Source organism: Salvelinus fontinalis, chromosome 1 (genome assembly GCF_029448725.1).
Source record: "Salvelinus fontinalis isolate EN_2023a chromosome 1, ASM2944872v1, whole genome shotgun sequence".
NCBI lineage: Eukaryota > Metazoa > Chordata > Actinopteri > Salmoniformes > Salmonidae > Salvelinus > Salvelinus fontinalis.
Window position 1 is genome coordinate 53,867,149 of NC_074665.1, and position 60,948 is coordinate 53,928,096.

At 42.0% G+C, this 60,948-nt stretch overlaps 2 protein-coding genes across 4 annotated transcripts; one reads left to right on the top strand and one right to left on the bottom strand.

Annotated features, from left to right (window-relative positions):
• The first annotated feature begins 38,230 nt into the window (after positions 1-38,230).
• On the top strand, positions 38,231-51,871 carry LOC129857746 (zinc finger protein Pegasus-like). 3 transcript variants are annotated; one of them, XM_055926273.1, is made up of 4 exons: positions 38,231-38,648; positions 46,178-46,346; positions 49,366-49,539; positions 49,742-51,871. In XM_055926273.1, exons 2-4 carry the CDS (start codon positions 46,214-46,216, stop codon positions 50,710-50,712), a joined length of 1,278 nt encoding a protein of 425 aa, XP_055782248.1. In that variant the 5' UTR covers positions 38,231-38,648; positions 46,178-46,213; the 3' UTR covers positions 50,713-51,871. The 3 variants fall into 3 exon arrangements, with proteins under 3 accessions (XP_055782248.1, XP_055782267.1, XP_055782258.1); XM_055926292.1 differs by lacking the exon at positions 38,231-38,648 and adding an exon at positions 38,655-42,062; XM_055926283.1 differs by lacking the exon at positions 38,231-38,648 and having other exon boundaries at positions 42,069-46,346.
• Positions 51,872-52,002: 131 nt separating this feature from the next.
• LOC129857759 (deleted in malignant brain tumors 1 protein-like) lies at positions 52,003-60,619 on the bottom strand. Its single transcript, XM_055926305.1, has 18 exons — positions 60,525-60,619; positions 60,305-60,337; positions 59,607-59,763; positions 59,172-59,368; positions 57,230-57,328; positions 57,067-57,126; positions 56,405-56,503; positions 55,720-55,791; positions 55,394-55,492; positions 55,259-55,300; positions 54,994-55,089; positions 54,608-54,640; positions 54,219-54,375; positions 53,757-53,974; positions 53,466-53,641; positions 52,895-53,286; positions 52,486-52,730; positions 52,003-52,233 (listed from the first exon to the last, which is right to left on the bottom strand). Exons 1-18 carry the CDS (start codon positions 60,583-60,585, stop codon positions 52,169-52,171), a joined length of 2,301 nt encoding a protein of 766 aa, XP_055782280.1. The 5' UTR covers positions 60,586-60,619; the 3' UTR covers positions 52,003-52,168.
• Positions 60,620-60,948: the final 329 nt, after the last annotated feature.

Sequence of the window (60,948 nt, forward strand, 5' to 3'; positions counted from 1 at the left end):
GAGATCTGAACACTGTTTTCGAACTATCATTTGTTTTTGCTGATTTATTTAGAAATTGATTCTGAAATGGTCTCAGAAACAGTCAAGGTTAGCCAACTGTAAGCCTAAAATATGTAATGAATGAGCAATTCGAATCATATTTCTACTTTATGGATCTCTAAAATGTTTCTGTGTTGCATAGTCATTATTTTTTACCAAATCGATTTTGTTCATTCATTCTTTAGATTGCAGTCTTCGTAAATGTAGTATGTATGTTCACTCAATGATATGAATCTACTTGTCAGAGCATGCCCAATGATAAATGAATAATGAGAGGACAGCGTCCTCTGTGGGCAATAAAGGCTAAATGCAGGACCTTAATCACAGTTGGAGACGAATAAGCAACAAAAGACTTGTCAGCATGGCTACGCACTACTTCCCAAAACAACACAATCTCACATTCAATTTGTGCAAATATGTTTAAAAAAAATGTATTTCAGCAGATTTCGTGCGTTTTTGTTCTTTTTTGTGTGGCTTAATTCGTGTGAAAAGACACCAATTTTAGTGCAGCATCATTCATAGGAAAATACATTTTTGGCGGGGAAATTTCGGAACAATCTTTCGAAACTTATTAGAGGGCAACGGTGTTCTACACTGCCCTTTTTTGTGTACCACATTTATTTATATATATAAAAAACGTGTTAACCCAATATTGTTAATCAACCAGGTTTTCACCGAAATAATTATATATAATAGTAGCCTTACATTTTTTAATTTTTTTTTTAAATTATTGCCAATACTGTTTTCTATGCTTATTTCCACTTAATACTTTGGGACACTGGTGCGCACTTGCAGTCAGAAAGGCCCTTGTTTCGTGTAGGCAAAAGTAGGCCTACACGATTTTCCTCATAACGCATTTTATATTCCGTGGAGCCTACATCACACAATTTTCTTCATAATGCATTTAATACAAGGCTCCGCCTTTTCGTGTACATTACACATTATATTTCATAATGCATTTTATACAAGGCTGTCAAATTTGATGAGGGTTGCCAGATTTGAGAAAAAAAATACAGATTTTTGGTTTTGTGGTCTCGATGAAGAAATATGATTGGGGAATGTGGATACATTTTTATGATGGGAAATTATAATAAACCCCATAATACACACAAGCATACAAACACTTACACACATATACACACACTCACTTTGTTGGTACTCATGTTATAGCCAACTCTTGAGTTTTGTATGAAATTTTTGTATAAAATATTTGTATCTAGTTGTGATGTATTACCTATCTCAAACTAGTTAAATGTTTGTAGTTTGCATGTTTCAGTAATGATTAACATGGTTAAATAGTCGTAAATCTCTGCTTGATTTAGCTTTTGGTATATTTGGCATTTTTAGACATTATGTATTTCCAGTGAAGAAAGCAATAATTAATCAACACACTACTGTAAATAAATGGACACTACCTGTTATGAAACAGAAATTGCTCTCCGTAAAAACAGTGCATTCGGAAAGTATTCAGACCAATTCCCTTTTTCCACATTTTGTTATATTACAGCCTTGTTCTTAAATGGATTAAATAAAACATTTTCCTCATCAATCTACAATCCAATCTACAATCCATAATGACAAAGCATAAACAGGCTTTTAGAATATTTAGCAAATTTATTAAAAATAAAAAACAGATACCTTATTTACATAAGTATTAGGACACTTTGTACTCACTTCTGTCGTCATGAAGTTCTTTGAGAGGCTAGTTAAGGATCATATAATCTCTACCTTACCTGACACCCTAGACCTACTTCAATTTGCTTCCCGCCCCAATAGATCCACAGACAATGCAATCGGCATCACACTGCACACTGCCCTATCCCATCTGGACAAGAGGAACACCTATGTAAGAATGCTGTTCATTGACTATAGCTCAGCATTCAACACCATAGTATGCTCCAAGCTCATCATTAAGCTCGGGGCCCTGGGTCTGATCCCCACCCTGTGCAACTGGGTCCTGGACTTCCTGACGGGCCACCCCCAGGTGATGAAGGTAGGAAGCAAGCCCTTCACTGATCCTCAACACAGGGACCCCACAAGGGTGCGTGCTCAGCACCGTCCTGTACTCCCTGTTCACCCATGACTGTGTGGCCACGCACGCCTCCAACTCAATCATCAAGTTTGCAGATGACACAACAGTAGTAGGCCTGATTACCAACAATGATGAGACAGCCTACGGGGAGGAGGTGAGGGCCCTGGGAGAGTGGTGCCAGGAAAATAACCTCTCACTCAACGTCAACAAATCAAAAGAGCTGATCGCGGACTTCAGGAAACAGCAGAGGAAGTACGCCCCTTTCCACATAGACGGGACTGCAGTGGAGAAGGTGGAAAGCTTCAAGTTCCTCGGCATACACATCACAGACAATCTGAAATGGTCCACCCACACAGACAGTGAGGTGAAGAAGGTGCAACAGTGCCTCTTCAACCTCAGGAGGCTGAAGAAATTTGGCTTGGCCCCTAAAACCCTCACAAACTTTTACAGATGCACAGTTGAGAGCATCTTGTCGGGCTGTATCATTGCCTGGTATGACAACTGCACCGCCCGCAACCACAGGGCTCTCCAGAGGGTGATGTTGTCTGCCCAACGCATACCCGGGGGCAAACTACCTGCACCCCAGGACACCTACAGCGCCCGATGTCACAGGAAGGCCAAAAAGATCACCAAGGACATCAACCACTCGAGCCACGGCCTGTTCACCTCGCTATCATCCAGAAGGCGAGGTCAGTACAGGTGCATCAAAGCTGGGACAGAGAGACTGAAAACAGCTTCTATCTCAAGGCCATCAGACTGTTAAATAGCAATCACTAGCATCTTAGAGGCTGCTGCCCTATATACATAGGCTTGGAATCACTGGCAACTTTAATAATGTTTAAATAATGTTTACATACTGCTTTACTAATCTCATATCTATATACTATATTATTTTCTACTGTATTTTAGTCAATGCCACTCCGACATTGCTCAATCTAATATTTATATATTTCTTAATTCCATTACTTTAAGATTTTTGTGTATTGTTGTGAATCATTTTTAGATACTACTGCAGTGTTAGATACTACTACACTATTGGAGCTAGGAACACAAGCATTTCGCCACACCCGCAATAGCATCTGCTAAATATGTGTAAGTAACCAATAAAATATGATTTGATTTGAGACTCAAAATTAAGCTCAGGTAAATCCTGTTTCCATTGATCCTCCTTGAGATGTTTCTACAACTTGATTGGAGTCCAGCTGTGGTCAATTCAATTGATTGGACATGATTTGGAAAGGCACACACCTGTCTACTTAAGGTATTGCAGTTGACAGTGTTTGGGGTTTTAGGCTGGGTTTCTGTACAGCACTTCGAGATATTCGCTGATGTACGAAGGGCTATATAAAATAAACTTGATTTGATTTGAGTGCATGTCAGAGCAAAAACCAAGCCATGAGGTCGAAGGAATTGTCCGTAGAGCTCAGAGGCAGGATTGTGTCGAGGCACAGATCTGGAGAAAGGGTACCAAAAAATGTCTGCAGCATTGAAGGTCCCGAAGAACACAGAGGCCTCCATCATTCTTAAAAATAGCAGAAGTTTGGAACCACCAAGACTCTTCCTAGAGCTGGCCGCCCAGCTAAACTGAGCAATTTGGGGGGAGAATGTTTTTCGACAGGGAGGTGACCAAGAACCAGATGGTCACTCTGATAGAGCTCCAGAGTTCCTCTGTGGCGATGGGAGAACCTTCCAGAAGTAAAACCATCTCTGCAGCACTCCACCAAACAGGCCTTTTTGGTAGAGTGGGCAGATGGAAGCCACTCCTCAGTAAAAGGCACATGACAGACTGCTTGACGTTTTCCAAAAGGCACGTAAAGGACACTCAGACCATGAGAAACAAGATTCTGATGAAACCAAGATTTAACTCTTTGGCCTGAATGCTTAGTGTCTCGAGGAAACCTGGCACCATCCCTAAGGTGAAGCACGGTGGTGGCAGCATCATGCTGTGGGGATATTTTTCAGCGGCCTGGGAGACTAGTCAGGATCAAGGGAAAGATGAATGGAGCAAAGTATAGAGATATCCTTGATGAAAACCTGCTCCAGAGCACTCAGGACCTCAGACTGGGGTGAAGGTTCACCTTCCAGCAGGACAATGACCCTAAGCACACAGCCAAGACGACACGGGATTGGCTTCGGGACAAGTCTCTGAATGTCCTTGAGTGGCCCAGCCAGAGCCCGGACTTGAACCCGATCGAACATCTCTGGAGAGACCTGAAAATAGTTGTGCAGCAACGCTCCTTATCCAACCTGACAGAGCTTGAGAGGATCTACAGAGAATGGTCATACCCAAGACGACTCAACGCTGTATTCGCTGCCTAAGGTGCTCCAACAAAATACTGAGTAAAGGGTCTGAATACTTATGTTAATGTGATATTTCAGTTTTTGTTGTTGTTGAATAAATTAGCAAACGTTTCTACAACCCTGTTTTTGCTTTGTCTTTATGGCGTGCTGTGTGTAGATTGATGAGAAGGAAAGAAATTATTTCATACATTTTAGAATACGGCTGTAACGTAACAAAATGTGGAAAAAGTCAAGGGGTCTGAATACATTTCGAATGCACTGTAAATAATGAGAAATGCTCAGACTGAAGCCATTCGGCTATGGGTTTCACAGCCCTGTAATAATGATACAAGTTATATCACCTTAAAAAGGGTTTATTTAAAACCTATGGTGTATAAGGTGTTGGTAATAGTGGCATAGGAGAGTCTGAAATGAGCAGAGGCAGTTGGCCTACAATGCTGGCATATGCCTTGTTACAATAGGCTAAGTATATAAGATGATTGACACAACCATAATAATCATCATGAAATGGCCTTGGACGTGCCATATGTGTTAGCCAACATAATTCATTATTTTACATTACCTTTTTAACTGCATTGATATGGCTCAATTGATCATAGTCCAGACTCGTTATAGTTGCAAATACCATGCAGTTGCACCAGGGGAATTTAAACCAAACAGATTTCCCATCATGAAAATGTATCGCCATTCCCCAATCAAATAACTTAATTGATACCACAAAAAAAATGACAAATACAGCTTTGTACTGCAATCTGGCAACCCTCATAAAATCCGACATAGCACCAGTATCCCAAATTATTAAGCGTAAACAAATATTGAAAACAGCATTGGCATTAATAAAATATATATTTTTTAAACTATCATTATGTTATAAATATTTCGGTGACAACCTGGTTGATTAACAATATTGGATTGTTAACACGTTTTTTTCTATATATATAAATAAATGTGGGAGACAAAAAAATGGCAGTGTAGAACACCATTGCCCAGAATGCATTACTCCAATAACTGTCAAATGATTTTTCCGTTTTTTTCCCCCAAGAAATGTATTTTCCTATGAATGAAGTCGCACAAAAATGTGTGTCTTTTAACACGAATTAAGACACACAAAATGTGTGTATTTCACACTAATTAAGGCACACAAAACACAAAATCTGCTGAAATTATTTTTGTACATATTCGCATGAATTGAGTGTGAGATTGTGTTGCAACACAAAATGTAGCCTAAAGTATCATAGCCGATCTGTTAGTATTTTCATTTAGATTTGGCTATGTTATTTAATCATCATCGACATCATCATCATCATCATCGGCGAGTGGGCCCCAAGAGGAAGCTAATTAGGTCAAAAATTGAAGTGAATACACATTCATAGGCTTAATTATGATGGTAAGGAAGGTGAAGTCCTGTTGCCATTATTGGAGGAAGTACCCTGTGGTGTAGGCCAAAAAGGCTGCTGCTTGTGTGACCATGCCAACCAACCATAGTCATGACAGTATTTATAAATTACAGGATAAAGGCTGTATAACCTATTGAGTGGCATTGAGATTATTTTCCCCCATAAGCCTTTGGTGGTCTTAATTAACACCTGCTCATTTAAAGTGATTGAACATATTGTAGGAATTGGAATATGTAACATATCACAGGAATTTCATATGATATGAAAAAAATATATGACATAAAAAAAATAGCAAGAAGTAGCATATCATATGAAATGGATGACATACACAATTATGCACAATATTTGGGGACCATTTTGGCTCTTGAGCCCCACTTTCAACTACTGGCTGAAATTATACAAAACCTTACAACACATCTTTTAAGCTGGAATTGATAGTGGTGAAACTGACACATCTGTTTGGGATATTAAGACATTACTTCAAACAACAACGTTTGTTTTTTCCCTCGGACATCATTGCTATGCACTATAGAACAGCAGAGTATGTACTATGATTATTTTTTTTACCACAATGCTGGATGTTCATGTTTTCAAAACAAAAACAATGACAAATGTGCCCGGGGAGGTCAGTGGCGCTGTTTCGCCTATCACGGATCTCTTAAGTGTAGTTATCCTGCGTCTATATGAAGTAATTGCCATCTCCTGTCACCTGTTAATCATCACAGGTAGCCTATTTTGTAAGTTAGGCCTTTCATTTTCTATGCCCACCTATGAAACTGGTTGTGGGATACCCCAAAATGATCTGTGGATACCCAAAAAATGACTTGCGAAGATGTCATAGAAGAAGACATTACAACTCCATACGCAATAAATGCAAGTTCACATATTTTACTGTGACTAAAATATGTGGAACACAATGCCAAGAATGTTGTTGATAGGGCATACATAACCTCATGACCTTTGTTAAGGAAATCCAAAACCCAAGCGAAGCATAGGCCTATGTGTTAAGGAGGCGCAAAGCAAAATAAGGCAATTTCTTGGATGAGAAACAGGGCTGCCGAAATAGTAGACCAACCCTTTGGCCTTTCCGCTGTTGTTTCTCCATTGCTCTTTTCCCCTTTATCATGTAGACTTTTTAGCTACTTTGCAACTACTTAGCATGTTAGCTAACCCTTCACCTAACCCTAACCTTAACCCTTTAACCAAACTTCTAACCTTAACCCTAACCTTAACTCAAACCTTAACCCCTAGCCTAGTTAATGTTAGCAACCTAGTTAACTAAAGGTTAAATACAAATTTTACATTTAAAAAAATCATCAAAAGTGTTAATAAAATGGTTAAATATACTCATTATTGACTTCCATTTCAGGATTCAGTCGACATTGTCCTAAAATGGTAACAATAGCTAACAACAATACTGATGACCTAGCATATTTTGGTGAAGCCACCATCTTTAGGCCTATGTAGGCTACCTATTGTTTCTTGTTTTCCCCTTCTGTGCTTTCGCCATTAAATCTATGTATTTTATCATAATCTTCAGATTCTTGACCCAAAGAAAAGAATTCTCACAAGATATCAAAACAAAAATCTATATTTAATATAGGGGCAATTACTAAGTGAAGTTAGCTGCACAGGGTCGTTGTCACCAGACTCTGTGTTTTTCATCATATAGGTCATTAGACGATGATGGATGTAAACCTATAAAGTATCTAAACAGGACCTTTTAACAAACCATGAGCAATACTATCATTTCTCTAATAGAACCTGCTGACCGTGTCATTCCCTGATGCCATTTGTCATTTTTCTTGTGAAATAATCAATATCGAGGCGCTTGGAAATAAATAATATGAAAGTCATAGTAGCCTACCAGAGGAGCAACAAAATAGACTTATGGAACATTCTAAAGTTATTGCTTTACAGCTTATGCATACTGTACATATTTTTCTCAACATAATGTTCTAAACATAATCAACCTTTGATTGCATTGTACAAAGATGCGCCTTTTACGGCAATGATGAGGACAAAGCCTTAACTTCACTAGGCTAAATAGCCTACTCAATTCCCATTATCCTGATGATGAGCCTATACATATTTGACAAATTACTAGCCTGCAGAAATAACGGACTCTGAAATAAAGTTAGCTCTTTAAAACAATATGTGGCGCAATGTAAATCGGACGTAGGCCTAATGTCCATTATTGTTAGGCTATTGGTGTAATAACATCACATGTAGGTCCGGGCCTATTTTTGCTGCAACCTGGACTCAGGGGTAGACGTAACATTGTAAACGATAATCCAGGACTCTCAGATTACTTTGATATGTTACGTTTGGTAGGGTATGTATTAGTTTGTGGATTTTCATCACCCATTTTGTAAGATATGTTACAAATGACAATTTGTATGATATGTTACGCATAACAATAACAATTATGAATTGCAATCAATACAATATGTGATGAATTTTCAATACGCATGATATGTTTACGAATTCCAAACTGTTATTGCCAACGTTAGCTAGGTGACTAACATTAATGTTAACTAGGCAAGTCAGTTAAGAACAAATTCTTATTTACAATGACGGCATACCAAAAAGCAAAAGGCCTCCTGTGGGGACGGAGGCTGGGATTAAAAATAAAAAATAAAATAAAAATACGGGACAAAACACATCACGACAAGAGAGACACCACAACCTGACAACACAACATGACAACAACATGGTAGCAACACAACATGCGTACAGACAACAGCACAAAGGGCAAGAAGGTAGAAACAACAATACGTCACGTGAAGCAGCAACAACTGTCAGTAAGAGTGTCCATGATTGAGTCTTTGAATGAAGAGATGGAGATAAAACTGTCCCATTTGTGTGTTTTTTGCAGAGTTCCAGTCGCTAGCTGCAGTGAATTGAAAAGAGGAGTGACCCAGAGATGTGTGTGCTTTAGGGACCTTCAACAGAATGTGACTGGCAGAACAGGTGTTGTATGTGGAGGATGAGGGCTACAGTAGGTATCTCAGATATGGGGGGGTGAAGCCTAAGAGGGTTTTATAAATAAACATCAACCAGTGGGTCTTGCGATGGGTATACAGTGGCTTGCGAAAGTATTCAACCCCTTGGCATTTTTCCTATTTTGTTGCCTTACAACCTGAAATTAAAATAGATTTGGGGGAGGGGGGGGGGGTGTATCATTTGATTTACACAACATGCCTACCACTTTGAAGATGTAAAATATTTTTGGGGTGAAACAAACAAGAAATAAGACAAAAAAACTGAAACCTTAAGCGTGCATAATTATTCACCCCCCAAAGTAAATACTTGTTGAGCCACCTTTTGCAGCAATTAGAGCTGCAAGTCTCTTGGGGTACATCTCTATAAACTTGGCACATCTAGCCACTGGTATTTTTGCCCATTCTTCAAGGCAAAACTGCTCCAGCTCCTTCAAGTTGGATGGGTTTCCACTGGTGTACAGCAATCTTTAAGTCATACCACAGATTCTCAATTGGATTGAGGTCTGGGCTTTGACTAGACCATTCCAAGACATTTAAATGTTTCCCCTTATTAAACCACTCAAGTGTTGCTTTAGCAGTATGCTTAGGGTCATTGTCCTGCTGGAAGGTGAACCTCCGTCCCAGTCTCAAATCTCTTGAAGACTGAAACAGGTTTGCCTCAAGAATTTCCCTGTATTTAGTGCCATCCATCATTCCTTCAATTCACACCAGTTTCCCAGTCCCTGCCGACGAAAACATGGGATGGTTTCTCTGGGTGATGAGAGGTGTTGGGTTTGCGCCGGACATAGCGTTTTCATTGATGGCCAAAAAGCTACATTTTAGTCTCATCTGACCAGAGTTCCTTCTTCCATGTTTGGGGAGTCTCCCAGATTCCTTTTGGTGAACACCAAACGTGTTTGCTTATTTTTTTCTTTAAGCAATGGCTTTTTTTCTGGCCACTCTTCTGTAAAGCCCAGCTCTGTGGAGTGTACGGTTTAAAGCGGTCCTATGGACAGATACTCCCATCTCCGCTGTGGAGCTTTGCAGCTCCTTCAGAGTTATCTTTGGTCTCTTTGTTGCCTCTCTGATTAATGCACTCCTTGCCTGGTCCATGAGATGGCGGCCCTCTCTTGGCAGGTTTGTTGTTGTGCCATAATCTTCAATTTTTTAATAATGGATTTAATGGTGCTCTGTGGAATGTTCAAAGTTTCAGATAGGTGTTTATAACCCAACCCTGATCTGTACTTCTCCACAACTTTGTCGATGACCTGTTTGGAGAGCTCCTTGGTCTTCATGGTGCCCCTTGCTTAGTGGTGTTGCAGACTCTGGGGCCTTTCAGAACAGGTGTATATATACTGAGATCATGTGACAGATCATGTGACACTTAGATTGCACACAGGTGGAATTTATTTAACTAATTATGTGACTTCTGAAGATAAATTGGTTGCACCAGATCTTATTTAGGGGCTTCATAGCAAAGGGGGTGAATACATATGCACGCACCACTTTTCCATTTTAATTAAAATTTTATTTTTTGAAACAAATACTTTTTTTTATTTCACTTCACCAATTTGGACTATTTTGTGTATGTCCATTACATGAAATAAAAATCCATTAAAATTACAGGTTGTAATGCAACAAAATAGGAAAAACCCCAAGGGGGATGAACACTTTTGCAAGGCACTGTACAGAGATGTTGAAAATAAAAGCGAGCCGCAAACTCTAGGAGCTCAAATGCAAAATTGTAATATCCAACATTTCGACAGCCAAGCTGTCTTCATCAGGGTATAATGAACTGTACAGAGATGACCAGTTTGCAGAGGAGTATAGTAATGTGTCCTGTAAGGAGCATTGGTGGCAAATCTGATGGCAGAATGGTAAAGAACATATTGCCGCTCGAGAGTACCCTTACCTGCCAATCTATAAATTGGTCTCGGTAATCAAGCATGGTGTCACGAACGTCGTCAGGGAAATGACCGGACCAAGGTGCAGCGTGCTGAGCGTACATTTTCTTTTAATGTTATAAATGTCGCCAACAAGACAAGAAACAACAAATACGAACGTGTAGCTTACTAGGGCTATACAGGCCACTAACAAAGTCAACTACCCACAACTAAGGTGGATAAACAGGTTGCCTAAGTATAATTCCCAATCAGAGACAACGATAGACAGCTGTCCCTGATTGAGAACCATACCAGGCCAAAACATAGAAACAGAAAACATAGAAATAAAGAAACTAGAATGCCCACCCTAGTCACACCCTGGCCTAACCAAAATAGAGAATAAAAGCCTCTCTATGGCCAGGGCATGACACATGGGTAGGATGGTCATCTGAATCAGGGTTAATTTGACAGCTGGGGTAAAAGAGAAGCGATTACGATAGAGGCAACCAAGTCTAGATTTAACCTTAGTCTGCAGCTTTGATATGTGCTGAGAGAAGGACAGTGTACCATCTAGCCATACTCCTAAGTACTTGTATGAGGTGACTACCTCAACCTCTAAACCCTCAAAGGTAGTAATCCCACCGGTGGGGAAAGGGGCATTCTTCTTACCAAACCACATTACCTTTATTTTGGAAGTGTTCAGAACAAGGTTAAGGGCAGAGAAAGCTTTGTTTAACACAAAATCTGTATAAGACTGTATCATCTGCACATAAATGAATGAGAGAGCTTCCCACTGCCTGAGCTATGTTGTTGATGTAAATTGAGAAGAGCGTGGGACCTAGGATCGAGACTTGGGGTACTCCCTTGGTGACAGGTAGTGGCTGTTCTGAATTTATACACTGCACTCTTTGAGAGAGGTAGTTAGCAAACCAGGCCAAAGACCCATCAGAGACACCAATACTCCTTAGCTGGCCCACAAGATGTAATGGTCTATCATATCAAAAGCTTTGGCTAAGTCAATAAAAATAGCAGCACAAAATTTCTTAGAATCAAGGGCAATGGTGACATCATTTAGGACCTTTTAAGGTTGCAGTGAAATATCCAATACCTGAGCGGAAACCAGATTGCATACCATAGAGAATAGTATAGACATCAAGAAAGCCAGTCAGTTGATTATTGACAAGTTCTTCCAATACTTTTGATAAACAGTGCAAAATAGAAATTGTCCGATAAGTTAGGATCAGCTTGATCTCCCCCTTAAAATAAAGGACGCAGCATGGCTGCCTTCCAAGTAATGGGAACCTCCCCTGAGAGGAAAGACAGGTTAAAAAGGTCAGAGATGGCCTCCCGGGTGGTGCAGTGGTCTAGAGCACTGCATCGCAGTGTTAGCTGCGCCACCAGAATACAAAGCTGGCAAGAGGTGGTTAGAATAGGATGGGAGGCCAAAAGTCTGTGTAACGAATAAAGAGTCAGAGTCCTGAGTGTGGGAACAAACATAGTCTGTCCCACGGTTGGGTAACAAGCAAGTTCATAGTCAACAAAGCAAGTAGGAGTCATTTAAAAAAAATTTTTTTACTTAACCAGGCAAGTCAGTTAAGAACAAATTCTTATTTACAAAGATGGCCTACTGTCATGAGGCAAATAGCATAAAGCAATGACTTGGGGCTAGCCATTGTAAGTTCAGATTTACTCGCCCCAACAGTGCGTGTGTGCTGGAGGCGAGCGAAAGCTCGGGAGAAAGGGGGAAGTGTGGCGGGGGTACCTGTACCAGACAGGGGAAGACAGGCCAAGGTAGACGGTGAACAGATCGCCAGGTGGAATTCAAGCAGCAGTGTAGCAGGAAACGGGAGTAGGTGTCACAACCACTTGGGAGAAGCTTTTTTTCTGGAGGTGATGGTGATGATGATGGTGATGATGATGATGATGATGATGATATGTTCCTTGATTGGTTTCTAGAATGTTTTGCAAACCTTATGGCTCATGGCTTTGTAACTACTACCTAGACTATGGATAAGACACACAGAGGTGTAAAGTACTTAAGTAAAAAATTATTTGAAGTACTACTTAAGTCGTTTTTTGGGGGATCTTTACTTTACTTTACTCTTTTTATTTTTGCCAACCTTTACTTTTACTTCACTACATTCGGGGAAAAAAATGTACTTTTTACACCATACATTTCCCTTACACCCAAAAAGTACATGTTACATTTTGACAATGGTCCAATTCACACACTTATCAAGAGAACATCCCTGGTCATCCCCTGCCTCTGATCTGGCAGACTCACTAAACACAAATGCTGTGTTTCTAAATTATTTCTGAATGTTGGTGTGCCCATGGCTATCTGTCAATAAAAAATAGATAAAATTGTGCCATCTGGTTTGCTTAATATAAGGAATATGAAATCATTTGTACTTTTACTTTTGATACTTAAGTGCATTTTAGCAATTCCATTTACTTTTGATACTTACGTAAATTATATTTTAACCCAAATACTTTCAGACTTACTCAAGTAGTATTTTACTGGGTGACTTTCACTTTTACTTGAGTCATTTTCTATTAAGATATCATTCCTTTTACTCAAGTATGACAATCAAGTACTTTTTCCACCACTGAAGACACGGCACAATGTCAGAGAAGAGTCAGGTCAAAGTAATAATGGGACACTGCTGTATCACATACTCCATTTAGAGACTACGTTTCTGAGCACCTTCACCCCAGTTGTTCAATAAAGTTAAAGATATTCAGCAGCACGTGATCTTGGTAGTAACGGTCAGTGTAACCTGACGATCACGTGTCCCTCTTTTGCTTTTAACGGCCTTGCCCGTTTGAACAAACCATTAAACTACTAAAGGTCACTGAGATTGCCTGGATTTAAGCATTGCATTTAACTTGTAAAGCAATTGGTGGCCCCTCGATGAACCGAGAAGCCTTAATTGGGATTTTGCAGGTATTGATTGGTGAGTGGTGGGGCGAGGCCTGAGTTAAAGCATGATTAGGAGAAAGGTGTCTGCTGCTTTTATCTGCTCCCTGCACCAGGTTACAGCCAATGGAGTGAGCTGGGATCTCAATGTCATTCAGAAGGTTGATGAGGCTTTAAACATGCATTGGGACGATGGGGACTCTACTTAGTGATGGAAAAACATAGCACTTCCTATGTAAAAATGACATGTTGGCCAGTCCATGTTAAGTTAATCTATTGTACTCGTGGGTCTGAGGTGGATGTATTGTGGATTTGTATATTTGTGGCCTTGTTCTCTACTGACAAAGCTTGTGGTGGATGTTGTAGTCCTGAGATCATCTGGGGTTCTCACTCAGACTCAAAGACATTTCAAGTATTTGAAGTGGTAGTTCTATGAGGTTACTATGTGGCGTCATATTATAAATAATAAAAACACTTTTCAAAAACAGGGCATTCCACCCCTTTATCTCTATTTTCTCTCCTTCTCTCCCTTTATCACCTCCTCTTTCCCTTTATCGTTTCTCCACAGAGATGATGACCTCTATTGGTTTCTGATGAACACAGTCAGAGCGATGTAGCTGTATTTCACCATTATGAGCAACTCTGACAGAATTGTGCAGGCTCCTATAGGCTTCCCGTCCTCCTCCTGCAAAACGCCCAGAATCACCACTGAGCCCTGAATTTTACACGCCCGCACCCAACCTGCCTCGACGTGTCATTACAACCCAAAAGAAAGGTTCTTATCAGTGTCAGACTGAGATATAGATATGGGCAGAGTAACAAATGGCCAAATGCACAGGCAGCAGAGCAGCCCATCAATAAAGCAATTTCTAGTGTCATAACAGCTGCGCTTTTCCTAAAGCCAACCTTTCAAAAACTTTTCCCTCTGCAAATTGCTGCAGCCCCACCATTAGAGTCCTGCCTTGTGAATTTAATGGATTCCGTACAAATAATATTCCACCATAATGGAAAAGGTTGAAGTCACTGAAGACAGATGAAGTCATAAACACGTATAATTGAGAATCAAAGACCGATAAATTTTAAACTGCTATCCATTTTCTCTTTTTAGATGATGATCTATGTCACGGCTGTGGCTGGAAAATGGAAGAGATTATGGGGGAAAATTATAACAATAAATTTTCTAAACATACACCTTGATTATGCTTCGATTTTTTTGGGGGGGGGGATTGCTGAAAGCTTGCTGGCTAAATGGCACCATAAAATAGGTTCCCTGCTCTTTTGTCTCTCGAGCACAGGCATGCCTGGAGGTGTGATTTTCTCCCTCTAAATGGGGGAAATGAATTGTGTAATTTATTGCAAACTCTAGCACAGTGAGATTAGATCAGCATATCCCATCAAAGGAACAATAATCAATCAGCTTCCAGTTAACAGCTTGAAACACATAAACCACAGCACCTAATGGCTTTCCAATCTAACAGATTGATAGACTTATCTGCTCCTAAGGGATGAATTAAGAAAATCGGGTAATTTCACAAAGGCACTGGCACTTTTGACAGGACCTTTTCCCCCCCTGCTCCCAGGCTTACTCCCCATCTGTAGTTTTAAACATAGAGATATGGGTAAATGAAAGGTGCTAGGAGTACATTTTTGAGACAGCACTCCAGGCCTGATTTGTTATTCAGATGAGCCGCGACTGGAAGTGTGTCAGATGTGGGGAATGGTTTCATTTTAATGGGCTGATTATCGCGGGTCATTTGGAACTGTGAAATCGAGGGAGCTATTCAAAGCCACTTAACAATATCTAAATGTGACCCAAGCGACCTATTCAACCGAGTGTGTAGTAAAAAAAAATAGGCCCCATTTGGTTCAGTTCTCTTTAGTCACACCAAGGATTCGTTCGTGTATTGATCGAGTGAAAAATCTGCCAGGAGACTGAACACTTCAGAATAGGAAACATTGTATGGAGCACTTAGCAAGCATGTAATTTACCTTTTAGCCATTGTGAAGAACTTCTAAGCAGAGTCTTAGCAACTAGCTCATTATTCACAGTCAATTTAGTAACACTGGTGCACACTTTCACATCGAGCTACACTGTAAATGCACCCCCTATTTGAAAATCTGACCAAAGTTAACTGACATAAAGACGTTCATAGTCATCTACTACAGTGCTTGTCTATGCAGGCCTTGACATAGAAAACCAATGAGACATGTACTCAATGTAACTATGTACCGAGGGCTAGATTCACTGGGCTAGATTATCTCTCTGTGACACTGCATAATGAAAGAGCTGTTGGTATTTAGGATGTGATCACTTGGAGGATGGAAAGTGTTATTTTTGACAGAGCTGAATAGTAGGACCAGGACCGAAGTAGGTACCCACTCGAGACACTGACTCAGCAAACTGGACGCAGTCTATCACAGTGCCAACCGTTTTGTCACCAAAGCCCCATATACCACCCACCACTGCAACCTAACTCAAAAGACGCTAACGGAGTCGGTGCAGCCAGCTGGTTTCTTCACGCATCGCGCAGACAGAAACAAACATCTTTCTGGTAAGAAGAGGGGCGGGGGGGTATGCCTCATGATTAACGAGACGTGGTGTGATCATCATAACAACACTCAGGAACTCAAGTCATTCTGTTCACCTGATCTAGAACTCCTCACAATCAAATGTCGACCGCATTATCTACCAAGGGAATTCTCTTCGGTCATAATCACAGCCGTATATATTCCCCCCCAAGCAGACACATCGATGGCCCTGAACGAACTCTATCTGACTCTCTGTAAACTGGAAACCACACACCCTGAGGCTGCATTCATCGTAGCTGGGGATTTTAACAAGGCTAATCTAAAAACAAAACTCCCTAAATTCTATCAGCACATCGATTGTCCTACCAGTGCTGGCAAAACTCTGGATCACTGTTATACTAACTTCCGCGACGCATATAAGGCCCTCCCCCGCCCCCCTTTCGGAAAAGCTGACCACGACTCCATTTTCTTGATTCTAGCCTACAAACAGAAATTAAAACAACAAGCTCCCGCACTCAGGTCTGTTCAATGCTGGTCCGACCAATCTGATTCCACGCTTCAAGACTGCTTCGATCACGCGGATTGGAATATGTTCCGCATTGCGTCCAACAACAACATTGAAGAATATGCTGATTCGGTGAGCGAGTTCATTAGGAAGTGCATTGACGATGTCGTACCCACAGCAACGATTAAAACATTCCCAAACCAGAAACCGTGGATTGACGGCAGCATTCGCGTGAAACTGAAAGCGCGAACCACTGCTTTTAACCAGGGCAAGGTGACCGGAAACATGACCGAATACACACAGTGTAGCTATTCTCTCCGCAAGGCTATCAAACAGGCAAAGTCCCAGTACAGAGACAAAATAGAATCGCAATTCAACAGCTCAGACACAAGAGGTATGTGGCAGGGTCTACAGTCTATCACGGATTACAAAAAGAAAACCAGCCCCGTCGCGGACCAGGATGTCTTGCTCCCAGACAGGCTAAATATCTTTTTTGCCCGCTTTGAGGACAATACAGTGCCACTGACACGGCCCGCTACCAAAACCTGCGGGCTCTCCTTCACTGCAGCCGAGGTGAGTAAAACATTTAAACGTGTTAACCCTCGCAAGGCTGCAGGCCCAGACGGCACCCAGCCGCGTCCTCAGAGCATGCGCAGACCAGCTGGCTGGTGTGTTTACGGACATATTCAATCAATCCTTATCCCAGTCTGCTGTTCCCACATGCTTCAAGAGGGCCACCATTGTTCCTGTTCCCAAGAAAGCTAAGGTAACTGAGATAAACGACTACCGCCCCGTAGCACTCACTTCCGTCATCATGAAGTGCTTTGAGAGACTAGTCAAGGACCATATCACCTCCACCCTACCGGACACCCTAGACCACATATGTCAGAGTCAAGGCCCGCGGGCCACATCTGGCCCGCGAGAAGGTTTTTTACGGCCCCTGGGATGATCTTGATTTATTATTAGAACCGGCCCGCAGACCGCAGCAAGCCGGCAGCCCGCAGATCTTTTACACGCACCAATACTACATTTCCCACAATGCAACGGTGACGCACCGAGCAGTAGGCTGCTTCATTTCAATATTTATTGTCACAGCAGTCGTCAGCATCACAGTAAAATTAACTTTCAGATACCCATCAAAAATGGCAAAACGGAAGGTGGACACTGAGAACCGGGGGTTTCAAACAAGGTGGGAGTCGGAGTATATGTTCACGGAGGTAGCTGGAAAACCTGTGTGTCTTCTGTGTGGAGAAAGTGTGGCGGTACTGAAAGAGTGTAATCTGAGACGACATTATGAAACGAAACACGCGGACAAAAACAAGAATATGGACATGGAACAAAGGCTACAAAAGGCAGAGGAATTAAAACGAGGCCTCAAATCTCGACAGGCTCTGTTCAAAAAAGCCAAATCACAAGGCCAGGCTGCTGTCAAGGCCAGTTTTATTTTGGCAGAAGAGATCGCTAAATCAGCCCGGCCATTTACGGAGGGGGATTTCATCAAAAACTGCATGATTAAAGTTTGTGACGAAGTTTGCCCAGAAAAAAGGCAACTCTTTTTAAATGTGAGTCTGAGCAGAAACACCATTGCCGAGAGAGTAGACCAGTTGTCCATCAATCTAAAAGAGCAGCTTGTGAAAAAGGGAAAAGATTTCATTGCATATTCCTTGGCTGTGGATGAGAGCACCGACATTTCTGACATTGCCCAGTTGTCAATTTTCATCCGCGGAGTGGACTCCAGCCTAAGCGTGACAGAGGAGTTTTTGGCTTTACGTCCTATGCATGGCACAACTACGGGGCATGATTTGTATGAAGAGGTGTCAAGATGTGTAAATGAGATGGAGCTGCCTTGGGAAAAACTCGTGGGTTTGACAACCGACGGAGCACCTGCGATGTGTGGACACAGGAGCGGACTGGTGGCGAAGATACGGGAAAAGATGCAAGAGGAAAACGCGACAGGTGAGCTGACAGCTTATCATTGTATCATACACCAGGAAGCGTTGTGCGGTAAAGCCTTGAAAATGGAGCATGTAATGAGCATCATCACGCGCACAGTTAACTTTATCAGAGCCAAAGGTTTGAATCACCGCCAGTTCAAGGCATTTCTGACGGAGTTAGAAACGGAGCATGGTGATTTGCCTTATCACACAGAGGTGCGATGGCTAAGCCAGGGAAAGGTGCTTCAAAGATGTTTCGAGCTTCGTGAGGAGATTTGTCTGTTCTTGGACAGCAAAGGGAAAGACACAACACAACTCCGAGACGAAATGTTTCTGTGTGAAATGGCTTTTCTGTGTGACATTACGAGTCATCTGAATGCAATGAACTTGCAGCTGCAGGGTCGGGATCATGTCATCTCTGATATGTACAGTACAGTGAAGGCATTTAAAACCAAACTGACTCTGTGGGAGACGCAGATGCGGAAAGAAAATTTGAGCCACTTTCCCAGCTGCCAGACCATGAAAGAGAAGCTCTCTACCAGTGCGTTCCCGAGCGCACAGTTGGCTGATAAAATAGGTATGCTTGCCGCTGACTTTCGACGCCGATTTGCTGACTTTGAAGCACAAAAAAGCAGGTTGGAACTGCTCGGTAACCCATTTGCTGTTGACGTGGAAAGCTCACCACCAAACCTCCAAATGGAGTTGATTGACCTCCAATGCAATGATGCACTGAGGGCAAAATATGCGGCAGTGGGTGCTGCGGAGTTCGCCCGTTTCCTCCCTGACACAATGCCCCAGCTGCGCATCCAGGCTGCTCAAACGTTGTCTATGTTTGGCAGCACATACCTGTGTGAACAACTGTTTTCTTTGATGAACCTGAACAAAACATCACACAGAAGTCGACTTACTGCTGAACACCTCCACTCAATTCTGAGGATTTCCTCAGCTCAGAGCCTTACCCCGAACATTGATGAACTTGTGGAAAAGATGGGACACCACCAAGTATCACCCTCAACCTCAAACAAGTGAACATTACTGTGCAATCACATATTTAGAGTTTTTACTCAGTTCAAGTTTAAAAGTTAAAGTTTAATATTTGTTTTCACTGCATGTTACTTCTCCTTAAACAAAGTGTTGTTTTTGATTAATAGATTTTTGCACTTTATTTTATTGTATTTCAATCCAATTATATTTTAAAAATATTTCAGTTGAGTGGATGATAGAAAATTGCTATTATTGTTTTTTTCTTTGAAGTAAATTTAGCCCACTTTTGCTAAAATAGAAAATATAGGCTACTGATGGTGCCTTGAATACCGGTTTCTTTCATTTAATGTTCATGTTATGGGGATTTTTATATAAAGGAAATTTGTCTTTTGTGTCTGTTGAAAATTAAAGATTACTGACAGAGCCATAAGAAAATATTGCTTTATTTATCTGATCATATTGGAATATATTTGTTAGGTTTTCAGTAGGTTCAATTAGGTTCACTAGACTATATGCGTCATTTAAAAAAATTTCAATGAACATTCGAACAGTCCGGCCCTCGGCTTGTAGCTAAATTTTTTATTTGGCCCTCCGTCCATTTGACTTTGACACCCCTGCCCTAGACCCACTCCAATTTGCTTACCGACCCAATAGGTCCACAGACGACGCAATCGCAACCACACTGCACACTGCCCTAACCCATCTGGACAAGAGGAATACCTATGTGAGAATGCTGTTCATCGACTACAGCTCAGCATTTAACACCATAGTACCCTCCAAACTCGTCATCAAGCTCGAGACCCTGGGTCTCGACCCCGCCCTGTGCAACTGGGTCCTGGACTTCCTGACGGGCCGCCCCCAGGTGGTGAGGGTAGGTAACAACATCTCCACCCCGCTGATCCTCAACACTGGGGCCCCACAAGGGTGCGTTCTGAGCCCTCTCCTGTACTCCCTGTTCACCCACGACTGCGTGGCCATGCACGCCTCCAACTCAATCATCAAGTTTGCGGACGACACTACAGTGGTAGGCTTGATTACCAACAACGACGAGACGGCCTACAGGGAGGAGGTGAGGGCCCTCGGAGTGTGGTGTCAGGAAAATAACCTCACACTCAACGTCAACAAAACAAAGGAGATGATTGTGGACTTCAGGAAACAGCAGAGGGAGCACCCCCCTATCCACATCGACGGGTCAGTAGTGGAGAAGGTGGAAAGTTTTAAGTTCCTCGGTGTACACATCACGGACAAACTGAATTGGTCCACCCACACAGACAGCGTTGTGAAGAAGGCGCAGCAGCGCCTCTTCAACCTCAGGAGGCTGAAGAAATTCGGCTTGTCACCAAAAGCACTCACAAACTTCTACAGATGCACAATCGAGAGCATCCTGTCGGGCTGTATCACCGCCTGGTACGGCAACTGCTCCGCCCACAACCGTAAGGCTCTCCAGAGGGTAGTGAGGTCTGCAGAACGCATCACCCGGGGCAAACTACCTGCCCTCCAGGACACCTACACCACCCGATGTCACAGTAAGGCCATAAAGATCATCAAGGACAACAACCACCCAAGCCACTGCCTGTTCACCCCGCTATCATCCAGAAGGCGAGGTCAGTACAGGTGCATCAATGCAGGGACCGAGAGACTGAAAAACAGCTTCTATCTCAAGGCCATCAGACTGTTAAACAGCCACCACTAACATTTAGCAGCCGCTGCCAACATACTGACTCAACTCCAGCCACTTTAAAAATGGGAATGGATGGAAATTATGTAAAAACGTACCACCAGCCACTTTAAACAATGCCACCTAATATAATATTTACATACCCTACATTACACATCTCTTATGTATATGTATATACTGTACTCTATATCATCTACTGCATCTTGCCATCTTATGTAATACATGGACCACTAGCCACTTTATACTATGCCACTTTATGTTTACATACCCTACAGTACTCATCTCATAGGTATATACCGTACTCTATACCATGTACTGCATCTTGCCTATGCCGTTCTGTACCATCACTCATTCATATATCTTTATGTACATATTCTTTATCCCTTTACACTTGCGTGTATAAGGTAGTAGTTGTGGAATTGTTAGGTTAGATTACTTGTTGTTATTACTGCATTGTCGGAACTAGAAGCACAAGCATTTCGCTACACTCGCATTAACATCTGCTAACCATGTGTATGTAACTAATAAAATTTGATTTGATTTGTATGTTCTAGTCGGCTGGCCCTCGCTACATATTTGTCGCCAGACCCACTGGCTCTAGGTCATCTATAAGTCTTTGCTAGGTAAAGCTCCACCTTATCTCAGCTCACTGGTCACGATAACAACACTCACCCGTAGCACGCACTCCAGCAGGTATATCTCACTGGTCATCCCCAAAGCCAACACCCCCTTTGGCCGCCTTTCCTTTCAGTTCTCTGCTGCCAATGACTGGAACGAATTGCAAAAATCGCTGAAGCTGGAGACTTATATTTCCCTCACTAACGTTCAACATCAGCTCTCCGAGCAGCTAACCGATCGCTGCAGCTGTACATAGCCCATCTGTAAATAGCCCATCCAATCTACCTACCTCATCCCCATATTGTTTTTATTTACTTTTCTGCTCTTTTGCACACCAGTATTTCTACTTGCACATCATCATCTGCACATCTATCACTCCAGTGTTAATTTGCTAAATTGTAATTACTTGCTACTATGGCCTATGTATTGCCTTACCTCCTCACGCCATTTGCACACATTGTCTATAGACTTTTTTTTTTTTCTATTGTGTTATTTACTGGACGCTTGTTTATTCCATGTGTAACTCTGTGTTGTTGTTTGTGTCGCACTGCTTTGCTTTATCTTGGCCAGGTCGCAGTTGTAAATGATAACTTGTTCTCAACTAGCCTACCTGGTTAAATAAAGGTGAAAAAAAATCACTACAAAGAAAGGCTTAGGCCTTGCTGAGGCAGTGGCACATAACAGACACACACTTTAAAATGGAACCAGATTTTCTTATCTGCTCTAATTCGAGAAGGGTTGGGGTCAATTACATTTGAACACAACTGTAGAATTAGATTGAGATTTAATTCAGAAATTGGAGAGGTTTATTATTGATTATTAATTAATTGATTGATACCATTAGTTATTAAACAGAAAAGACACATAAAAATGTGCTATTCAAATTCAACAAATATATCTCCCTCTACTGTCTCCAATCGTGAAAGGAAGAGAACAATACAGAACACAGTTTGTGTTTGCATGACACCCATACTTACACTACATGACCAAAAGTTTGTGGACACCTGTTCATCAAACATCTCATTCCAAAATCAGGGGCATTATATGGAGTTGGTCCCCCCTTTGCTGCTATAACAGGATCCACTCTTCTGGGAAACTTTCCACTAGATGTTGGAACATTGCTGCAGGTATTTGCTTCCATTCTTCCACAAGCATTAGCGAGGTCGGCACTGATCTTGGGAGATTAGGCCTGGCTCGCAGTCGGCGTTCCAATTCATCCCAAAGGTGTTCGATGGGTTTGAGGTCAGGGCTCTGTGCAGGTCAGTCAACTTTTTCCAAAATGATCTCGACAAACCATTTCTGTATAGACTATAGGCTTTGTGCACAGGGGCATTGTCATGCTGAAAGAGGAAAGGGCCTTCTCTATACTGTTGCTACAAAGTTGGAAGCACAGACCTGTCTAGAATGTCATTGTATGCTGTAGCGTTAAGATTTCCCTTCACTGGAACTAAGGGGGGCCTAGCCCGAATTATGAAAAACAGCCCCAGACCATCATTCCTTTTCCATCAAACTTTACAGTTGCCAGTATTTTAGTTATTTTAAAATAATATTATTGTAAAAATTTATTTAACCTTTATTTAACTAGGCAAGTCAGTTAAGAACAGATTCTTATTTACAATGATGGCCTACACTGGCCCAACCTGGACGACACTGGGCCAATTGTGCACAGCCCTATGGAACTCCCAATCACGGCCGGTTGTGACAAAGCCTGGATTCCAACCTGGGTGTCTGTAGTGAGGCCTCAAGCATTGAGATGCAGTGCCTTAGATCACTGCGCCACTCGGGAGCCCTATGCATTCGGACAGGTAGTGTTCTCCTGGCATCCGCCAAACGCAGACTCGTTAGATGGTGGAGCGTGATTCATCACTCCAGAGAACGCAGTTCCACTGCTCCAGAGTCCAATGGCGGCGAGCTTTACACCACTCCAGCCGACGCTTGGCATTGTGCATTGTGATCTTAGGCTTGTGTACGGCTGCTTGGCCATGGAAACCCATTGCAGTAAGCTCCCGACGAACAGTTCTTGTGCTGACGCTACTTCCAGAGGCAGTTTGGTACTCGGTAGTGAGTGTTGCAACCGAGAACAGATGATTTTTACACGCTATGTGCTTCAGCACTCTGCGGTCCCATTCTGTGAGCTTGACGGCCTACCACTTCGCGGCTGAGCCGTTGTTGCTCTTAGACGTTTCAACCTCACAATAACTGCACTTACTGTTGACCGGGGTAGCTCTAGCAGGGCAGAAATTTGACAATCTGACTTGATGGAAAGGTGGCATGCTATGACGGTGCCATGTTGAAAGTCACTGAGCTCTTCAGTAAGGCAATTTTACTGACAATGTTTGTCTATGGAGATTGCATGGCCGTGTGCTAAAATTTATAGCCGAATCCGCTAATTTGAAGGGGTATCCACTTACTTTGTATAAATAGTGTATATAGGGAGAACCAGTACCAATTCGATGTGTAGGTACTAGAGGTCGACCGATTAATCGGAATGGCCGATTAATTAGGGCCGATTTCAAGTTTTCATAACAATCGGTAATCTGCATTTTTGGACACCGATCATTCCCGATTACATTGCACTCCACGAGGAGACTGCATGGCAGGCTGACTACCTGTTATGAGAGTGCAGCAAGGAGCCAAGGTAAGGTGCCAGCTAGCGTTAAATGTATCTTATAAAAAAAACAATCAATCTTCACATAATCACTAGTTAACTACACATGGTTGATGATATTACTAGTTTATCTAGCTTGTCCTGCATTGCATATAAGCGATGCGGTGCCTGTTAATATATCATTGAATCATAGCCTACTTTGCCAAACGGGTGATTTAACAAGCGCATTCGCAAAAAAGAACCGTCGTTGCACCAATGTGTACCTAACCATAAACATCAACGCCTTTCTTAAAATCAGGAATATTTAGACTTATGGATGCCACCCGTTAGATAAAATACGGAACGGTTCCGTATTTCACTGAAAGAATAAACGTTTTGTTTTCGAAATGACAGTTTCCGGATTTTACCATATTAATGACCTAAGGCTCATGTTTCTGTGTGTTATTATGTTATAATTAAGTCTATGATTTGATAGAGCAGTCTGACTGAGCGGTGGTAGGCAGCAGCAGGCTCGTAAGCATTCATTCAAACAGCACTTTCCTGCGTTTGCCAGCAGCTCTTCGCTGTGCTTCAAGCATTGAGCTTGACGCTTAGGCTGTTGTAACCGATGTGAAATGGTTAGCTAGTTAGCGGGATGCGCGCTAATAGCGTTTCAATCGGTGACGTCACTCGCTCTGATACCTTGAAGTAGTTGTTCCCCTTGCTCTGCAAGGGCTGCAGATTTTGTGGAGCGATGGGTAAAGATGCTTCGAGGGTGGCTGTTGTCGATGTGTTCCTGGTTCGAGCCCAGGTAGGGGCGAGGAGAGGGACGAAAGCTATACTGTTACACTGGCAATAGTAAAGTGCCTATAAGAACATCCAATAGTCAAAGGTATATGAAATACAAATGGTATAGATAGTAGTCCTATAATTCCTAAATAACTACATCTAAAACTTCTTACATGGGAATATTGAAGACTCATGTTAAAAGGAACCACCAGCTTTCATATGTTCTCATGTTCTGAGCAAGGAACTTAAACGTTAGCTTTTTTACATGGCACATATTGCACTTTTACTTTCTTCTCCAACACTTTGTTTTTGCATTATTTAAACCAAATTGAACATGTTTCATTATTTATTTGAGGCTAAATTGATTTTATTGATGTATTATATTAAGTTAAAATAAAAGTGTTAATTCATTATTGTTGTAAGTGTCATAATTACAAATTAAAAATAAAAAAAATGTAAAAGAAATTGGCCGATTAATCGGTATCGCCTTTTTTGGTCCTCCAATAATCGGTATTGGTATCGGCGTTGAAAAATCATAGTCAGTCGACCTCTAGTAGGTACGAGGTAATTTAGGGAACTATGTACTGTACACATAAGTAGGGGTAATGTGACTAGGCAACAGGATATGTACTGAGTGTGTGTGTGTGTGTGTGTGTGTGTGTGTGTGTGTGTGTGTGTGTGTGTGTGTGTGTGTGTGTGTGTGTGTGTGTTTGGCGTCAGTATGCCTGTGTGTGCATGTTATGTGTGTGTGTGTGTGTGTGTGTGTGTGTGTGTGTGTGTGTGTGTGTGTGTGTGTGTGTGTGTGTGTGTGTGTGCGTTTGGCATCAGTATGCCTGTGTGTGCATGTTATGTGTGTGTGTGTGTGTGTGTGTGTGTGTGTGTGTGTGTGTGTGTGTGTGTGTGTGTGTGTGTGTGTGTGTGTGTGTGTGTGTGTGTGTGTGTGTGTGTGTGTGTGTGTGTGTGTGTGTGTGTGTGTTTTGGGTTGTCTGGGTAAGTATGTGTGAGTGACTGTGTAGAGTCCAGTGTGTGCACATAGAGTCAGTGCAAGAGAGTTATTGCAAGAAAAGTGTCAATGCAGGTAGTCCGGGTAGCCATTTGATTAGCTATTTAGCGGCCTTGTTTAGAAGTCTTATGGCTTGGGGGTAGAAGCTGTTCAGGGTTCTGCTGGTTCCAGACTTGGTGCATTGGTACCGCTTGCCGTACATTAGCAGAGAGAACAATCTATGGCTTGGGTGGCTAGAGTCTTTGACAAGTTTTTGGACCTTCCTCTGACACTACCTGGTATAGAGATCCATCACAAAGTGCTCAGGGCAGCGGGGGAAATTAACCATTTAATTGTTAGAAATAACTATTCTGTCTCAGAAGAACCATAAATCGACCAACCACACACACACCCACGCGCACAGTAAGGACAATTGAACGTTGTAGGCTCCAGCGTAACTGTCCCGCCCTCTCTCAGTTCATTAATATAAAAAAATAATCTTTGGGAAAAGGCACTATAAAAACTGATTAACTTCATGAGAAGGAAAAAGATGCTGTCTGTTTTAGGCTCCAAGTAGTGTGGGGGCGAAAACCATACATCCTGGTGCTTGTCAATTTTCTGTTGTTTGTGTGCCTTTCACTTCCTCTCTCATTTCTTTTCCCTTTCTTCTCTCTGAGTAGGTGTGCTATTATTGGCCTGTCTATTAACCAGTCAAAATGGAGCATTGATTATTTGTAAAAACACAAGTTCAAATAAGCATTGCACAAGAAGAACAGATGACACCCTGCCTCCCTGCACACACTTAGGAAAATGGGGGCAGTTATTGACCAATTGATTTTGTACGTCTTTCCCCCCTGGAAAGACCTTGACTGTAACGTTAACTTCTCTCTCCCTCCCACCACCATCACCATCACTAGCACCTAACTGTGTCCTCAATCTCCCCATGCCAGAGCGGAATCCATTCCCAGGCCCCAGAACGCAACTTTTCTGCCAGCAGTGTTATATATTTGGCTTTCCATTTCACTTTAATAGCGAAAACATTTGTAACATTATTTTACAACCCCCGACACCATTAGAGAAGCCTGTTGTCATTTGGATTATTAATGAAAAACTATTTTGTGCTTACTTACATTTCCCGCTTATTTTCCCCCAGTGCGACCTGCAGCAGATTCGGTTGATTTCGAAAGCCTTAAAGCCATTTCTTTATGTCTATGGGTCACTCCTCTCGATTGAGTTGGCATTGAAATGCTGCTGTGGGGGAGAGCTATGGAGAGGGAGACAGATAGATGGAGGTTGCAGTAGGAAGAAGGTAAGGGAGGGATGAAAAGGACACTTAAGACCATGGGAGCAGGACAGGAGCCACAGGATAGATAGAGTGAGAAAGTAGTGAGAGAGGGGGATGAAGGAAGGGTAGGATGAAGGCAATAAGAAAAAGAAAGTAAAAAGGGGGTATTTTGAGAAGGCACAAAGAAGACAGGAGGATGGTCAATAGAGAGAGGTCAGAAAAGAGGGAAAGGTTATGAAGAAAAATAATGTGAAATGAAGAAACAACTGACTAGTAAAGGAAGAGAAACAGGAAAATGATACAGAGAAATACAGCGACTAGAAAAAACAAAAATAAGAGTAGGACAACAGAGAGGCGTTTATACAATGGGGAACAGGAAATGATGGTGCACATTTAAGATACAAAGATTACATGCTTAGGAAACACTGGGATATATTTAAGATGACTTTCATATTCCAGTGACCAAAATGTTAAACTTGTCACTTTGACAGGATATTTGGTGTTTTATGAATGTATCATTGAAAAACTTTGTTGGGTTTCATTCGTGTCCATATGAGAAAAAAACTGACAGCACAAACATATAAAACATAAAGATCCTCAGTCATGGCTTGACGATAGGGCCAGACAAAGCAGTCTATACACTCCCCTATAGAGGATGCATCCATACTCACTATCCTATACGTGATGAATCTGAATGCGCCCTCACACACACTTGCTCAGGGTTTGGTCTGTATTTCATGTGTTTATACAGTGACCATAATAAATTGTGGTGTGGCGTAGCAGGTTTGTCACTGTCACAGGTAAATTACGTAATTAATGAGTGCGTAGGGGAGCAGATAGGGGCAGGAGAGTTAGCTTTTAAACATCTCTCCAGCTCACTGGCTTTGGGGAGGCCCAGCTGGACATAGCCAGGGGATCGATCAGAGGTCAGGGGTCAGTCAAGCCTCCTATTAGGCCGGGCCGCTCCCATCATTGCCTGACTAACGATGCCTGCAGCAGTCTGGACTGGGGATGAGGCTGGTACTAGGGCTGTGGCTTGGACAGGGCTGAGTCTGGGACTAGGGCAGGGGCTTGGGCATAGTGTTAGAGCTAATTATTCCGGGTTACGTGGTTGGTATGTAAAAAACTGCAGGGCCTATATGAATGTTGATGGTTTTTATATGGAAAGGTGATGTTTCAAAAATCACAGCCTGACAGCGTCTACAGGATAAGGCCCTTGGGCAAACTTCATGAGTCATTGGATAGAATAGAACAGAAACCAGCAGGGGAGCATGGGAAATTGTTTCCAGTCAAGATTGGCTTTGATCAATACACTCAAAGGGCAGAGCCCTCATTAATCTACAACTTCCCTCACATTAGGAACACTGTCTAATTCAGACTACTCTTTCTTTACCTAGCCTGACTCAATGACCACTCCACTCAAACCATTTAGTGTTCCCCACAAAACTGTTAATTTAAAGTGTAGTTATCTTCTACCAGGAGGGTAAGTGAATAGGACATACATTGCAGGCTATACTAACCATAATGGTAACCTGTTTCATGTTACTTCCAAATTATTATTTCCCTGAAGTAACACAACAATATATCAAACTCTAAAAATCAAGGTACACCCATTTTTTAAATCTTAATTTATCAGTGAAACAGACTTTTCCCATTATATATGAGCAAGAAACTAGGATTTGTGCGATGAATCCATTTAATCCAAAGGTAGAACATCAGCCTCCTTTTGTTTTGAGCAGTGTAGCCAACATGTTGCAAGCTGCTGCTTCATATGTGACCAGAAACCAGCAGAGCATTAGTGTTTAAGGATGTGCCAGTGGATACACTTTATTATCCTCCTATGGACAGGCTTATCCGTTACAACCCTTCTTGCGGTGCGAGTGAAATGCTCGTATTAGGGCAACTGTGCATTCAGAGGCATCATTCAGGACAATGAGCTATAGCCACAGAGTGACAAGCTAGAAAAATGCCCCCACTTTTCAGGCTGTACAAATGACGTTTGGCCACGATAACTCACAACTGGACACTTCATTTAACGTCAGGAGCGAGCTGGCCAGTCAAAAGCTATTATACCATCTTCTTTATTTGTGGCCCGTGGCTTTGGTAGTCAGGCTCTCAAATAAATACTGCTAAAATGCCACTTCAGTCCAAAATATTGTCCAATTCTTTCTCTGACTTGTCTGGATCCGGATGGGAACCTGTATCTGATGTTAGAAACCTTTTAAGAGTCATGTGGTCAGGCACCAGCACATCAGTCAGTCCCAAACAACATCACAAGTAATAGGATATCCAAAAGAATAGATGTGGCCAGTCGTGGTTCTCTGAGGCTCCGTCCTCACCAAAGCCCAATAGTCAAATGAATTGATTACGAACTTATCATTGAATAATCACCTGCCTATAAAGAAGAAATGGCTTTGAATATATTTAAAGAATGAGAGTCTTCCAAGAGTAACTGTACAATTTGTCACTGGTGACAGTCTATTTGATTGTTTTCAATATTTCAGTCCTGTGAAAAATCAGACAGAGCCGAACTGGGCTATCACGGGTGAAGAGTAGATTCTTCTAGTGGGGCCTTAAATGCGGTAATAAGGCAGTCACAGGAACATTCCGACTTCAGACTTAAGGTGACGGGGGCTTTATCGTGCGTCGCCTCATAAAGTCACATCCACGCTGTTCACCACTATTTTAAAATGTCTGTTTAACATGCGTCTGTGTCGCTGTGTCTGTGATGGGTATTATAGGTTTAAAGTTGTTTCAACAATTCCTGTTGTGAGCAGAAATATGAAGTCTCAGGATTACATGATACATAATATTTTATAAAGGATAAATTGCTGTGTGTTTGGATGAGACAAAAATAAGCCCTTTCACTGTCATAGAAGTGTCACATTTCTCTTTTTGCTCATTACCCCTCCCAAAGCCTTGGCAGCCTTGGTCAATAAGATTTCTGTCTGTCCACTGAGTTGCTACATCTATTAGAAGATGAAAGTTTGTCTTTGGAGAAAAGACAATTTAGTAAGGACTGTGGTGAGAGAACTCTCTATAATCAAGGAAATTATTGAAGGAAATGGGGGTTTTGATGTGCTTATATTGAATCTAATCCTTCCTTTGTGCAGATATAGACTGCTCCAAACCTTACCAATCGGGGGCTTCACAGTAGCTTTGTGAAAGGCCACTTGTTTTGTTCCCTGTATAATTGGGGGGTGTCTCATTGCGTTAAAAAAAGAAGCGGGGTGGAGGGAGGGCCAGCCTTGTTTGCCAATGTAAAGTGTGATCCAGATAATAACATTCTCATTAAAGGCGGCAATTACATTAATTACAGTGGCGCGAGGCACGGCTGCAAGGAAATTAAGTGGTGAAGGAAAAGAAAAGCTTAATATATACCTCCTTTATCCTATTCCCCATCTCTTCAGCCTTTTTCAAATGTTCCACGCAGAGCGAGGGATCTCAAGAAAGGCATAGTCTCGCTACTAAAAGAATAAATCCCGTCAAAGTCCCCTTTCACCTTTCTGCCATAGTGACGGCTCTGGCTATCGTTACTATGGCTGCACTTGTCATGGATTAAAAAGCCTTTCTTTGAGGCTAATGTCCAATGCAGCTTTTACAAGAGCCCAACATATGACTGAAGTCTTAGAAAACTGCTTAGGGGCCTTCTCAAATTAAATCCCAATTTATTTCAGGAGGAGGGAATTACTTGTTTCATGTTCTATAAAACCACAAACAGAACATAAATCGGGCCGTTGTGAAGAGAAGGAAGTCTTTTCATCCAGCCCTTTTAAATGTGAATTAGGGCAAGTGGATAACTCTTCAACCTCCTCAAAGGCAGGTGTTGTCCCTAGGCCTGTTTCACCCTGCCTATATGTGACAGACAGTAGTGAAATTCAAACACAGAAACACAATTTGACATAATTTGACAAAATTGACTGATTTTGAATCTTGTTTTTTTTTTGCAAACTTCTATCACTATAGTGCTTTATAAAACACTAAACTATGTCAATTAGCATGTTAAAACAAATCGTGTTGTTAAAGTTGCTCATTTACCTAATCAACTAATGAGTAGCAGTGGCCTGGCACACAATGCTATAAGCTACATTATCGGTTGTCGGCATACAGTTCATTCAATAAACTATAAGTGTTCCTGGAGCATATGAAGTTATCCCCATTTAGTTTTCCAATGTTACTTTTCCAAAGTGCCTGGCCTAAGTATTAATGGCTGTAAATGTCAACCTAGGCTTCAGTGTAGACCTGCTCTAAATCTCATTAATACACAATGACCTTTACTATACAGCCTACACTACATCATAGTGGACACATCATTCATTTGAAATGAACATGAATTTGGCTAATCATTCTCACTGTGAATAACTTTAGTAGGCCATGTGCAGTGCTAGGCCTAGTGGGCCTCAGTATAGCCTGCCTACCAGTCCGCAAACTGGGCATGAAGGTGACCATTTCTGGAAACTAGTCCAGAATACACTTATTATTTTAATTTTCAGGAATAGGTTTATGAAAGTGCTTGCACTCATTGTAGAAATACTGCTATAACGCATTCCTTGTAGTTTATTGATTGTTATCCTGCCCATGTCACGTATAATTTAAGTTGCCTATTTATTCATGTTCAGATAAGAGCTTGCATTTGTAGCTTGTGTCAATGTGTCTAGTGCTTCTTTAAATTGGATGACTTAGAACAAGTCATTAAATAGTTTATTTTTACAAAAAAACACGGTTCAGTTTATAACATTTCCTCCTCAATTTACCAATTTTAGAGTCTGTGTGTTCGTCTCGAGAGCATGTACCTGTCTCATGCACTACTTTACCTGTGTAATGCACTCAAATTTTTTAGGTTAACATTTTTCAACTTCATATTCATAATCTCCAGCACCACTCCAACATCAACATTCAGTATGTGAAAATGGCACATTTCTATGTTTTGTAGTAAAAAAAGATAGAGAAATATGTGTTTCCAATGATATTACCAACCAATTTAGTAGACAAATTGTAGGCAATTAGTAGGCAATACCTACTCACAATTGGTCAAAATCACACGATGCACATCGATGACGTCATTGGAAACACTTATCTTCCTCTGTATTTTTATTGACGTTGGGGTGGTGATGGAGATGATAAATATGAAGTTGAAAAATTGTGTAGTTTCCCTTTAATCCATTCTGAAATGTCGGTAACATAGTATTACGTTTAGTCTTTTGTACAAATTAAAATCCAATTACCATTATTTTTTTATTTAAAATAAATAGTTATTGTAGACCTATCTCATTCTGAGGTGTATTTTTGTTTCATGTGCGGATCCACCAAGTCATTGGTAGACTATATCCTATCGGACTACTGTTTCAGGCCATTTGCTCATGTTAGTCGAAAACGCTGGTTGTGTAGGCCTATAAAAAACATGCTGTTGATTTAGCTCTCAGGTATTAGTATATTATTACCTAGGCCTACCTAATAATAGTATGAGTATAGACTAAGTTGTCTGTTTTTTGTTGTTGCAGTTTTTGCAGTGTTTAAGCATTTTGCCCTATCCATTAGGTTGCTACAGTAAGTAGCCTAGCAATTAACAAGTAAGCAAAATCCTACTACACCGGCTCTGACGCTCGTCGGATGTGGCAGGGCTTGCACCCAGCCTCGAGCTAAATGCCATCTATGCACGCTTCAAGGCAAGCAACACTGAACCATGCATGAGAGCCCCAGTTGTTCCGGATGACTGTGTGATCACGCTCTCCATAGCCGATGTGAGTAAGACCTTTAAACAGGTTAACATTCACAAGGCCGCAGGGACAGACACATTAGCAGTACGCGTACTCAGAGCATGCACAGATCAGCTGGCAAGTGTCTTCACTGATATTTTCAACATCTCCCTGACCCAGTCTCTACCTACATGTTTCAAGCACACCACCATAGTCCCTGTGTCCAAGAACACCAAGGTAACTTATCTAAATGACTATCATTTCGTATCACTCACATCTGTAGCCATGAAATGCTTTAAAAGGCTGGTCATGGCTCACATCAACACCATCATCCCAGACATCCTGGACCCACTCCAATTCGCATACCACCCCAACAGATCTGTAGTGATGCAATCTCTATTGCACTCCACACTGCCCTTTCCCACCTGGACAAAAGGAACACCTATGTGAGAATGCTGTTCATTATCTACCGCTCAGCATTCAACACTATAGCACCCTCCAAACTCATCACTAAGCATCACTAAGGACTGAACACCTCCCTCTGCAACTGGATCCTGGAATTCCTGATGGGCTGCCCCCAGGTGGTGAGGGTATGCAACAACACATCAGCCACGCTGAGCCTCAACATGGGGGCCCCTCAGGGGTGCGTTCTTTGTCCCCTCCTGTACTCCCTGCTCACCCACGACTGCGTAGCCACGCATGACTCCAACACCATCATTAAGTTTGCAGACAACACGACAGTGGTAGCCTGATCACCGATGACGATGAAATGACAGTGTGGGGCCAGGAGAACAACCTCTCCATCAACATCAGCAAGGAAAAGGAGCTGGTCGTGGACTACAGGAAACGGAGGGCCGAGCATGCCCCCATTCACATCGACGGGGCTGTAGTAGAGCGGGTCGAGAGCTCAAAGTTCCTCAGTGTCCACATCACTAAGGACCAATCATGGTCCAAACACAACAACACAGTCGTGAAAAGGGCACGACAACGCCTCTTCCCCCTCAGGAGGCTGAAAATATTTGGCACGGGCCCTCAAATCCTCGAAAAGTTATACAGCTGGACCATTGAGAGCATCTTGACTGGCTGCATCACCGGTTGGTATGGCAACTGCTTGGCATCCGACCGTAAGGCGTTAGAGGTGGTACTGTGTACGACCTAGTACATCACTGGGGCCGAGCTCCCTGCCATCCAGGACCTCTATACCAGGCGTTGTCAGAGGAAGGCTCTAAAAGTTGTCAAAGACTCCAGCCACCCAAGCCATAGACTGTTCTCTCTGCTACCGCACGGCAACCGGTACCAGAGTGCCAAGTCTGGGAATTAAAAGGCTCCTGAACAGCTTCTACCACCAAGCCATGAGACTGCTGAACAGTTAAATCAAATGGCTACCCTGACTATTTGCATTGACACCCTTCTTTTGCAATGACTCTCCTGCACTGGCTCTATGCACACTCACTAGACTCTACCCACACACTCACATGCATATTGATGCCACACACATACTGTACACACACTCACACATATACAGTACACAATTTCATACTCGTCACACACACTACTGCTACTCTGTTTATTACCTATCCTGATTGTCTAGTCACTTTTACCCTTCCCTACATACAGTTGAAGTCGGAAGTTTACATACACCTTAGCCAAATACATTTAAACTCAGTTTTTCACAATTCCTGACATTTAATCCTGGTAACAATTCCCTGTTTTAGGTCAGTTAGGATCACCACTTTATTTTAAGAATGTGAAATGTCAAAATAATAGTAGAGAGAATGAGAATTTCTTTCAGCTTTTATTTCTTTCATGACATTCCCAGTGGGTCAGAAGTTTACATACACTCAATTAGTATTTGGTAGCATTGCCTTTAAAATGTTTAACTTGGGTCAAACGTTTCTTTTACAGTTCTGCCCACAAATTCTCTATAGGATTGAGGTCAGGGCTTTGTGATGGACACTCCAATACCTTGACTTTGTTGTCCTTAAGCCATTTTGCCACAACTTTGGAAGTATGCTTGGGGTCATTGTTCATTTGGAAGACCCATTTGCGACCAAGCTTTAACTTCCTGATTGATGTCTTGTGATGTTGCTTCAATATATACACATCATTTTCCTCCTTATGATGCCATCTATTTTGTGAAGTGCACCAGTCCCTCCTGCAGCAAAGTACCCCCACAACATGATGCTGCCACCCCCGTGCTTCACGGTTGGGATGGTGTTCTTCGGCTTGCAAGCATCCCCCTTTTTCCTCCAAACATAACGATGGTCATTATGGCCAAACAGTTCTATTTTTGTTTCATCAGACCAGAGGACAATTCTCCAAAAAGTACAATCTTTGTCCACATATGCAGTTGCAAACCGTAGTCTGGCTTTTTTAATGGCGGTTTTGGAGCAGTGGCTTCTTCCTTGCTGAGCGGCCTTTCAGGTTATGTCGATATAGGACTTGTTTTACTGTGGATATAGATACTTTTGTACCTGTTTCCTCCAGCATCTTCACAAGGTCCTTTGCTGTTGTTCTGGGATTGATTTGCACTTTTCACACCAAAGTACGTTCATCTCTAGGAGACAGAACGCGTCTCCTTCCTTGCATACTATTGTTTGTACAGATGAACGTGGTACCTTCAGGCGTTTGTAAATTGCTCCCAAAGGATGAACCAGACTTGTGGAGGTCTACAATTTTTTTTCTGAGGTCTTGGATGATTTCTTTTGATTTTCCCATGATGTCAAGCAAACAGGCACTGAGTTTGAAGGTAGGCCTTGAAATACATCCACAGGTACACCTCCAATTGACTCAAAAGATGTCAATTAGCCTATCAGAAGCTTCTAAAGCCATGACATCATTTTCTGGAATTTTCCAAGCTGTTTAAAGGCACAGTCAGCTTAGTGTATGTAAACTTCTGACCCACTGGAATTGCGATACAGTGAATTATAACTGAAATAATCTGTCTGTACACAATCGTTGGAAAATTTACTTGTGTCATGCACAAAGTAGATGTCCTAACCGACTTGCTAAAACTATAGTTTGTTATCAAGAAATTTGTGGAGTGGCTGAAAAACAACATTTAATGACTCCAACCTAAGTGTATGTAAACTTCCAACTTCAACTGCATATTACCTCAACCCCTGCACATTGATTTGGTACTGGTACTCCTTGTATCTAGCTTTGTTATTGTTAGTTTATTGTGTTACTATTTCCTTGTTTTATTTGGTAAATCTTTCTTACTTTTTAACTGTGCATTGTTGGGAAAGGGCTCGTAAGTAAGCATTTCACAGTAAAGTCTACACCTGTTGTATTTGGCACATGACAAATACAATTTTGGATCCTTTTTGTACTGTCTTCTTGTCAACTAGAAAACCTTTTTGAAATGACCATTTATTTTGACTTGAATTACTGGACTGTGTATTTATAAATATTTTCTTCACTTTTGCACTGTGGGCCTACAACACTGACTGTAAAATAAAAAACATAATTTTTGATCACACTACTAAGTCTGTTGTCCAACTTAAGTGCTGCCAGCCAACTAACTATGCTGTCGGGTCTTCTTTCAATAAGGCCTATCTGCAAAAACAATCCATGTGGAAGGCTTACAAATGACAGTGCAAAAACAAAAATATTTAGGCCTGAACAAATGAAACCCCTTAAACACACAAAAATGTGCTTTATCTTTTCCAACTGACAAATTATTGTCAGTGTGTGTAAATGATTTAAAGGCATCTGCCCCCATTGGAAACCTGAGCATAATTAAATTGCAATAAAATAACATTAGTGTCGACAAGCTATTAGAAGGTGATGTTATTGACTGCTCTCTGGGCCGTAGTTTAATCCAGTGAGCTGGACTGTCATGTCTGCCTTAGGCCCCAGCCCCTAGTCCCCTGGGACTGCTATTTTCAGCTGACATGGAAAAGCCTTGTTATCTTGGCAGTGAAACCCTGTGCAGGTCTATTAGCAGACCTATCATGTAGACATTTTGAATCTTAATATACCTGATATCAACAATTGCCTTCACCATTTTTTATAGTGGAAGTTTATTTCAAGTTATAACCTTGTGTTCATGTTTATGTAATGAGTGGATGGATGCATGCTGGACACTGCTCATTTATGGACAAAATACACCATCTAGTGTACAGAAACTGAACTGGAATAAAAACAATAATTGAACTGTGACTGGATGTTCTCATCCACTGTATTTCTAAATCTGCTAATGATAGTGCTGCTAGAGTCAGACATCAGATTTCATTGTAAAGATTTTATTCTGTGGTCCTTGGTTCAACTTGAACAGTTCCTTGGTGGAGTGTGAGACAAAGTTGGTGGAGGACACACACACCACACTACAGTGGTCATGTAGCTCTTGTTGCAATGTAGAGTTCATGCCACCATGCCTCGCTGTTAGACCGTGTACATGACTTGCTGTACTGCTCTTGTAACATCACAAGGCAATGTGGCATTGAAAAGGATACAATGGCCTCACTCAAACCGGTAGTTTATCACCCTCTTCTCAATGCTTCTCAATGGTTTTCCTACAACTTGACACAAATGGGGAAATATGATCTTCTCCAAATGTCTTAACTGTTCAATTATTGATAGTGATGAAACATAAATGAGTCAATCTAGCTATTTAAAGCAATGTAATTGCTGTTGCTCAAATGTAGCGCCTTGTAATTAAAGGTCTATGTTTGGAAGTATGAGCGGTTTAATCACCTAATGTTATGGGTACAAAATAGTCAACATTTTATATGTAGTGGTCACTGACAAATTAAGGCAACAGTTTCCACTATTCAATTAAATACTAATGCAATGAATGCGGCAGAATGCAATGTTAAGCCTATCAAAATTGGGTTAATTACAGGTGACTATTATTTGGCACTGACAGCAAAACAAAGTTTGGAAAGATGTATGTACTATCTAGTTGATTAGTGCAGTCTGCTTGTACTTAATAAGATCTTGACAAATAATTAAACTCACCCTGCTGTACTACCACAGAGTTTTAAAACTCAGTCTCGTTGGTGGGCTACAACCACTGAGGTACACAGTATGTGAGCTACTACAGCAGTTATTTCCTAGGAACTGTTCTTCGCGCAATTATTGCACCTGAGGCGGGACGAATTTCGCGGGTGCACTGGGTGAACTCTCACCTCCACAAATTGCTTCATTGTTTTGATTCAGATAACGTCGCTAGCTAGCTAGCTCTATATTGCACATGTATGTGATTAGATACCGACTGATTCTGTAGCACGCCTAGCTATTCGCCATAGGAACTCGATGCAGCTGTAGTTGAGTGATGCCTATGTAAACGGAACAGTTGTTTAGATCGAAAGACAGTAGCCAGCTGGCTAACCTGAAGTTAGCAGCAACAACATGAACGCTATTTCAACGGATCTGATCAGTCACTTGGACACTTGTCGTCACCGGTCAATTACTGAGTTTGCCACGAAAAATCGTCTGTCTTTCACTAGCTGGCTAGAGACATATTAATACTTGCTAACAATCTGTTGACATTTTGTAAAGGTAAGTTGATTCGCTAGCTAGTAAGCTAGCTCCTTGGTTACCTGGCCAGCTGAGTGTTCCAGCAATCAATGGTGGAATCGATGTTCTGTCGATGACATTGGCTAGCTAAAAGGAACTGCTAAAGTTTACATTTAGCAATTTTTTTTGTCATTTAGCAGACTTACTTACAGTTATTGCATTCATCTTAAGATACTTAGCTACTGGTAGGTGGGACAATCACAGGCATGGTAAGTACAGAGCAAGAAGGGAGGGGAAGTTAAGTGCAAGTGTTGGTTCAGGAAATGTTTTTTTGGACGGGAGGTTCGAAGTGAGGAGGTTGATTATTTAAAATACTCTTTGAAGAGGTTTTCTGGTGCTTTCGGAAGATGGGCAGGGACACTGCTGTCCTAGTTTCAGGGTAGGGCTGGGCGATATGGCCTAAAAATCATATCTCGAATTATTTATTGTTTTACTTCACGATGTATATCTAGATTTTCATTTTTTTTAAATTCTCAAAATTAGTATTGTACAATTAAAGGTCGGATACTGCATTTCAAACAGTCAGCAATAATCTAATGAAATTAGGGCTTGTGAAGTTATACCCAGGCTAAATGTAATTCACAACCATAAAACCATTAATAATTAAATTGTCAAAATAGTTTAACCTGCAATTTTTTTGTTGCAATAATCACTGATCTGGCATTCAAGTCTGTCTATGAAAATGACATGTTTTGTTACAAATTCAAGTATAACCATGCATAATGCACATTCAACTTCTTGTAGCAGGCATTAGGAGACATCTTGTAGCAGACATCTAACCACTAGGCGGGTTAGAGCAAATCACATTTTGTTTGTCACATGCGCCGAATACTACTTACATGCCCTTAATCAACCATGCTTTAAGGGGAAAAAAAGTTAAATAAAGAATAGATAAGTAGAAAATATAAAAGTAACAAATAATTAAACAGCAGCAGTAAAATAACAAGGGAGGCTATATACAGGGGCTACAGGTACAGGTTAGTTGAGGTAATATGTACAGTCATGGTCAAAAGTTTTGAGAATGACACAAATATTAAATTCCACAAAGTTTGCTACTTCAGCGTCTTTAGATATTTTTGTAAGATGTTACTATGGAATACTGAAGTATAATTAAAAGGATTTCGTACGTGTCAAAGGCTTTTATTGACAATTACATGAAGTTGATGCAAAGAGTCAATATTTGCAGTGTTGACCCTTCTTTTTCAAGACCTCTGCAATCCGCCCTGGCATGCTGTCAATTAGCTTCTGGCTCACATCCTGACTGATCTCAGCCCATTCTTGCATAATCAATGCTTGGAGTTTGTCAGAATTTGTGGGGTTTTGTTTGTCCACCCACCTCTTGAGGATTGACCACAAGTTCTCAATGGGATTAAGGTCTGGGGAGTTTCCTGGCCCTGGACCCAAAATATTCATGTTTTGTTCCTCGAGCCACTTAGTTATCACTTTTGCCTTATGGCAAGGTGCTCCATCATGCTGGAAAGGCATTGTTCATCACCAAACTGTTCCTGGATGGTTGGGAGAAGTTGCTCTCGGAGGATTGTGTTGGTACCATTCTTTATTCATGGCTGTGTTCTTAGGCAAAATTGTGAGTGAGCCACTCCCTTGGCTGAGAAGCAACCCCATACATGAATGGTCTCAGGATGCTTTACTGTTGGCATGACACAGGACTGAAGCTTTTTCCAGATGCCCCAAACAATTGGAAAGGGGATTCAGAGAAAATGACTTTACCCCAGTCCTCAGCAGTCCAATCCCTGTACCTTTTGCAGAATATCCGTCTGTTCCTAATGTTTTTTCTGGAGAGAAGTGGCTTCTTTTCTGCCCTTCTTGACACCAGGCCATCCTCCAAAAGACTTCGCCTCACTGTGCGTGCAGATGCACTCACACCTGCCTGCTGACATTCCTGAGCAAGCTCTGTACTGGTGGTGCCCAGACGGTCCTGGCGCTTGCTGGACTTTCTTGGGCGCCCTGAAGCCTTCTTCACAACAATTGAACCGCTCTCCTTGAAGTTCTTGATGATCCGATAAATGGTTGATTTGGGTGCAGTCAATATCCTTTTTGTGCAAAGCAATGATGACGGCACGTGTTTCCTTGCAGGTAACCATGATTGACAGAGGAAGAACAATGATTCCAAGCACCACCCTCCTTTTGAAGCTTCCAGTCTGTTATTCGAACTCAATCAGCATGACAGAGTGATCTCCAGCCTTTGTCCTCCTCAACACTCACACCTGTGTTAACGAGAGAATCACTGACATGATGTCAGCTGGTCCTTTTGTGACAGGGCTGAAATGCATTGGAAATGTTTTTCGGGGATTCAGTTCATTTCCATGTCAAAGAGGGACTTTGCAATTAATTGCAATTCATCTGATCACTCTTTATAACATTCTGGAGTATATGCAAATTGCCATCATACAAACTGAGGCAGCAGACTTTGAAAATGTCATTTGTCATTCTCAACTTTTGGCCATGACTGTACATGTAGGTAGAGTTAAGTGACTATGCATAGATTATAAACAGAGAGTAGCAGCAGTGTAAAAGAGGAGTCTGGGTAGCCCTTTGATTAGCTGTTCAGGAGTCTTAGGGCTTGGGGGTAGAAGATGTTAAGAAGCCTTTTGAACCTCGACTTGGAGTGTGGTAGCAGAGAAGTCTGACTAGGGTGGTCTCAAAGGTCTCACTAACAATCTGTCAAGCCCACGTGCTATTGATTAGACAGCTAATCTTTATATTTCAAGTTTAGCCAATTTAGATCTATTTGCAGAGCTAACAAGGTTGAACAGTTGAATTGTTATGAACACACCCTTCTGTTTGAAAAGCATGTTAGCCTGGCCACTTTAAGATATTGAAAACCTTTTTTCTAGAACATGTTGACAATTCCTTACCGTAATTTCCGGACTATAAGCCGCTACTTTTTTCCCACGCTATGAACCTCGCGGTTTATACAATGATTATGATATATATATTTTTTTCACAAGATTCACGCCGCCAAAAAACTGAGCACCGTCACATAATGTGACGTAAATCGAGCGCGCTCAAACTTCCCATCATTCTGATTACGGTAGCCATTTTGTCACCCTCATCATGGCAAAGACACGGAGAAATGCATATGATGCAGCTTTCAAGTTGAAGGCGATTGATCTGGCTGTTGGTAAAGGAAATAGAGCTGCTGCACGGGAGCTTGGCCTTAATGAGTCGATGATAAGACGTTGGAAAGCGTGAGGAAGTGACTCAGTGCAAAAAGACAACAAAAGCTTTCAGAGAAGAAAAGCAGATGGCCCGAACTAGAAAATGAGCTTGAAGAATGGGTCAACACACAGAGAGCAGACGGCCGAGGTGTTTCAACTGAGCAGATCCGACTGAAAGCCAAAACAATCGCCACCGCAATGAAGTTTGACTTTCTTGGTAGGCTACTGTTTACTGCTATTTTTTTTATTTTTGTTACAAGCCGTGTTTCGTTTAAAGGCTGTGTAAAGTTCATGGGTTTCAATGTACCGGTAGGCACTTGCGGCTTATAGACGTGTGCGGTTTATTTATGTACAAAATACATTATTTTTTTTTAAATCAGTGGGTACGGCTTATATTCAGGTGCGCTTAATAGTCCAGCAATTACGGTATATAATTGTGTTTTATGTTTATTGCACATTTGATAAAATACAGTCTAGACAGCTGCTATGCCCGATGGTGGCTACTATAACAGTCTTTGGCTAAAATGCTGCTAGCAGTACCACAATGGTGCACATGACAAACTGAGCGAATCAATGTTAATTAATACTCTTCTTTTAGTGGTGTATGCTCTGCGCACATATTTGAGTAGTTGAGACATTAAAGGGTATTGTTAGGAATGTAAACTTTTCCTCTATTCTAGTAAAATAATGTCTCAATGTGTTTTGGTGTCCATATGACCGACTCTTTTGAAACAAACTTCACAAACGCAAATACAATGTTGAAACCGCTCGTCAGAGAGAAAGATCTGATCTCTCAACTTTGTTGGTTTAAGAGGCAGGGGAGGGCTTGGTGTAAACCATAGAGAAAGAGGGGAAGCAAGAGGTTTCACTCTTGCTAAAATCTTTTTGCAAACAACTGCCGTTTTGACTGCTACCCCAAAACGTTAGAGCGTATGGAGTCTTCGTCTACTTCTCTACTATTCATATCTGTTTGCGGAACCAAAATATTCACTACGGAACTTACTGTACAGCTCCATTACCACATTTTCTTCCAACTTCCCCTAATTTTCTGCTTGTCAAATCCGAAAACGGATCAGGAATAGCATCTACCAATCTGTAAATAGAGCTGTTTTAGTAACCCATCAACTGCACTCTTTCTAGCTGCAGTAAATCTTGTCAGAAACTAGCAGATTAATTATTTACCAACAAGGGCTGGAAATTCCAATAAAACTACATCATGTTTTAAAGTTTACTTTCTTTGCTTTGTCTAATAACTCTATCAAGAATCTAGCGAAGCCATTTTGTGGGCCAGATTGCAGTATTTAGTTAATATTAAAGCACAAACTTACTGTACGTTAGCATGTTTCTCACACTTTCTTTAGCCAAAAGGCAGCAGTGTTGCCTCGCAATGCTAGTTTTCCTGTCTCTTAAAATAAGGTTGGGCTGTACCCCTCTGATTGGAATGAGCAGATTAGGAATAGTTTCTACCAATAGAAAGTTACCGCTGAGTTTTTAGAGTGACTAAAAGTGGCATGCTGACGTCATACTATGGAACGGCGTTTGGGTCTTTGAGTGTCAAAAAGGATACACATCAAATAACACTATTTGACGTGTTTTAATAGGCTTGTTGACCAATCAGGACCTGAATATGACTGCACGTCACAATAACTCAAATTTTTTATGTAGTTATTAAACATTGATTACACTCACTCGTATTTCATGTCACAACGGTTCATCGATACCTATGCTATGATGCTGGTAAAGTTGTCTCGCGTACCTACAGTGCTGGTCATAAAAAAAAGCTAGCTAGCTCATGGATGCAAACAACATTCTTCCCTAAAAACATAGCAAAATGACATATGTTCTGACCACAACCACACAACTACTGACCACAACCACACAACTTCTGACCACAATCACACAACTTTGACCACATGTAGTGACCACAATCACACAACTTTTTACCGCAACTACACTTCTGCTGACGACACCTAGTGATCACAGCCACACAACTTCTGACCACTCATCTAGTGACTACAACCACACAACTACTGATCACTCAACTGCTGACCACAACCACACAACTTCTGAGCATAACCACACAACTGCTGACCTCTCATCTACTGACGACAAACCACAAAACTGCTGACCACAAACTACACAACTGCTGACCACAACCACACAATGGCTTACCACATCTATTGACCACAACCACACAAATTCGGACAGCAACCATACAACTGCTAACCACATCTACTGACCACAACCTCTGACCACATGCAGTGACCACAACCACACAACTTTTTACCGCAACCACACTACTGCTGATGACATCTAGTGACCACAGCCACACAACTTCTGACCACAGCCACACATCTTCTGACCACAACCACACAACTACTGACCACTAATCTAGTGACCACAACTTACCGCAACCACACAACTGCTGACCACATCTAGTGACCACAACCACACAGCTTCTGACCACAACCACACAGCTTCTGACCACAACCACACAGCTTCTGACCACAACCACACACCTTCTGGACACAACTGCTGACATCGACCACACAACTGCTGACATCGACCACACAACTGCTGACATCGACCACACAACTGCTGACATCGACCACACAACTGCTGACATCAACTACTGACCTCATCTACTGACACACAGAACCACACAGCTTCTGACCACATCTAGTGACCACAACCACACAACTTCTGACCACAATCACAAAGCTGCTTACCACAACTACTGACAACAACCACACAACTTCTGACCACATCTAGTGAACACAGCCACACATCTACAGACCACAACCACACATCTGACCATACAACTACTGACCACACATCTAACTACTGACCATATCCACACAACTTTTGACCACAACTACTGACCACTACTACTGACTATCAATGGGAATTTAAAAGGATTTCACTATTAAAATAATATAATTGAAATTCAACTTTTTAAACTTATTTCACTACCACAAAAATACAAAAGAGCTTTAGCAAGCCCCACAACTTTTAAAGTTACAATCTTGTTGTATACAGATCTCTGGTGTAATGGGAAGGTTCACACAGCATAGAAGAGCAAAAGAGATGAGACCAATAATACAACATGAAAACAAGCAGACATAAATGCTCAAAACAACGAAAAATAACAAAATCTAAATTCTTGCGATTACAGACATTTGGAATATTGCGCAAAATCATACATTCTAATTCATTATATATCGCCCAACCATACTTCAGGGGGAAGCTGGTTCCACCATTGGGGAGCCAGGACAGAGAAGAGCTTGAACTGGGATGAGCAGGAGCTGCCCTCCAGGGAGGGCCAAGAGACTAGAAGTGGTAGAACGGAGTGCTCGGGTTGTGGTGTAGGGTTTGAGCATAGCCTGAAGGTAGGGAGGGGCAGTTCCTCTTGCTGCTCCGTAGGCAAGCATCATGGTCTTGTAGTGGATGCGAGCTTCGACTGGAAGCCAGTGGAGTGTGCGGAGGAGTGGGGTGACATGAGAGGACATGAGAAGCTTGAAAACCAGGCAAGCTGCAACATTCTGGAAAAGTTGCAGGGGTTTGATGGCACAAGCGGGGAGCCCAGCCAAACGCGAGTTGCAATAGTCCAGACGGGAGATGACAAGTGCTTGGATTAGGACCTGCACAGCTTCCTGTGTGAGGTAGGGCCGTACTCTACAGATGTTGTACAGCATGAACCTGCAGGAGCGAGTCACTAATTTGATGTTTGCAGAGAACGACACAGTGTTGTCCAGGGTCACGACAAGGTTCTTTGCACTCTGGGAGGGTGGCACTGTGGAGTTGTCAAATGTGATGGAGAGGTCTTTGAGCAGGCATGCCTTCCCCGGAGGAAGAGCAACTCCATCTTGTTGAGCTTGAGGTGGTGGACCAAAGAGCCGTCGTCAGGAAATTCATTTATCGAGGTGTCAAGCTCTTTGAGGAACTCACCGAGGGCACCTGGTGGGCGATAGATGACAAGCTTGAGTGGACAAGTGACAGTAACCGCATTGAATTAAAATGAGGAAATGGACAGGTGAGGGAAAGGAGAGAGAATCTCCAGTTAGGAGAAATGAGTAGCCTTGTGCCACCACTCCAACGACCAGATGCTTTTGGACTATGAGAGAGAACTAGTCAGATGAAGAGAGAGCAACTGGAGTAGCAGTGTTCTCTAAGGTGATCCATGTCTTGTCAAAAAGTTTCGGACCTGAAGGGCAGCATAGGCAGAAATTAACTCTGCGTTCCAAAATCACAAGTTATGTCAATGTGTTGTTGTTTTTCGCCTATCTGTCTGCCTATTGACACTGTCATCATCATGTGCTGTTATGGATACAGTTGATTTATTGCACCTGAAAGCGTCTCTACCTTCCAATGGGCGAGGAAAAGCCAGAGACGTTGGACTTTGTCAAAGACTTCCAAGAGTATCTCAGCCAGCAGACTCAACATGTGAACATGATCTCGGGCTCCGTCAGTGGAGTCAAAGAGATGGACGACTTACCAGCAGGTAAGCCTAGCCCAGTTTAGACCTGAGGGAAACTCAGGTCTAGTTTTAACGTTTACCCACCTTGCAAGTTATTTGCCGACCGTTCCTGTTTGCTACACTTTTCCCACTTCCTAAACTATATCCGTAATTGGTAGACTGTTCTGATTAGGAGATCGTCGTTTGCATTGCAGAGCGGTGTCCAGGAAATCATTTCAATCCAATTGTTAGATGCTACTACCCCCTCCAAATCAAAACCAAACATGGATTCCATGTTGTGTTCTCACTTGTCTGTCTTTCACTCCTGTTTGTTTAGCTAATCCGCCTTGCAATATGGGCACAATGCTGCCCTAGACGTAGCTTGAAGACCCCATGTTGAATTGTACGTTGGGCAGAAATTTGCGTTTGCATCAGGAAAGTTTCCTTTCACGACCTCTACAAGCCAGAATGTTGAAATGAAATAATTTTTCAACTTACTTTACCAGTTGTCCATGTGGTTGGTCCTTTTTGCAGGTAGGAATGTGAGACAATATATCCACAGGAATGTGTAATTGAACTTTTCAAAGTGCTGGTAGTGCATTGAGATTTCTATCACCTGATGCATGCGCGCAAGAAGAAAATACATGTACGAGGTGCATGCCTACTTGGCGAGCTTGTGCGCGTGTTTATGTGGTTCTGCGTGTGCTTCAGGTGATGAAAATCTGAAAGAACTGCCAGCGCTTTGAAAAACGTATTTAATTATACTTTCCTGTTGATATATTGTCTCACATTCCTACCTGCAAAAGAACCAACTGCACAAACCACCGGTAAAGTAAGTTCAAATATACTTTTTTTAACGTTCTGGTTTGTAGAGCTTGTGAGAGGAAATGTATGGCGTTAATCTCAGACTGTGAACCAGAGGTATCACAGTCTGATTGTCTGGCAACCCCAGACCAGAAGCAGAGGAAATGTGTGTGTGTGTGCAAAGTGAGAACAAAATAACATTTCCATATTTAATAGTTTATTGTTCACTGCTTGGCGACGCAAATGGTGCACTCCAATCAGTAGCTTCGGATGCTGGACACATGCTGTTAAGCAGGTACAGCCATTTGACTATGAGTTCTCTCGAAGGCAGTCGCTATGGAATGCCCTTAGACCTCATCTCAATTAAATAATGAATCAGAGGTCTAATATTGGGCTACAGGTAGGCCTTACTATGGCATCAACACTGACCACCAGTTGACTGTCAACTGACTATTGCCCTTGTCCTCTGAGTAAACTATCTGATTCAAACAGTTTTATCCAGACTGTTTCATGCATGATTCTGTTATCATTCTAAAATCCATTAATGCGAGTGGAGTGTAATTATTTTTCTAATCTTCAATTTAAGCCTACTAGAAAGTGTGTGCCCTCAGACCTGGAGGGAAGCAAAAGTTATTTCCCTACCTAAGAATAGTAAAGCCCCCTTTACTGGCTCAAATAGCCAACCAATCAGCCTGTTACCAAACCTTAGTAAACTTTTGGAAAAATGTGTGTTTTGACCAGATACAATACTATTTTACAGTAAACAAATTGACAACAGACTTTCAGCACGCTTATAGGGAAGGACATTCAACATGCACAGCACTTACACAAATGACTGATTGGCTCAGAGAAATTGATGATAAAAAGTTTGGGGGAGCTTCGATAATGTCAAAAGCCACATTGATCAAAGTCTGCTGCTGGCAAAACGTATGTGTTTTGGCTTTACACCCCCTATATTGTGGATAAAGAGTTACCTGTCTAGCAGAACAAAGAGGGTGTTCTTTTAATGGAAGCCTCCAACAAAATCCAGGTAGAATCCGGAATTCCCCAGGGCAGCTGTCTAGGCCCCTTACTCTTTTCAATCTTTACTAATGACATGCTACTGGCTTTGAGTAAAGCCAGTGTGTCTATGTATGCGGATGACTCAACACTATACATGTCAGCTACTACAGTGACTGCAACAGTTAACATATAGCTACAGTTAATTTCAGAATGGGTGGCAAGGAATAAGTTAGTCCTAAATAAAAGCATTGTATTTGGGACAAATCATTCACTAAACCCTAAACCTCAACTAAATTGTGTAATGAATAATGTGGAAATTGAGCAAGTTGAGGTGACTAAACTGCTTAGAGTAACCCTGGATTGTAAACTGTCATCAAAACGTATTGATACAACAATAGCTAGGATAGGGAGAAGTCTGTCCATAATAAAGTGCTGCTCTGCATTCTTAACAGCACTATCAACAAGGCAGGTCCTACAGGCCCTAGTTTTGTCGCACCTGGACAACTGTTCTGTCGTCTGGTCAGGTGCCACAAAGAGAGACTTAGGAAAATTGCAATTGTTTCAGAACAGGGCAGCACGGCTGGCACTTGATGTAGACAGAGAGGTAACATTAATAATATGCATGTCAATCTCTCCTGGCTAAAAGTGGAGGAGAGATTGACTTCGTCACTAATTATATTCGTGAGAGGTATTGACATGTTGAATGCACCAAGCTGTCTGTTTTGAACTACTGGCACACAGCTCGGGCACCCATGCATACCCCACAAGACATGCCACCAGAAGTCTCTTCACAGTCCTCAAGTCCAGAACAGACTTTGGGAGGCGCAGAGTACTACATAGAGCCATGACTACATGGTACTCTATTCCACATCAAGTAACTCATGCAAGCAGTAAAATGTGATGTAAAAAAACAGATAAAAATACACCTTCTGGAACAGCGAGGACTGTGAAGAAACACAAACATAGGCACAGACACATGCATACTAACACACAATAACATACGCACAATACACACACATACATATGGATTTTGTGTTGTAGATATGTGTTAGTAGAGTAGGGGCCTGAGGGCACACACTTAATATGTTGTGAAATCTGTTGTGAATGTATTGTAGTGTTTTAATAAATATATACCTGCCTTAATTTTGCTGGGCCCAAGGAAGAGCTGCCTTGGCAGCAGCAAATGGGGATCCATAATAAATACAAATATAGGAATGTCTCTTGAACCTGTGTTGTGATTATTCCTGTACCTGTGCAGACTGCAGTCAGAATGGATTAGACCACCCCTCAGCAGATATGTCCCTTGATGACGGCTCAGGGATGCTGGTGGATGGCTTCGAGAGAACATATGATGGCAAACTCAAGTGCCGTTACTGTAACTATGCTACCAGAGGCACAGCACGACTCATTGAACATATCCGCATTCACACAGGTGAGCTTGAATAGGACAGATAACACCATGCAGATGCTACCAGATGTAGGGCTAAATCACTCGCTGAGCATTTTCTCTTATACAAAGCTTTCACCCTTTTATTTTCATTAGGCCTAGTTAGTTATCAGACGAAAAGCAAAAAACATGACATTTAAAATGTCCTCCTAAGACTTTATTCTTCCTCTTTCCTCTGATCAAACAGGAGAGAAACCCCACAGATGTCACCTGTGTCCTTTTGCCTCTGCTTATGAGCGCCACCTAGAGGCCCACATGCGCTCCCACACAGGAGAAAAGCCTTACAAGTGTGAGCTGTGCTCCTTCCGCTGCAGCGACCGCAGCAACCTTTCACACCACCGCCGCCGCCGCCACAAGCTCTTACCCATGAAAGGTGCTCGCTCTTCTCTCTCCCACAAGAAGATGTTGAGCGTCCTGCAGAAGAAGAGCAGCCTGGGCTATGGTCGCCGGCTCCTCATCAACTTCAGCCCCCCCTCCATGGTGATGCACAAGGCTGAGCACCTGGACGACTACTCCCACGAACTGCCCCACCTGCGCCAGGAGACCTACGACGACCAGGGTGCTGGTGGAGATGGAAGCTCCAGGGACAATCACCACCATCACCACCACAACCTGGTCATGGAAAACCCCCTCAACCAGCTCTCCACCCTGGCCGGTCAACTGGCCAACCTGCCCTCTGAAGCTGAGGACCAGACCCAACAGCCTCCCATATCTCCAGGTGCAGAGTCCTGTGTGGATGAGAAGCCCTTCGTCATCCAGCAGCCTCTCCCAGCCACGGCTTCTGCTGCTGTGTCAGCCAGTACTGCCCATGCTGCCTCCTCCTCCCCCATCACCCCAGAGCCCAGGCCCCCACCACACAGCAACTGCAGCCCTGGGGCAGGTCCCTGCAGCGAGCACAGCGGGCGCACCAGTACCCCCAGCATCACCAACAGCCAGCCCAGCACACCAGTCCCGGGCCTTCCCTCGCTGCATCAAGACCCCCAGATGCTGCACCACTGCCAGCACTGTGACATCTACTTCCCTGACAACATCCTGTACACCATCCACATGGGCTGCCACGGCTATGAGAACCCCTTCCAGTGCAACATCTGTGGCCACAAGTGCAGGAGCAAGTATGACTTTGCTTGTCATTTTGCCAGGGGGCAGCATAAGCAGTGACTTGTCGCCGGGTCAGTGACGAAGGACTGGAGATGATTGAAGGTGTTTATTTAATTCCATAATGGTGATTTTTATTTATTACTGTTGATCTTTCTGAAATTGGACATGATGTAGCCGTTGCAAATTCTGTATAGTGAATTTGATTTTACAGGAAAGAAAATAACATTTGACCTTGCCCATGTGTATGTAATGTTTAGGGATGGAGTGGTTTAGAGGTACAACTCACTTGACCGGTTTGATCGTTAAACATTCCTTATGTGGGTTTTTAACATGAACACTGTTTTCAGCCTTACAAACATACTGTAGTTCTAGATGATGCTAACATTTTACGAGTGCTCTTTTATCGGCTTTAACCGTAACCCACTAAACCATTTCAGAGTGCGAAGACGGCACCATCATGCCTCCCACAGTGCCTACCATATTCACGACCACTTAACCTGTACATTTGACGTCTTTATTTGTTTCTGTTCGTTTTCTGTAGATGAGGGTGTTATGTTGTCGTGTGATGGATTTGTAAACAGTGCCCTTCCTTAACCATCAGCTATTGGGTGTTGTGGAAAATAAAGCAGAACCTTATACATCATGTTATATTCTGACATTTAAATGGAATACTTCATTGTGAGATCCAATACCTCTACTGTCAAAGCATTACCACCATATCTTTTGTCAATCCTGTTCAGTCCAGAATTGCCAAGTAGCACCAGAGATGCCATGTTTTAGCATACATGCCATGCCTTTGGATTTCTTCTGTCCTTCTATAATCAAGGCATTGCATATTAGGGATCTGTGCTTTCTTAGATATTTATCGAGTATTGTAATCTACATTTCCCAGTCAGTTAGGTGTTGTCAATGAAGTTGAAATTATACTGAAGTGAAGATTACTGCCTTAGCAGGGTTGTTTTGTATTGGATACTGTTGTCTGCATAGCAACATTTGTGGAGAACATAGTTACTGTTTCTAGGACTAATTGCATGTCCTAGAGGGGTAACGTAAAGGGGGGGAAAAACTTGTACGGGAGTTTGTTTAATGTGTTGTATCTTGATAGAGCAGGTGAATGTTGAAGCGTTTTGGCGATCATTATGTCACCTTGGATGACAAATTGTTTTATGTGAGAGTAATATTAACACATTTCTAAGTAAAGTGTTTTCTAACATATCTATTCTTTGTCTCAACTGTCCTTTGTCCTTTTTCTTGGTATCTATGAATTGACATTCAGTCAGAATGCTAAAGTTCACACCTTTGATCTATTTCAATGCTAGCACATGGAATACGATGTTCAGACACCAATAATTGTCTGGTGAGAATGCTTTTAATCATTTAGCCAAAGTAGGAAAGAGATACAAGATTATAATGTACAGTAGCAGTGAATATTGGCTACTTCATTGCCTCAGGTGAAATGAATCAGAATTATAGTATTAATGATTAGAGTAGTTAGTTGAGGCTGGTCAGCTTAGTCTTAAGGTTCCACCTTAGCCTGGATCTCCTCCTTCTCAGCCACTTTCTCATCTGGCTTCTCCAGATCTGGGGAGGGGAAAGAAAGACCTGTTTATGCATACATTTGTGTCTGCGCAGTCTAAACCAGAGTGATAATATACATACCGTAACGTATTCAGAACAGTATATCAGAGTGCTTCACTGCTCCTAATTGTTTGTTTTCAACAGCCCAATGCAAACATTAGCAGCAAATTAGCTGATTACAAATTTGCGAACAAGTTAGGGTGTCCCACATCTGTCTAGAGAAATCATAACATCATAGCCCTACTAAGAGTTGACCTTTGAGCTGGATGGGGCCCAGGATCAGGGTGTGGCTCTCCTGGGAGGGTCCCAGGTCCCTGGCCTTGCGGGTGCGGCAGCCTCGGCGGCAGCGGGAGTTATAGTCAGAAGCTTGGCAGATGGTGACTTTACACTGCAGGTACACTGACTCATGGGCTCGCAGGAACTTGAAAGCCTGGAAGGTGAAGCGGGCGTAGCTACTGGTACCAGAGGTGTAGGAGTAGTAGGTAGGGTCCCTCCTACATCTGTGGGTGCATCAGAAACAAATGTTTCTTAAATCAAGAGCCTATGAGTGTCCTTGAAGAATAAGCACTTCTTAAAAAAAGGTATAAACACAGATTTTCCTTCTCAGCAATATATCTTGGCCCTACAATCTCTGCAGGTCAGATCAGCAGTGCCTGTTTCTTACCCGTTGCGCACCAGGTCGTATGATCTAGTTTGGAAGTCATGAGGCGAGGGAGAGGCCACACAGGTGTCCAGGAACAGATGTAGACTGCTGTCTGACCTCCTCAGGCGGACTTGGACGTACATGTTCTGGTTGAGGGTAATCTTGTATGGAGTCTGGGTTATCTCACTGTAGAAGTTGCTGTTTGTAAAGAAGGCCATGGTGCTGTTGAATCTGCCTGTGCCTGTTATGGTACCGTTACCCTCATCGTTGGTCTTGTACATAACCTGGACCATGGTGTCCTGCTCCATGCGACACTCCACGTGCAGCAGAAAATGAGACTGCCGCGTAATCTCGCCTGAGTCGGTCCGGTAGGCACGGACGGCGTTGATGTACTCGACTCTCTCATTCTCAAACTGTTTGGAGCGTGAGATAAAAAGTTATTGGACAAGAAACAGAAAATTATTGGATAATGTGAATGATAGTTGATGTGACTATATCCAGTGTTTGCAGTACACTAGCTAGATCTCTATGTAGCTTTTTATATTCCATTATGTAATCTGGTAATCACTTTGCGTTTGGTGAATTAATTTACCATTCGCTGGGTCCCACAGGTGTTGATTGGGAAGCTGAACACCACCTGGTAGCTGTTGACCTGAGGTCTACAATGCTGGTCATTCAGGTACAGATTGTTACCATCGTAGCCCATTGAGATCAGGTAGGACCTCTGGATCACTATGTTCATGTTGTCTGAGGAGCAGTCCACTCGACCTGAAACACCACAACATAAATAAAACCAACCTGAGGCTCCTGAGGTATGATATCAATGTCAGAATACATAAATGTTTAGTGTTGATTAACTGCACCAGATTATCAAGCAGACTACCTTGGTTTGATGCGAGGGAGCTGCTGAACATGGCCCTGAAGCCCCTGCTGACCACTGATTGGTCAGAGCGGAAGAGAACTGTCATGTAGTTAGAGGTGGAGTGGTAGGCAGCCAAAGAGGTGCTGTTGTTGAAGTCACAGATTGTGCCTAGCATTTGAGAGTGCACAGACGATCCATCGTACACAGAGATGTAATCACAAGAGCAGCAGTTCTCCAACCTGAACCAACAAAGAGAACCAACACTGAACCAACACTTATAGAATATGTCTAAATGTGAAGTCATAGTCAATACGGACGGTCCATTTCAAGATCTGTCTTTATGCACATTCAGAATGATAGAAATCCATCAGATAGTTGTTCAAAGGGAAGTGTCAAGGTGAAGCATTTTAAAATCTTTTACATTAAGATGCAACAAACCAGGGTAATCAAGGGAACTGTTTCTGAAGAGGAATCTTAACTCACTCCAGGTCAGTAAATGACATAAAGATCCTTTGGCCAGAGGGGGCCGATAGATGCCAGACACAGTAGGCGTTGTCATGGTAATATTCTGGATAGTATGGACTGGAGATGGACCCAGAGCCATGCAGGTTTCCTCCACAGGTGGGGTGAGTCCCTGAGACTGGGGAAGAGGAATTAAACACAAAATCCATTTGGAATTCAAGAGTCAGACATCTTGTGACACCGAATGTGATTTCCTGTAGATAATCTACAGGAAATCACATTTGTCATCAAGAAAGGTTCAGTTAGTTACGTTTGTGCAACACATTGATGTCTACTTGTATTGGTCTGTCATTATACAGCTTATTAAATCAAATCCCTTTTTAAATGGATGATGTGGGAAATGTTAATACCTGTTGTTTCTGGTGGGGTGGTGGGGCAGTACGCTATGTGAAGGAAAAAATAAGAATTAACAATATCCAAACCAAACTGAGTAAATGCAACTGTGCTTAAAGCTCATACAGTCATTTAGGGAGTGTGACTGGTATTCAATGTTGAAGATTTTTTTTTAAAGCTAAACCTCAACTGCATTTTAACTGAATGTATGACTCAATATTATTTTCAGATTAGCTGGGACATATTTCGCATAGGTTTACTTAGAGTGGAAGGGCAACCCAAGTCTTGGCAACAGGGATTTGTATTTGTATCCAGAATTTCTCCACATTTTTTGCCATCTTTACAGTGTGCTCTTTCACGGATAATACCTGGACCCATCTGATCTACTGTATTGGACACGTACTGTTGTAGTCATAGCAACAGTTGCCATAGTATTGGCAGGAGCTGGAGCAGGAACAGCTTCCGAGATTGAAACCACAGTTGTACCTACAGGAAGCCTCTGCAGGACAAAAAGCAATTTCCTTGCTCAGTTATTTACAATAACACCACTTTTGTGACCAAATCTTTAGAACATAAACAGCACAACATTTTCTACACAGGTCACCAAACTAGATTCTGCCAAAGCTGAGGGTTTTAACATTTGGGTTTAAGTTTTGGGAGAGAAATACCTGAGGTTGTACCAGGTTCGTATGTTGTGCTCTGGCAATAATCTGTGAGAATGAAAGATAGGGATGGACATTAGCATAGACAATGTGAGCCTTCAACAAGTACTAACAATCACAAAAAGCTCTTTAACATCATACCATTGTAGTCATGACAGCAATTGCCATAGTGTCGACAGGATGAGGTGCAGGAGCAACCACCGGCATAAGAACCACAGCTGTATCTACAGGAACCCCAATCTATTGTATAGGACAGACCTCATTTGTGACCAAAGTTTATGAACAGCATTTGATGATTGTTTTCTTATTATTAAAGTTGTAAGATTTTTTTTTTTACACAGATCAGCCAACTAGATGAAGATAAATATCTGTGGCTGTGGACACAAAAAAATATTTGGCCAAAATATGTTAATTTTGTTGAACTACACTAGTTGTAAAGTAAAATTCTAACACAGCTGAAGAAATACCTCCGGTTGTTGCAGGATCTGGGGTGAAGGAGTCTGTGGTGATGAAGTCTGTGGTTGTGCCATAGCAGATCTCTATACAAAGTAGATCAAATGGCACAGAAGGGAAAATTTTAACAGAGGACGAGCACACACTGTTACAATATAATTTTTGAATTATTTTCTGATTACCTGAGACTTATTTTAGAATTGAAGAGCAACAAAAGTCTTGGTGGTAGATATTTGTGTTCTTGTCTTGACTTCATCCACATTTTGTAGTGTGCTCTTTCAGAGACAATACCTGAACCCATCTGATCTATCTGGTCCTCTATGTCTCAGTTGGTATAGCATGGTGCTTGCATTGCTAGGGTTGTGGGTTTGCTTCCCAGGACCACCCACACGTAAAATGTATGGACGCATGACTAAGTTGCTTTGGATAAAAATGTTTGCTAAAGTGCATATATTATTTGATTTATTAGGATCCCCATTAGCCGACGCCAATGGCGACAGCTAGTCTTACCGGTGACCGATACATTACGAAAAAGACATTACAGAAAAAAGAGTACAATTTACATACATTTTTTTTTTAAATGAACATGTAGTGTGTGTGTCTTTTTTGAAACCAGGTTTTCTGTTCACTTGCGCAATATAAGATGTAAAGGAGTTCCATGCACTCAATACAATATTATCTATTGTATTGGACACGTACCATTGTAGTCATGGCAACAGTTGCCGTAGTATTGACAGGAGCTGGAGCAGGAACAGCTTCCAAGATTATAACCACAGTTGTACCTACAGGAAGGCTGAGCTGTAGGACAGAAAGCAATTTTCAAACTCACAGGAATAATAATCTGTTGTAATGAACAGACAGCACATTAGTCAAAGTTACTGTAAATCCTGTTAACTTTTTATTTATACATGAACAGCAGATTTCATTATTCATGATTTCTTTGTTATCAATCAATCCAATGTATTTATAAAGCCCTTCTTACATCAGCTGATGTCACAAAGTGCTGTACAGAAAACCAGCCTAAAACCCCAAACAGCAAGCAATGCAGGTGTAGCAGCACGGTGGCTAGGAAAAACTCCCATGAAAGGCCATAACCTAAGAAGAAACCTAGAGAGGAACCAGGCTATGACGGGTGGCCACTCCTTTTCTGGCTGTGCTGGGTGGAGATTATAACAGAACTTGGCCAAGATGTTCAAATGTTCATAGATGACTAGCAGGGTCAAATAATAATAGATGTTATGTTACTTTATGTTACATCTTCATGCTCTCCAAAAAGCTTTGAAATTGTACAAATCATTTTTGTGAATTTTTTTGAGCTACACTAGCTGTAAAGTAAAATTCGAACACAGCTAAAGAAATACCTTCGGTTGTTGGTCCTGCATCTGTGGTGCCAGGTTCTGTGGTTGTGCCATAGCAGATCTCTATACAAAGTAGATCAAATGGCACAGAAGGGAACATTTTAACGGAGGAGGAGCACACACTGTTACAATGTTCTAAACTCTGATCCTAACTCCCTGCTCTTACCTTGATAGTCCTGGCAACAGTTGCCCCTGTATTCACAGGAATATGAGCAGGAGCAGTTGCCAACCTGATAGCCACAGTTGTGTCTACAAGAACCTCCATCTACAAGAAAAACAAACAGATGAATCATGATTCACTGATCATAATTCAGCAATGATACCAAGCTAACAAGCTGCTAAAATGAACAGCACATTTGCATGCATGTATCATTACTCATTTAGTTAATATGTTTCATAATGTCTGAGTACAGGGAGGAAAATAATACCAACAGCGCATTCGGAAAGTATTCAGACCCCTTAACTTTTTCCACATTTTGTTAAGTTACAGCCTTATTCTAAAATGTATTAAATTGTTAGTTTTTCCCTCATCAATCTACATACAATATCCCATAATGACAAAGCAAAGAAAGGTTTAGACATTTTTGCAAATGTATTAAAAATAAAACAGAAATACCACATTTACCTAAGAGTTCAGACCCTTTACTCAGTCCTTTGTTGAAGCACCTTTGCCAGCGATTACAGCCTCAAGTCTTCTTGGGTATAATGCTTCAAGCTTGGCACACCTGTATTTGGGGAGTTTTTTTCCATTCTTCTCTGCAGATCCTCTCTAGCTCTATCAGGTTGGATGGGGAGTGTCAGTGCACAACTATTTTCAGGTCTCTCCAGAGATGTTCGTTCGGGTTCAAGTCCGGGCTCTGGCTGGACCACTCAAGGACATTCAGAGACTTGTCCCGAAGCCACTCCCGAGTTGGCTTGGCTGTGTGCTTAGGATCGTTGTCCTGTTGGAAGGTGAACCTTCGCCCCAGTCTAAGGCCCTGAGCACTCTGGAGCAGGTTTTCATCAAGAATATCTCTGTACTTTTGTGCATTCATCTTTCCCTTGATCCTGACTAGCTTATCAGTCCCTGCCGCTGAAAAACATCCAACAGCATGATGCTGCCACCACCATGCTGCCACCACCATGCTATACCGTAGGGATGGTGCCAGGTTTCCTCCAAAAGTGATGCTTGGCATTCAGGCCAAAGAGTTCAATCTTGGTTTCATCAGACCAGAGAATATTGTTTCTCATGGTCTGAGAGTCCTTTAGGTTCCTTTTGGAAAACTCCAAGCGGGCTGTCATGTGCCTTTTACTGAGGAGTGGCTTCCATCTTGCCACTCTACCATAAAGGCCTGATTGCTGGAATGCTGCAGAGATGGTTGTTCTTCTGGAAGGTTCTCCCATCTCCACAGAGGAACTCTGGTGCTCTGTCAGACTGACCATCGGGTTTTTGGTCACCTCCCTGACCAAGGCCTTTCTCCCCTGATTGCTCAGTTTGGCCGGGCGGCCAGCTCTAGGAAGAGTCTTGGTGGTTCAAAACTTCTTCCATTTAAGAATGATGGAGGCCACTGTGTTCTTGGGGACCTTCTATGCTGCAGACATTTTTTGGTACCCTTCCCCAGATCTGTGCCTCAACAAAATCCTGTCTCGGAGCACTACGGACAATTCCTTCGACCTCATGGCCTGGTTTTTGCTCCGACATGCACTGTCAACTATGGGACCTTATATAGACAGGTGTGTTCCTTTCCAAATCATGTCCAATCAATTGAATTGACCACAGGTGGACTCCAATCAAGTTGTAGAAACATCTCAAGGATGATCATTGGAAACATGATGCACCTGAGCTCAATTTCGAGTCTCATAGCAAAGAGTCTGAATACTTATGCACTTAATGTATTTCTGTTTTTTATTATTAATACATTTGCAAGAATTTCTAAAAAACAGTTTCACTTTGTCATTATGAGGTATTGAGTGTAGATTGATGAGGAACATTTTTTAGTTAATCATTTTCAGAATAAGTCTGTAACGTAACAAAATGTGCAAAAAGGGAAGTGGTCTGAATGCTTTCAGAATGCACTGTATGCAGTTAATGTCTCTTTACATATATTTACTTCATCTCAATGCCTTACCTACGACACGATACTCTGCTTGAAACCCCTTGTACGTTGAGGAGCTGTCACTTGTGAATAGCACCGTTATTGAACTTCCGGTGGAGTAAAAGGTTGAGCTTTGTCCTCCACACAGCTTTCCCAGGAGTCGGTTGGAGGTGGAATAGCCATCGTACACGGAGATGGAATCATACCTACAGTTGAAGTCACCCTCAAGACTGTGGTCGAAGACAGGAAAGATGAATGAAGTACAATGACGGTGGCTGCCTAATATACGCTGGTAATGTAGCACTTATTACCTCTGGTGACTGATCTGACCTGAATAGTGTACTGGACTTGCTTTCACTTATCAAATCATTTTTAGATAGGTGATCGTTTGAAAGACCAAATTACGGATTTTGAGGGTTTTCTAACATATCCAAGTTTAAGAATAAACATGAACCAAAACCTACTTACTTGACATAGGGGAATTTCAGCTGAACGATTTGGCTGCCCGGTGTGGTCTGAATGTTCCATGTACAGTAGGCATTGTTGGGGTAGTTGCTGGGGTAGTTTGGGCTGATGAATTGGCCCTTTGATGCAGTCAGGTAGCCGCCACATGTGGCACTGGTGCCTGAACAAAACAACAAAAAAGTGACAACGTTAAGAATGAGAAGTAGAATAGAGACTGAGTGGCAGTGCTGACTGACACAATAAAAACAATGTTGATTCATTGGAATGTTGATACAGTGAAGCATTTTAACGAACAAGAGGAATAAACAAACATGGGTTGCTAAATCAAAGTTGTTGATAAACAGAGCAACATAAACACAGCTCAGAAATACTAGCAACATTCAGAGTTTGGAATACCCGATGGGTCATCTGTTCCCCAGGGTTCTGTAAACGCAAATGTCATTAGGTTACAGGTAGTAATACTGTTACTACTGCACTGCACACCTGACATACATGCTAAGGTGCAGGAAGGTATCAGATTGGTGAAAATAATGAAACTTTGCAAACTTCTGTTCATGCACAATACATCTGACATTTGTATTGACCCTGAAGAGTGCAGTCTTTCTTCTTCTCATTAAGTCATTTCTAGAAATTGGTACAAAACAAAGAGACAGGACTATATGTTATTTGGGGGAAGAAATCAGCTCATCAACAGAACTTACCTGCTCCTGCTGTGGTCCATGTGTCCCACTGACCTGTAATAAGAAAGTAAGACTAATTGAATATGAACCTTTGCATAAGAGAGAAAGAGACACCAGAGGTGTTACGACAACCCTATAATCATACACAAATGGAAGCCATTGTTACAAACAAGCAACACTTACAAAGAGAGATAGATACCAATAAAACATATATACAGTGCAGTATAAGTGAATACATTACCCTGAGCTCCATGTGAGACTATCACAGAGCAAAGAACAAGAAGAGTGGTAGCAATCTCCATGTTTCACCTTCCCCTTGACGATGACCCAGTCCCAAAACAGGACAGCTTATATACCTAAAGGCAGACCTTTAAACATCCTTATAGCGCCCATAAAATCCTGAATGCGAGAAATCGCTTAATACTCAATGTGTGTGAGAAGTGACCCACCTGGGCTTGTGGTCATAAAGTAGCCAGTTCACATGGTGAACACATTAAAATGACTGTCCACAAACACAGCGAGTGTTAATTTGTGCTACAGAGGGGGAGTGAATTGTTTTATGGGGTTTGTTTAAGATACTGTATATAGCACATATGAAATCATTCATTTTTATGATAAGGTGACGCACCATTACTTAGAACAGGCTGATAGAGTCAGGATCATTC

Bases quoted from the DNA above. Each gene is read 5' to 3' on its own strand.
- LOC129857746 (XM_055926273.1), top strand. From the start codon at position 46,214: ATGGGCGAGGAAAAGCCAGAGACGTTGGACTTTGTCAAAGACTTCCAA. The intron at 46,347-49,365 runs GTAAGCCTAGCC...GTACCTGTGCAG, and splicing joins GATGGACGACTTACCAGCAG to ACTGCAGTCAGAATGGATTA. The intron at 49,540-49,741 runs GTGAGCTTGAAT...CTGATCAAACAG, and splicing joins ACATATCCGCATTCACACAG to GAGAGAAACCCCACAGATGT.
- LOC129857759 (XM_055926305.1), bottom strand. From the start codon at position 60,585: ATGGAGATTGCTACCACTCTTCTTGTTCTTTGCTCTGTGATAGTCTCA. The intron at 59,369-59,606 runs GTAAGTAGGTTT...CTTCGACCACAG, and splicing joins CTGAAATTCCCCTATGTCAA to TCTTGAGGGTGACTTCAACT. The intron at 57,127-57,229 runs GTAAGAGCAGGG...TACTTTGTATAG, and splicing joins CTGTTGCCAGGACTATCAAG to AGATCTGCTATGGCACAACC.